Genomic DNA, 72,089 nt, shown 5'->3' with positions numbered 1-72,089 from the left:
GGTCCAGGGATTCTGGCCCCACATCAAGCTCTGTGCTCAGTGGGAAGTCTACCTGAGATTCTCTCTCTCCCTTTGCCCCTCCCTCTGCTCGCGCTCACTCTCTCTTCAAATAAATAAATAAATCTTAAAAAAAAATAAAATCTCTAAAACAATTTAAAACGTGTGAACAGTTATTACAGGATAAATATAGATTTTTAACAGCCAAGTACCTCCACTTATCAGAGTTAATAGCATTCATTTCAGTTTAATACTCAGAGCCTCCCCCAAATTCATTTCAATGTTTTTCCTGACAAGCTTCACATCTTCAAAATGTGCTTTTTAATCCTGAATCCAGTCATTCCCAATTTATCTTCTTTAGTTCTGTCTGTAGAAACACATATAAAAGATAAGATAAGCACCAACAGCCCAGGTATTCCAGACCAGAGAAATCACAGTTGAACCCCAGGAGCCAAACCCGTGATTCATTCAATATGCACAGTGCTGTCCATGTTACTAGTTTCATGGTAATCTGCTAGAGACAGTGAGGGAATGTTTGGGTTGAGCTCTTGCACAAAAAATGAAACTCAATATTTCAGAACATTTTGAATAAAACATTGCATTAAAATGAAATGCACTGAGTAAAGAAAAACTTGGTATGACCAAAGTCCCAAAGAAAGTAATACTAACAATGAGTATTATGATGCAAAGCTGAAACCTATTCTTCTTATCAAAAGTAAAGGAGGCCATGTAATTAATGGGAGTATGAGGCCAGAGGTAGAGAGATGGTAAAAATAGTGGAATGTTCTCCCTTCCCTAAAGTTAATGTTTCAAAAACTTGGAAACATTGCGGAACTCTATGGAAGGTGAGCAAGTTACTGTTAGAAGGGGGAATACATCAAAAATAAATAATTCAGAAAGGAGCAGTCTTACTCATGGTTTTATACCAGAGAAGAGTGGTAGGGAATGCTAGGCTGTAAATGATGGAGATAGAAAGCATTCTAGAAAGGAGGAAAACTAATGACTGCAGTGAGCAAAATGAACTTGAATAGCTGCTGGAGTGATTACTAGAACGCACTCGTTGATATGTACTCAATGCATGGATTGTATCAGAAATAGCCAAATGAGATAAATACTTGCAAGACGAAGTTTAAGTGACATATATGGAGGTAAAGTGTTCAAGCAAAGACGGAGGCAATGACTGCAGGCATCCTGGAGTAGGGGTAGGTTTGTAGGATTAAAATGGATAGGCTAAGAAAGAGAAACTATGAATAGTGGAGAAGTTCTTTAGAACCTTGCTCAAAAGCAAGAAAAAAAGCACTCAGAGAGAAGAGAGAATGTGGACTAATGTTACATCAAAGCTGGGAGGAGCAAATGAAATAACAGAAGGCAGGGGCTAGGACGCCAGGGCTGTGATCAGTCTGATGGAGATAAGACATTCTCTGGTCCAAAGTTATCACACTCGATTCTATGCACTTTTGAGCACCAACAGAGAAAGCTTTCCTGGTTCCACTTTTCAGTGGCAAATAAATGGAGGAAAGATGAAACAATTGGCAAAAGTGATAGACAATGATGCATTTAAAAGGAAATATGAAAGTTGAATGTCAGTGACATGACAAACTATTGATTTTTCAATTTTCTATTGGATCTTGATTATAAAAAAACAAATAGGCTTCAACTCTATTACTATATTCAGGACTGTATTCTACTGTATAATTATAACCAAATCCAACATGGTTTTTGTTCTCACAGAACTTAGAGTATGTTGAAGAAAAACAGACAAGTAAATAAGAAAAAAAGGAATTGTACTAAAGACCAAGACTGGGAAAAAACAAGATATCTATATCTGTATCTATCTATATCTATATCTATATCTATATCTATATCTATATCTATATTTATATTAGCACATTTAAAATATATATCCAAATGGCTATTCAGTGAAGTAGCCCACTAGGAGGTGAGCAAGAACAGACAAACAGAGATTGGAGGAGGAGGGGCAGAGGGAGAGGGAGAGAGATTCTTAAGCAGGTCCATGTCCAACGTACCTGACACAGGACTTGCCATGGGGCTTGATCTCATGACCCCAAAATCATGACCTAAGCCAAATTTGGATGCTTAACTGACTGAATCACCCAGGTGCCCCTCATTTCTTCTTCTTTTTCTCTATCCTTCTTCTGTTATCATTTTCTTGAAAATTCCAAGATATGACATTTGGTTTTAAAAAAAAAGTTGGAGACAAAGCAACTCTTCTTAGTCTTCCAAATTCTAAAGCCTTTTCTTCCTATCCTGTTGAAGGGGTTCCTTACTCAGGTCCTGGGGACAGTCCACGTCAAAATTTAAAAAAATATATTTTTTTCATATTTCTGCTGATCAGAAAAACTGCCGGACTTCTGGCTTTAGAAGCCCCTGGTGAATGAAGCCGTTGTGGTACACAAGGACACTAGCAGCTTCTCACCATAGTTAATACTGTATCAGATTATTTATGTTTTTAACTTCTACTTTCATAATCTCAAACTCATTTTAACCTTTTTCACTCAATTTCTTTCTTTCCCTCTTTCTTTCTTCCTTCCTGCTTTCCTGTCTTCCTTCCTTCCTTCCACCCTCTTTTCCCCTTGCATCACAAATTCATGCTTTGAGAAATTTAAACGAAATCAATCTCCCCAAATATGAAACTGTTTAATAGAAATATCTTTAGGTACCCAAATGGCTCAGTCAGTTAAGCATCTGCCTTCAGCTCAGGTCATGATCCCAGGGTCCTGGGATTGAGCCCAGAGTCCGGCTCCCTACTTAACAGGGAGTCCGCTTCTCCCTCTCCCTCTGCCCCTCCTCCTGCTTGTGCTCTCTCTCTCTCAAATAAATAAATAAATAAATAAAATCTTTTAAAGAAATAGTAATACCTTTCACTTATTGTATTAAAGTATATTTTTGTGTTCCAGGCACTTTTTTTTTTTTTTAATTTTATTTTTTTATTTGAGAGAGACAGAGTAAGAGAGGGAGAGAGAGAGAGCCTGAGAGGAGAGATGTCAGCAGGAGAAGCAGACTCCCTGCTGAGCAGGGAGCCCGATGCGGGACTCGATCCCGGGACTCCAAGATCATGACCTGGGCTGAAGGCAGTTGCTTAACCAACTGAGCCACCCAGGCGCCCCTGTTCCAGGCACTTTCTAAGCATTTTACATGTATTAACTCATCACAGCAGTCTTGTAAGATCCATTATCATCAGTCTGATTTTATAACAGCATTGTGTTTTCACGGATTGTAAGTAATGGATCTGGGAGTTGAACTCAGACTGTCTAGCTTGAATCTACACTTTCAGCACTGTTCCATGCTACCTATGCTTAGATATCACATATTTAGATATTATGGAGAGCTTTTCTTCTCTGTTTTAAAAAACTCAACAAACTTGATGTCTTTTCCAGGGCATTTTCATAAGATTTTGCATCTGACTTATGATATCTTTTTATTACTTATTCTGCCATTTTCTGCTTTCTGTTTTTACTTGAATTCTATTCATCTTCTTAAAATGACAACTCTGGCATGGTGAAGTAAAAAATTAATCCCAGTATACGTATTCCTTGAACTAAGAATGCTTGGTAGATGGAAATCCTATGCATGGAAACCACCTCCCCTACACCTTTAGACTGAAGCTGTTTACTCCCTTTCTGCTGGTCCCTTCTAATGCCCATGCTTTTAACTCTGAGGCTTCCCCACTGAAATTTGAAATGTTTCTAGCTTTCTCCTTTCTTTGTCTTCTTCCTCTGATGCTCAGAAGTCCTGTTGTCACCATAAGAAAAGGGAAGTAGTCATTGACACACTGAGGGCTGAATTTCCTCAGATTTTTCCTACATCTGGAGCTGGAACTCAAATTTTTCACTTAAATGGTTGTTAAACTATTGAGTCTTACAAACATTTCTCAAAGCAAAGAGTCCTGCATCAGAATCACCAAGAGTACCTGTTAAGCAGAGTCATGGATCTCACCTCAGACCCACTGAATCAAAATCTCTGTGGTCCCAAATTCACATTTTTAAGAGGACAAATTTAAAAGCCAGTGTTACCATTCTCTACTGGAATTTAATATTTGTTGCATCTTGCAAAAGCAATGTTTTATGGATTACTCTGGAAACTTGTATAGTATAACTAATTTAAGGTTAAGGGCTTTGTCATTTAAAATCCTTCCACTGCCTTAGTGGAGATTGGTTCCTGGTAGCTGAATGACTCTTTGCTGAGCAAAGTGATGGATATGGGAATATTTCCTTTGGAGATAGAAGTTGATCTTATATTTAATTATCCTTGTTTTACAAGGAATATACAAGGGTGAGGAATGAGGAGGCAGGGAAAGGTAATACCAGAAGGAAAGCTAAGTTGCTGGTCTCTGTGCTATTGATGATGGCAGAGCATGACTGCTTGAAGGAATGGCCAGAGAGACCTAAAAATTCCTAAGGAATTTTTCAAGGGAAATGTTGCATGTAAAGATGAAGAATGTTTTTGACTCCATCAATATTCAGGAAAACTATAAAAGGCATAAGATGCTTGGAGCTGTGAGCTCTCTGGAGAAAATGGATGATGTTGTGAGTTCTCTTCAGGTTATCACAAGTCATAACAGAGTCCACCCACATGTGTGAGAAGGCAGCTGGACATCCTGTGGAATGATGCATGTATAGTATCTGCAAAGCTACTTCACACCCCCCAGGTCTCCAGGATACCTGTGTTGTTTGTATTGTTTGAGGGCTGGGAAAGCAGGAATGGCCTGGGCTGAGAGGTATAAGGGGACTGAGATGAAGATAGCTAGACAAAAACTGGGAGTTAAGATTCTGGTGGGAATACAGGATGACTGTTGTGGCAGGTAGAAGCTGATGACTTTGAATTCAATAGGATTTCATATACAGTAAATTAGTGACATCTCCACTTAGTCTTGGGTTCTGTATAAGATGACAACCATTAGAGTGGAAGAAGGGAACTATTAATAGTTCAGTCCTCCTTGTCCTCAAGGACTGTTTCTTCTCAGTGCTCATAGTCTCTTATCCCTTAGATTCTCCTTAAAATTTCAAGGTCCTGTAAGACATTTGTAAATATCTCTTCCCATTCTGTACGTTGTCTTTTGGTTTTGTCGACTGTTTCCTTTGCTGTGCAAAAGCTTTTTATCTTGATGAAGTCCCACTGTTTCATTTTTACCTTTGTTTCTCTTGCTTTTGGAGATATGTCTAGTAAGAGGTTGCTGTGGCTGAGATCAAAGAGGTTACTGCCTGTATTCTCCTCTAGGATTTTGATGGATTCCTGTCTCACATTTAGGTCTTTCATCCATTTTGAGTCTACTTTTGTGTATGGTATAAGAAAATGGTCCAGTTTCATTCTTCTGCATGTGGCTGTCCAATTTTTCCCAACACCATTTGTTGAAGAGACTGTCTTTTTTTCCATTGGGTATTCTTTTCTGCTTTGTCAAAGATTAGTTGACCAGAGAGTTGAGGATCCATTTCTGGATTCTCTATTCTGTACCATTGATGTATGGGTCTGCTTTTGTGCCAGTATCATACTGTCTTGATAGCTACAGCTTTGTAATAGAGCTTGAAGTCCAGAATTGTGATGCCACCAGCTTTGGTTTTCTTTTCCAATATTCCTTTGCCTATTTGTAGTCTTTGCTGATTCCATACAAATTTTAGAATTATTTGTTCCAGCTCTGTGGAACATATTGGTGGTATTTTGATAGAGAACATGTTGAATGTATAGATTGCTCTAGGTGGCATAGACATTTTAGGACTAATATCCAAAATCTATAAAGAACTTATCAAACTCAACACCCAAAGAACAAATAATCCAATAAAGAAATGGGCAGAAGACATGAACAGACATTTCTCCAAAGAAGACATCCAGATGGCCAAGAGACACAGGAAAAAGTACTCCACATCAGGGAAATCCAAATCAGAACCACAATGAGATACCACTCACACCTGTCAGATGGCTAAAATTAACAAGTCAGGAAATGACAGATGTTGGCAAGGATGCAGAGAAAGTGAAACACTCTCACACTGTTGGTGGGAATGCAAGTTGGTACAGCCACCCTGGAAAACAGTATGGAGGTTCCTCAAAATGTTGAAAATAGAGCTACCCTGTGACCCAGGGATGCACTACTAGGTATTTAGTCCAATGATATAAAGGTAGTGATGTCAAGGGGCACTTATATCCCAATGTTTATAGCAACAATATCCATAATAGCCAAACTATGAAAAGAGCGCAGATAACCATCAACGATGAATGGATAAAGATATAGTACACACACACACACACACGCACACACACACACACACACACACACACACACAGGAATATTACTCAGCCATCAAAATAAATGAAATCTTACCATTTGGAATGATGGGGATGCAACTAGAGTGTATTATGCTAAGTGAAATAAGTTGACCAGAGAAAAACAATTATATGATTTCACTCATATGTGGAATTTAAGAAACAAAAACAGAGGGGCATAATGAAAAGAAGGAAAAAATGAAACAAAATGAAATCTGAGAGGGAGACAAACCATAAGAAACTCTTAATCATAGGAAACAAATTGAGGGTTACTGGGGGGAAGGTGAGTGGGGTGATGGGGTTAATTGGGTGATGAGCATTAAGGAGGGCATAGGATGTAATGAGCATTGAGTGTTATATGCAACTGATGAATCACTAAACAATACCTCTGAAACTTATAATACACTATATGTTAATTAATTGAATTTAAAAAAATTTTACAGTCTTTAGCATTCTGTCATTCTCTTTCTCTCTCTCCTTTTTTTCACATCCAGCCAGTTCTAGTCAAGTAGGTCCTACCTTTTTATTATTTCTTTATCCTCTTATGTCTATCCTGCTGAGATAAGGACCTACTTATCAACCATTGGATTTCTATAATAACCTCTGAATAGATGCCTTGGTCTCCAATCTTGTTGCTGTTTCCAATTCACTGGATGTACTCAGCTCAATACAAGTACAATTTTCATTATGTTACTCTGATGTTTACAGCTGCTTGAAGGCTCCCCATCTATTTCTGGGAAAGAATAAACTTCAGTGGCCTAAAAGACCCTTCAGAAGCCACTCCTCTCACCTCTTCAAATGCAATTTAAGTTTTCTTCTTTCTAAATGTTAGCTTTCTATATCTGCATCATATTTTCTCCCATCTCTAGGCCTTTGCTCATGTTCTTCTCTCTAGTTGTAGTGCCCCCATCCCCTGCACCACCCTACATTAACCAGGCTAGTTCATAATCAACCTTAAGTTTTTGGCAGACCAAGAGGAGATTCTGAAAGCTGTTCTAATTCTGTGAGATTCCTGTTGCAATGTTCATGAGAAGCTAGTCTCACATCATAACAATACTGATTACTATGAAAACTACATTTGTTAATTAAGACAATATGCCAAGCATTGAGTTAGGCCTTAGGAGATAAAGATGAGTAAGACATAGCTCCTGCACTTGGGGAATACACAGCCCAGGGAGGAAAATGAGACTTAATGTCTTACAATATGGAAAAGAGTTCTAAGAGAACTATAAAATCACCAGGAATGTCATGGCCTCCTTTCCTAGGGAAGCAGGGTAAGACTTCACAAGTTACTACAAACCTTCAGCCCCACTTAATAAACAAAACAAACAAAAACTAGCAGGACTGGCCAAGTAGAGAAGGAAAGAAGATAAACTCTAGGCAAAGAGAATACCATATTATTATAGTAACCAGGTTTAATATCATTATTCCATTTGCTAACACTGTTGCTTTGACTTTCTTACCATTTGCAAGACCTTACCTTGAGTTACAGAGATTGGCACTGGGTAATTTTTTACTAGACACATTTACTCATTTCATAGCTAGGGTAGGGAGTGGTATCGTGTTGGTGTATATTTATTGCCTGAGAGTTCCTTATTCCTTTCTGTGTGGTCACAGACAATTTTGGAAGTTCTCTCCCAGATGGTGGCCTAGGCAAGTTTCAATCACAGCTCTTTCAAAGCTTGCTGACTCCTGTCTTGTCATCGTGGGAAAATTTTTGCCACTTGTGTAGACTGAAATGTGTATTACATTCGGTGCTGGTGGTTTATTTGGGGTGTTTAGACATATTTACATTTTTGCTTAGGAAAGCATCTTTCTGAACTGTGACTAGAAACTGTGAATACCACTAGGAAACAGATATTTATAATATTGGCAAGGTTCTCATGTTCACTGTAAACTCTACTTAAACATCTTTGGAGTTTGTCTGTGGAACACATATGTTCTAATTAATTGATTACACATTAACAAAAATGATAACAAATTAACAGTTGTAGATAATTTTTGAATGGAAGTGCTAGAATGATAAAACAGGCTTTGTTGAACTTCTGTTCCATTGAATTCTACTTACCCAAATAGAAATGGTTTAGACTCTCTCTACTTTAAAAATGAGGTAATGGTTTATTTAAACTGGTTGCAAGAGTAAGTTACACTGACTTTCTGCCATTCTTCATCCCCACCCCCTTCTACCCTCATTTGATCCTTAAATAAGCTTATTTGGTGCAGTTCTTTTTTCAACTGCAGTAATAATAATTGACATTGTTATGATAAACATGTATGTCATTCACTGTGCACCCAGTAACATTTGGAGCATTTTATGGATATCTAGTTATTTAATATTTATAGTAACTCTGTGATAACACTATTATGATTCCATTTTACAGACAAGGAAATTAAAATGAGAGGCTAGTAAGTGCTCAAGTTCACAGAGTTAGTCACTGATGGTGCTGCAATATGTGGGATGGTGTCTTTAAATACACTACGTCTTTTTAGAGCAGTCATAGTAAATATGCTTTTATTCACAGTGTCACAGACGGGGTTTAATTGGTTTAAACAATTAAACACAGGGAACCTAGTGCACTCAAAGTTTACCTAGTCTTAAACTGGAAGTGAGAAATTGAGTCACAGGAGATGGCAGGAACTATTAGGGGTAAGAATATGGGACTTGTCGATTATGGTAATATCCATAACTGTATTTCCAGTACAAATTTCAAAGTGTGATATATAATAAGATTCAACAGTCTTAGCTGAATAAATGAAAGAGTGAATGAATGATTCATATTGTGCAGAATGTAAGATCTCGCAGTTATGTCATTGGTAAGTTGCTCCTTCACGCTACTCTTTGAAGTGAGAAAAAGAAACAATACGCTAGCATCTTCCTGCAGGGCCATCATCCAGCAGTCCCGAAAGAATGGAGGCAGGATAATAGGATACTGGAGAACCATGTAGAAATAGTAGCAGTTACATTTCTTCTCATTGATAAAATGGAATCATTACATTTTTAATGATCCCTGTGCTTAGATTCCTATCTTTCTTTTTCGAACTTTCTTTCCATTATTCTCATTCTCTTTAAAATTTGTAAAATACAGTATTCATTTTGAGGAGCTTTATCCTAGTTCAACAGGACAAGGGAGGGGATGTCAAGTCTCCATTACTGAGTTTAGAGGTGGAATCAGGTTACCTGCCTGCACCTGAGCAGCTCACCAACACCAGAGAAAAGCACACACTGACTTTTCGTTTTACAAGGGTGACAAGCTATCTCGTATTTGGACACTCAACACTACTTGATGCTTTTATTACAGTTCCTTAGCATTGTCATCTTCATATGTTCTAAAATGACCATTCACTCCTTCTCTTGTCTTAATAAGTCTCCTAAAATTTCTATTCATTCCCAGACTAACATTTCTCTCATATTTATTTTGAGAACATCAGTAAATCAGACAGGAACTTTCTCATTTTCCTACTGCTAACTCTACCTACCCACTTGGATGTCAAACCCACCGCTATCTTCCTGTTAATGTGAGCGTCCCTACTTTTGTCTAAGGCCCTCTTTTCCTTGGGATGGGAATCCTATGCTTCCTACCCTCTCAAGGACTTTGCTTCTGCAATAGTTTTCTTCTATTCTTCATAGAAATATTGTCTTCTCCAACAGAACTTCATTTGGCCTATGAATATACTCTAACATTTCCTATTCCAAGAAAAAAAGAAAAAATCGGGGGCGCCTGGGTGGCTCGGTGGGTTAAGGCCTCTGCCTTCAGCTCAGGTCATGATCTCAGGGTCCTGGGATTGAGCCCCATATCGGGCTCTCTGCTCAACAGGGAGCCTGCTTCCCTTCCTTTTTCTCTGCCTGCTTCTCTGTCTACTTGTGATTTCTGTCTGTCAAGTAAATGAATAAAATCTTTAAAAAAAAAAAGAAAAAAGAAAAAATCGTTGTACACACACCTCCCTCAAGTGGCAGCCCCATCTCTCCGACCATTTTCATAGTTTTATAGTTAACCTGCAGTTGCTATTGCTCATTTGCTCCCCATGCATTTCTTCCTCAAAGTCCTTCTTCACAGATCTGAGTTGAATGTTCACGTATCTGCTTGATTTCACTTGAACTCTCCCCAGCCTTCAAGACAGATCTCACCCTCTCTTTTGTAAAGCAAAAGCTAATGGGTTTTTGCTTCATAACCCACCATCCTAAAACTCTGTGGCTTAAAATAATTTATGATTGCTCTTGAGTCTCTGGGTCCTCTGGGTGGTTTATATGGTCTTCACTTTTTCACTCATGTGTTTATGGGCTGGTGCAGGCAATGGGACTCTGTTGATCTAGGCTGGATTCTTAACATGTAGAGAATTGACAGATTTTAGGGTGGACTCATCTGGATATTTCAAAATTGGCAGGTTTTTATACTCTGGCCAACTCTATTCTACTAGTTCTGCTCATCTAGAAAGTAATAGTGCTGAATTACTGGTGGCAGTTCTTGACCTTGTGTGTGTGTTTGTGTGCTAATATAGAGGGAAAAAATCAGAAACTTTTTGTTCCTCTACATTTCTGTAAATTGCATTGCTTTGTTTTCAGGCACGATGGAAATGAATAAGAACTTGATGGAGTCATTTTTCATTTTGTAGTTTCTGGTTGTGTCAAGGATCAAAACAAGGACAGAGGAGGATTAAACACATCCTTACTTTATTCCATTTCTGTGTGAAGACCTGTATGAACAGGAAAATTATTTTAGGATAGGCACATGTGCAAAAAAAGTCAACAGTTTTAGTGACTGAGAAAGCTGTCATCGATAAGTGAGTTGTCTCTGAAATACGTAAAACATTTTTCATATGTAAATAAAGTAAAACTTTGCAGCTCAGCCATCTGTGAGAGTGTGAGAGCTCTTGAAAAATGACTCATTCAGTTAGGCAAAGATATGAAACCATATCTGAATGCAGAACTATGTGAGCTACAGAGAATCTAGAATACTGAAGATCAGCACATACTCTTGCCAATATAGTGTGTTGAGTTTTTCCATCTTTTTTGGTTTGTGGGCTAGTCTAATAATCGAATTAACATAGGACAGATTAATGGAAGGAAGACAAATTTAATTACACACATATAGGAGACCTGTAAGAATATGAGACCCAGGGACAGTGGGACAATTGAAGCTTAAATGACATCTTTTTTTTTTTCTTTTTTTCACACGGTGTGTGGAGCCCAGTGCAGGGCTTGAACTGTTCATGACCTTGAGATCAAGACCTGAGCTGAGATCAAGAGGCATGCACTTACCTAACTGAGCTACCCAGGCACCTTTTAAATGCCATCTTGAACTAAGGAATGAGATAAGGACCAGGGACTGCAAAAGGAAGGACGGTGAGTCACAGGATAATAAAAAGAGCAGATGTTTGGTAATTAAATTTTGTCCTGGCATATAGATAGGTTATTCAGATACAGAAGTTAACTCTCAGTAAAACTCTCTTTCTGAACTAGGTCACCTACCCAAATTCTTTTAGGTAGCTTAAGAGAGAGGTAAAAGTTTTTCATGAGCCTCCTGGGTCTTGATTGCCCTCAGCTGGAAATAGTCCACATGCCAAAGTGGCATACTTTGCGGAGATATTCTGAAATGCCTCAAGTGTTTAGAATAAATGTGGGGTCATTAAAAAAATTAACAAATACTACAGAAGTGCATGAGAAAAACACAAGTTGTGAATACTGATTTTTACAAATGGTCTGATATAACATGCAGAACTGAATATTAAGGGGCCTGAAGAGATCATTTAGTTGAAGGCCATCTTGCCTATTAAAACATTAAAAGGAATCTGAGACTCAGAGAGATTGAAAAGGTTGCCAATGGGACATAGAAAATGTGGGGCACAGCCTAGAGCAGACACACAGGATATTGGCCCCCAGTTTTCATCACTCTCTTTTGGCCGTGGTAGCCACTTTACTGTTGAGAAAAATCCCATACTGATTTTAGTGTATTCCTATTGCATGTAAGCCTAAAAAAATCATCCTATCTCCTATGTAGGCTGAGGAATGTGTTCCAGATATATATTCAAGCTTTTCCTATCCAGAAATTGACATCTTGATGGTTTTCATGAGATAAGATATTTAAGACATTTTTTAAATGAGATAAGATATTTAAGGCAAATCACAAGGCTATGTTTTTTAGAATTATCTCTTTACATGATAATTTTTCAAATGTGCAGTTTTGCTTAGTGTTTTACATATCTCAGTTCTGCAAAAGTAATAAAATTCTCTCAATCTGTGTTGAAGTGGATATCCTTAATGGCTGTCCTTATTTCATTTTATTATCTTATCATTTTTCCCCCTGTGTGCACCAGAAAACATTTATTTTCCCCGATATTGTTACAAACTTAATTTAGTGAGTTATTTCTTTGTTAAATTCCAAGTGACCGAGATAGTCATTCTTTTAGTGTAGGTCAGTTGGCAACAAATTCTTTTAGTTTTCCTTCATTTTAGGTGGTCTTGATTTCCCCTTTTTATATATATTTTTAATTTTTTAAAAAATTCTAGTTAGTTAATGTATAATGTGATACTGGCTTCAGAAGTAGATTATAGTGATTCATCACTTACATATAATACCCAGTGCTCAACCCAGCAAGTGCCCTCCTTAATACCCATCAATCATTTGGCACAATCCCATCTACCTCCCCTCCATCAACCTGTTTGTTCCTACAATAAAGAGTCTCTTATGGTTTGCATCCCCCTCTCTCTTTTTTCCCCTTCCCTTATGTTCTCTGGTTTTGTTTCTTAAATTCCACATGTGAGTGAAATCATATGGTATTTGTCTTTCTCTAATTGACTTATTTCACTTAGTGTAATACACTCTAGCTCCATCCATGTCATTGCAAGTGGCAAGAATTCGTTCTTTTTGATGGTTGAGCAATATTCCACTGTATGGGTGTGTGTGTGTGTGTGTGTGTATGTGTGTGTGTGTGTGTGTGTGTGTGTGTTTACACCACCTCTTCTTAACCATTCATCAGTTGATGGACATTTGGGTTCATTTCTTAAATTGGCTATTGTTGACAATGCTGCAGTAAATATCAGAGTACATGTACCCTTTTGAATCAGTATTTTTGTCCTCATTTTAGGGAAGCAATTTTGCTTGATGCGTTACAAATTAAAGGACACTGTTCTTAACAAAGGTTGATACCTTTCTGGTCATTAACTGGGGAATCATTTTTTTTTTATGACAAGTAGAGAAATTCATCACAAACTAGGTTTTCCTTGCTCAAAAAGTTGGGGAAAAGAATGAAATTAAATTTTTCTTCCATTTGCTTCATGTCAATATAAAATTGAATATTTCTCATATTTAAAATTATGTGGTAAAGTTTTAATTTTGTCTGGAGAGGAAAACCTAATCTAATTTAGAGTAATCTAAAACCATGACCAGTTAGAATAATTTCAGTTTATATTTGGAATTGAATATATGAATAATTTGGTAACAATTAAAATTTTACCAATTAAGTTTTGTTTAGACTAGAATTAAAATTTGTCTGCATACAGTATTGGAAAATCAGAGTACTCAGGATTCTTTTTTTTTTTTTAAAGATTTTATTTATTTATTTGACAGAGAGAGATCACAAGTAGAAAGAGAGGCAGGCAGAGAGCGAGAGAGAGGGAAGCAGGTTCCCTGCTGAGCAGAGAGCCTGATGTGGGACTCGATCCCAGGACCCTGAGATCATGACCTGAGCCGAAGGCAGCGGCTTAACCCACTGAGCCACCCAGGCGCCCCAGTACTCAGGATTCTTAAGGATGTAAACATAAAAACTTTTCAGGGAGGTAGCATGGTAAGTAACAAAGGGTGGGGACGTTGGAGTCATTGGCCAGACGGGAAGTCTTCTGTCACTGTTACTCAAGCAAGTCTAAGCAATTCCTTAATTTTTATTTCCCATTTTGTACAGCAGGGATGCTGACGCTACCCACCACAATGGGATCGAGGTAATTATCCATGGTATCTCAAGTTCCTGGTACTTAACAAGAATTTAGCTATTGCTGTTTAGATGGCTATCTGTATCAGTACGGGGGGCTGATATAACCAAGTGCCACACGGACTGGATGGCTTATAAATAACAGAGAATTTATTTTTCTTAGTTCTAGAGGCTGGAAGTCTGAAAGCAGGGTGCCAGAATGTTCAGGTTCTGGTGAGAGCCGTCTTCCAGGGTGCAGACTGCCAGCTTCTCCTATCCTCACATGACAGAGAGTGAGTGAACTGACTCTCTGGCCTCCTATAGGGGCACTAATTCCAGTCATGAGGGCTCCACCCTCATGACTTAATTACTGGCCAAAAGGCCCGCCTCCAACTACTATGACCCTAGGGATTAGATTTCAACTTATAAACTTTGGGGGAAGACAAATATTCAATTCATAGCATATAACAATAACATCTCCTGGGACTATTTTTGTTTGTTTGTTTGTTCTTTAAACCTAAAAATCTATGTGAGCAGCTCATTTAATTATCTTTTTTTTTTTTAAAGAATAGTTGAAAGAGAAGAATGTCTGATAGGCAGAAAGGATGTTTACACAACCAACCCATTTCTATTTCTCTATCCTCTCTCTCTCTCTCTATATATATATATATACTTATCATCTATTATCTCTCATTTCTCTATCTATAACATTCTTACTATTCTTCTTGGAACTAGTGGTAACATCTTACTGATTTCCTCATTGATTAATGACTTAAATAAAATCTTTGACATCTGTTCATTTTATACCTGCATGAGATATAAATCTTCCTTTAAAAATGATCTTTTAACAACTACAACAAAGAAAAAATTTTGTAAATTGTTAAAAAGAAGCCCTTTTTTAAAACCACATATTCACTAAGAAGTGGCCAGATTCATGTTTTTCTGCCAACTGTCAAAAAATATGTTACTCTGCATGTTTGATTTACTCCACATTGAATGACAAGTCATGCTTGTTAGCAAGAAAGATGTAACAACTTTTTGTTTGTTTGTTTGTTTTTAAATTTAGTGCTCTTTTGTGAATTATGTCACACTGAAATCTGTAGATATCTAGTAAATATGAGATTTATATTTCAAGTTTCCTAATAAGCATTAAGCTTATTAACTTATTTAATTAATAAGCTTTATAATATATAATCCATTCTATTTAACATATGGATTATATATTATATATTATATAGAGATTATAATAATCCATTATATTATAATATATGGATTATTAAATATAACCCATTAATAAGCTTAATAACCATAAGCAACCAGGTGGCATGCATATAGCTTTTATTGAACAGTAGGGTGCCCATTTAGTTGGTGGCTCTGTAGTTTACATGGATTTCTGGCTTCACATCACAAACAGTGTTCAAAAGCTGTTTCAGCACACTTTCCATGTATTTGTTGTAGCTTCCATTCAGTTCTTTTATCTTCCCTTGTGTTTGCTCTTCTACTTCTTCTGAGAGATTACTTTGAGAGCCCATTATCTGACAAAATAAAACAGAGAGAATTCACCACACTATGTATCATTTTAAAGTGTAATTGTTTTACTAGTTAACTTGTTTTGGGTTATTTATTAATGATTGTTCTATGGTGTCATCTTCTGTGTTATTTTTCCAGAACTTTCTCAGAGAATTGATACAACCACCACTACCATAAGTGAGATGGATAAACGTTCCTAAAGAATGAAAAGCCATGGTCAGTTACTTCTGTTTTGAGGCCAGTCTCCACACAGTACAAATTGAAGGCACATTCATAATCATTATAACACACTCAGAAGTTTTTTCATGTATTACATTTTTCACATATTTATAATATGTTTAATTCAGTTCCTGTATCTTCCCCATGGTTTACTTTTCTGAATTAAAAATCTGGAAAATAAAGTTGAAAGACATGATTTCACCCATTCTGCTGATTTTTAAAGAGCAAATAACTGGTTTGTCAATTTTTAAAATATACACTGATTGTTGTTTTTCAGGAAGATAGAGCCACAACATGCCCAGTACGATACTTTGGCATGTATAGTTATCTTTTTGGGTAACAGATACAATTTTGAAAATTTTAATATAAATTGAATTTCAACTTAAGATATACGTGTCCACTTAGTTACATTATATTTTTATTATTTTTTATTTATTTTTTTTTTTAAAGATTTTGTTTATTTATTTGACAGAGAGAGATCACAAGTAGGCAGAGAGGTAGGCAGAGAGGCAGGCAGAGAGAGAGGAGGAAGCAGGCTCCCTGCGGAGCAGAGAGCCCGATGCGGGGCTCGATACCAGGACCCTGAGATCATGACCTGACCGAAGGCAGCGGCTTAATCCACTGAGCCACCCAGGCGCCCCAGTTACATTATATTTTTAGATGCAGTTTAATAAATCTTTCTGGTTGCTGTCCCATTGGCAGGGTTTCCCAGTATTTCCCATTTGATTTGACCAAAATAAAATTTCACCAGGGGAATTGCTAATTTAAAGGGATTCTGCAGTGAAACCCTTTGTAAAGTTATCCTTTGCTAAGCAAACAGTCAACTCCTAATTTATCTCCTTTGTAAACTCAGCCTTTCTTAAACAGTATTGTTAAGGTGACACAGCTGGTTTTTGTTTGTTTTTCTCTTCTGTGAGTGTTTACACACAAAGAAGGTATGCATTTAGTTCAATCCAAGAGACTGCGCTAATGATTGACTCATAAGACTATTTTAAATTCTAGAATTCGAATTATCTTTCTAGGTCCTACACTCAAAATCAAATGCAACTGAGGTCATCAGTTTCAAGTTCTTTTCTGTTTGTACTCCATGCAATAAGGGCTTCCCAGTTCAAAGAAAATCACTAAAGGAAAACTAGCTTCTAAGACATCAAATAACTTTTATAAAATAACATTTTGATAAGTGAGAATACAAGGAGCAGAGACATATGGACTGAATTTCCCTTGCTAGGAAGAAGTCTAAAAATGGAGGAGAACTACTTACCAAAATTATTTTACCAAAAATTTATTTTTCCCTCTAAGCCCACTATCTTTTTTTTTTTTTTTTTTAGATTTTATTTATTTATTTGACAGAGAGAGAGAGAGATCACAAATAGGCAGAGAGGCAGGCAGAGAAAGGAGGAAGCAGGCTCCCCACTAAGCAGAGAGCCCGATGCGGGACTCGATCCCAGGACCCCGAGATCGTGACCTGAGCTGAAGGCAGAGGTTTTAACCCACTGAGCCACCCAGGCGCCCCTAAACCCACTATCTTAAGTGAGAGTCTACCAAACTCAAAAAAAAGTCTTAAATCCAACTTCTTTAGTGTTGAAAAATGTATAAGACAAACTATTATAAAATTACTATCTATTTTTTTGGAACAGTGTTAAAAACAGCTATTATTAGGTTAGATGACTGAACTATTCTGTAGGTCCTTGAAAAAGTTCATCTCAATTTAGGTTCTTTATTTCAGCATTGTCCAATAGAAACGTAACATGACTTACAAAGCAAGCCATATATGTAAATTTTTAAAAAAGATTTTATTTATTTATTTGAGAGAGAGAGTGCAAAAATGGGGAGAAGAACAGAAGGAGAGAGAGAAGCTCAACAGACTCCCTGCTGAGTAGGGAGTCCACAGTGGGGCTCCATCTCATGACCCTGAGATCATGACCTGAGCCACAGTCAAGTCTGTCACTTAACCACCTGAGTCACCCAGGTGTCCCAACAAGCCATAGAAGTAATTTTAAATTTTACAGAGTCACATTAAAAAGGTGACTTTTTAATTTTAATTAAAAATTTAATTTAACTTAAAAAAGACAAAATTGATTTTAATGACATATTTTATTTAACCTAATGTATTCTTCATATTATTATTTTGATGTACAATCAGTATAAAATTATTGCATTGTTGTTTTTCATATTAAGTTTTGTATTCTGGCATGTATTTTATGCTTATAGAACATTTTAATGAGGACTAGCTAAATTTTTAAAAAAAATTCATTTTATTTTATTTTAAATTCAATTAATTAATATACTGTGTATTATTAGTTTCAGAGGTAGAGTTCAGTGATTTATCAGTTGTATATAACACCCAGTGCTCATTGCATCACATCCCTTCCTTATTGCCCATCACCCAGTTATACCACCCATCTCCTCCACGCATAGACTAGCTACATCATGAGTGTTTCTTAGCTATAGGTGAAGTGGCCACCATTTTTGACAGTACAAGTCTAACGCACAGATGGCAGCTATTACTATTAGTTGGATTCTTCATGTGCTTTTCTAAGACAATATGATGATTTTCTGAAAGGATTATAGTATAGATGGTACACAGCAAGGAGCTTAGCCCTGAGCAACTGATCAGTAAATGTCAGTGATTTTTATGAATTTTCACTGATTATGTTCCTTGTGCTTTTAAATTTTTTAATCCATTTTATACTTTCAGAAACATTGGAATGCCCTTAAAAAGTAGCCCATAGTCTATGTCTCATCCTGAATAGTTAAATATAATATTATTTTGAGTTTATTTGATGTGCAGTAATTTGAATTTCTTTAGTTCTATATTGTATTGTTCTACCAGTAACCAACCATATACTGTTTTATTATTTTTTTACTTTATTTTAAATTTTAATTCCAGTATAGTTAATATTAGTTAACAATAGTTATATTAGTTTCAGGTGTACAATACAGTGATTCAACAATTCTATATATTACTCAGTGCTCATTAAGATAAATGTACACTTAACACCCTTCACCCACCCACCTCTCATCTGGTACCATATATTATTTTAAATGGCCTTCCTCAGGAAGAATTCCATACCTTTATATATGCAGACAGTGTGGATTGAAGCCATCCAGGAGAGTAAAGGAATGAATATAAGCTCCACAAAAGATCAATCGCCTTGTCCACTGATGTACTGTCAGTGTCTCTAACACTGCTTAGAGCATAGTAGATGCTCAGTGCATATTTGTTGAACTGAATAGAATGATCAGAGAACGTATTACAGAGAACACATTACAGAGAACGTATTACCTGCACTCTGCTGCCCTTGTTGGCAGAAGTCTGCTATCTGAGTGTTTGGGACACTATATAAATTAAAAGTTGATAATTGTGTGACATGTGGTGGTACACTTCATCAAAGGATTCCCTTTAAGGACTTCTCCCTGTTAATTTTCAAAACTTCAATATTGAGATTGATGCTTATTAGATTTACAGCTAAATGACTGATGGTGTTTGTGAGATCTTTCAACATTCAGTATGTTTCTTTATAAATTGTTCAAATGTTCCTGTTTGAGAGAAAACAGAGAGGTGTGCCTGGGTGACTCAGTTGGTCAAACACCTGACTCTTGGTTTCAGCTTAGGTCATGATCTCGTGAGTTGTTAGATTGAGCCCCTGTGTTGCTCTCTGTACTCCGTGGAGAGTCTGATTAGAGATTCTTTCCTTCTTCCCCTCAACCCACTCACACACTCACTCTCTCAAATAGAATAATAAAACTTTTTTTTTTTAAGGAGAAAGCAGAGGTTTTTAGGTCCCACTATCATAAGCAAAACACAGCTTTGCATTCTCAATCTACAGTTGTTTTAAGAAAACAAAATGTTTTCATGATATGAATTCAGGAGGAGAGATGAAAGATACAAAAGTCTTCAATATGCCCCAGGAAACTGTTTTCATGTTTTCTGTTTAGATTCATGGTCCATCTAACTTCTACTTGCATTAATAAGAGATTTCATGTCTCCACTGTAGACCAGATTTCATTTTAGCCATGTAATATCTTTTTTTTTTTTAAAGATTTTATTTATTTATTTTGACAGAGAGAGATCACAAGTAGGCAGAGAGGCAGTCAGAGAGAGAGAGAGAGGGAAGCAGGCTCCCTGCCGAGCAGAGAGCCCGATGTGGGACTCGATCCCAGGACCCTGAGATCATGACCTGAGCCGAAGGCAGCAGCTTAAACCACTGAGCCACCCAGGCGCCCTCGCCATGTAATATCTTTTTTCAGAGAAGAAATTATATCCGGTAGCAATGACAAGCAAGGGATAAATAAATCTTTAATAAAACAATATTTGTTGATAAACAACCCACACTGGGATACCTGCTTCTGTTGATACATCAGGGGAACTGAAACAACACATACATTAACGAGCTAAAAGACGCAACTAAAAAAAGTGACATTGAGGTGTCTCACCCACAGCAGGCAGGAAACTGGCTTCTTGGGTCTCCTCCCAGACCTCCTACTTGCCCTGGGTTAATGATGATGAGATTTAACTGGAATAGCAATATGTCTGACATATGGAGGTCATGCCAAGGAACGAATATCTTGTGCTAATGGTTTTACAATATGCTTGAAGTAACAGAGCCCTAAACCTGTTAACCTTTCTATGTGAGCTTTTGATCAACTAGATGGAAAATTGGCTTAGAGCTCTAATTATGACAGCAATGACGAGTTTTAATTATTTTCCAAAGCAGAGAACAAATATCCTGAACCAGATTTACATCTTATGAGATCTTTCCAGAGATATAATATTTCAAGAGATTTAACCCAACTACTTTCTAAAATTACAGTCAGTCTTGTTATTACTTAAAAATAGAAATAAGTACATCAGAAATATTCTGCCTGGAATAATAAATGCTGGTTGGCATTAAGGATGACTATTTTCTCAGGTGCCAACATGTCATGGGTCATGATGGGACTCAACAGGAAAGATAAAGGCGCAGGAGAAATGTTAGTTACCCATTCTCCCAATGAATATTTATTGTGTGCTTACTATGGAGCAGACGCTATTTCATCACTGGGGAAAGTAACAGAGAACAAAACATAAAAGCTGCCATTTTGGTGTTATAGTTCAGAAGGAAAGATAGGCAATAAAAAATGTAAATTTACAATGTATCTAATAGTGATACATGATATGACTATAATGGGAAAGTTCTTTTTTGAATGAGAGACTCAATTTTAAATAAGGCGACCAGAAAGAGGAGTTAACAAATGAACAGAGATCAAAGAAGGATGAAAATGTCTGAAAGAAGATGATTCCAGGGAGGAAATAAAGTATGTGTAAAGGTGCCGTTGGCGGTGGCACGTTCAGTCTGGAGAAGAACGGGAAGGCAGATATGGCTAGAATTGAACAAATAGAGACAAAGGTAATAGAAAATGTTACAAATGACCCTAGTAGATATTATTGCACATTGCTTGCTGGAAAGTGTTCTCCTATTTCCTTATGATTTCTTTTTCAATTGACTGGCTTCTTTCAATAAATTTTTCATGAAAACATAAAGAAATGCTTTTCCCTACATGATCATTTAAAAAATATCTGTGGTTCACAGTAAAATGTAAGTGCATGACATTTTCAGAACTGACAAGTTAGAGAGATAGCCAAGGGCCAATCACGGAGGGTTGTATACACATGTATAGACTTCGGATTTTATGATGCCTTTTTAAAAATATTGATAAGAAGAACTTATTTTAGCTGAATGGTCCACTTTATTCTAGGAAGGACTTGTTTTTATGTTAAGAAAGAGCCCACTGGTGGCACCTGGGTGGCTCAGTTGGTTAAGCTTCTGCTTTTGGCTCAGGTCATGATCCCAGGGTCCTGGGATAGAGACCCAAATGTGCTCCCTGCTCAGCAGGGTGTTGGCTTCTCCCTCTCCCTCTGCCCCTCCCGTGCTCCTGCTCTCTCTATCTCTCTATGTCAAATAAATAAATGAAATCTCCAAAAAAAAAAAAAAAGAAAAAATTTGAGAAAAAAGAAAAAAGAAAGAGGTCACTGGAAAAGTTTTTCCTACCATGGGATTCAATTTACCTGATCCTCTACGAGTCTCACATCCACTCCCACTAACATAAAAGTTGTAAATAAGGGGATTTCCAAAGCGCTTGTAGTTCATCTTGCAGGGTCAGCCTTTATTTATGTTCCTACTAAAGAAAAAAAAACCCATATCATATAAACTTTAGTTTGTAACACATGGAATTTAATAATTTTTTTTACTCCATGTTGCAACACAGAAGGGAGGATGTTGTTTCTGAAAATATCGTGTGCTTATTTATTTATTTTTTTTACTGTAAACTGTAGTTATTTGGAAAATGTTAGTGGAGGAAAAACCCTTCTAAAAATATTTTCATGAAAGATTTGTTGAATGAAGCCAGACTGTTAAAGAGGAAATAATAATAATAAAAAAAATACCAGGAGACTTTTCAGCAACAGTATCTACTTTGGTCATTTGTAAATCTTGACTTCACCAAAGTAGATGTGGCTTAACAAACTCATTCTGTAACGATGTACAACTCTTTTTTTATTGATTGTAGTGGTGAATGTTGATAGACAAAAAAAAATACGTTTTGTGAAGTGTTTTTCTTAATAAAATGTGTTAGTCAATAATCTGTGGTAGGAATAATACTCAACCAGGCCCTTCAATTTGAATATTTGAAAATACAGTTTTTAATGGACACCATAGAGTAGATATTAACTATTGATTGACACTTTCTATGTCAAATCAAAAAGGCTTGAAAGTGAAAGTGTAAAATCAGTAATTCTAGAATGTGTAAGATTTAGTCTGATGTTCAAGTTAGTTGAACTGCATCTGCTCAGTCCAGTGTATTTCCCCCCTTTGATATTCTGCATTATACCTTTTGAATATTAATATATTATAATCTATGCCGCATTTAAAAAGAGCTGTGTTTCTTTTCTTGTTTACCTTAGATTGTTTCAGTCTGAACTCCTTATCTCTCTGCATTCTGTACTGGTCAATTTCTGCCATAGCTTCTTCTTTAGCTTGCTTCAGTCGCTTCTCTTTTCCTGAATATGAACAATGGCATAGAAGGAATTTTTTTTTTTAAATAGACATGGAATTTCAAAATTGATTTCTAAGAAAAAAAATACGCGAAGTCTACCTTATTTTCTTGATAAATTTTCCGAAAACTGGCAAACTTCATTAAAAAACAATATTGAAAAATACCGTGTTTTTTCCGATTGGATTTTCCAGAATATGGAAATGAAAACTTTCTTTCACACTTACGTGTTTAAATAAAATATGCCCATTTACTCACAGCAGTAACAGCCAGAGAACAGATTTTAGCTGTCAGTTATTCAGAAAGACATTATTTGGTCAGATTTTCTGTCCTGATTTGCTGCCAGGAATCCTTCAGTCCCCACCAACTGGATCCTATTTAGCACTGGCAGATCTCCAAAAGCACTACAAACATGCAACTCAGACTCTATCAAACTGACTTACAATTTTTTAAAGCATTTTATTGAGATTTTTTTTCTTAACATTTGTTGACTCTAGAATGTCTGATTAAGCCCCACAGCACATCAAAGTGGGTATATATATATATATATATATATATATTTTTTTTTTTTTTTTTTTTTTGTAGTAACTTTCTCTGAGGGGGACTTGGAAGTGGCCGTAAAACCAATTGTTTTTAATGGTTAGGAGATTAAGTTAAATAGCTCTCTTTTCTTTTATTAAGAGCAAAGGTGTAAGCCTTAAGCCAGCAGACAGCAATGTAGATGAAAGTTTCAGACAAACACAATGCTGGGGGGATCATTAACCAAGCACATGACTTTTTTTGACAACCAGGGTAAATTTGGGGACTTACTGGCTAATATTAATTGTTACTATGCGCCTAGCTCGCACCACCTTCAGGGGGTTAGGTCTTAATGCTTTGCGATCATTAAAACTTTAAAGAAACTCCGAACTGTATTAACATTTTTTTATCTGAATCTCTTGTCTTCTAATTTCACTTAAATGCCTCCATTCTTTTGCTTATTTAACATTCTCTGATAAAGTCTCAAGCTTTTGTTTATAATTTTTGTCAACTGTTATTTTGTGTAGATTTTGAACTAAATAAGTGTGTTCTTGTTAAGTAGCAGAAAAGAAAATCTTAACAAACTTCTGTCATCCACGTACATGTTTTTATATGACTTTATTTTTATGCATCTTTGTAACATTTGAGTGTAAATGGTTTCTAAATTTCTCTCCCTGCTAAGCATGAGTTGCTTTGCTAGTTGCTGTCTATATATTCCATTTATTCTATGAAGATAGATTCACTGAGTTATAAATTGACATGGGTCTCTTTTAATGCTCCTTGTCCTTGAATAGTATCAAGTTAACCTCATTCAGATCAGATAGTTAGCTTGGCCTTTATTCTCTAAAAAATATCCAAGGTATGGTGAAAATTAGTGCTCTTCTGATGTTTGAGGCTTAATGGAACATTAACAGCAATGCTTGCCTTTTTCCTACTGAATGAATGCTTATTATCATTTTATATATACAGATACCTTCATTCTCCACATTTCTAACCAATTTGTGGCAACCAAACACGTACTATTCATAGAACAAATACGCAGTATGTTGGGAGGGGAAACTCTTCCTTAATCCCCAATTCTCTTTCTTATCGCTGCTTGTCATTAACATTAGGACAGAAATATACATAAGGTGTATTAACATTTTCTTAGTAATAATGGGTTGGAAGATACATAATCACTTTATAAATTATGAGACATCACTACTCTCCATGTTAATTACATAAATGTAAAAAAATATTGGTTTCAAAGTCACAACTCTAGTACATTAAAATAATAATAATAATAATATTAGGAAAACCTCTGTGTGTGCTCCTTCCCTGAGCAGAATCCAGTGCCCCACTTAGAAGGCTGTATATTAGCTCCATCACACAGTGACATGCTCAGAGTGTGTCTGTGATTTCCCGGTCATGGCACCAGTCACCTGCTGGTTCTCATTCAATTAAATAGGAGAGCCACAGCGAAATCGCTGCTGGCACAGCCATTTTCTGGACAGACTCAGCAGCTGCCGCTGTGTGAGAGCCTGCATATGCTACACCTGATTTAATCCAGTGGAAGAAACTGGAGCCTAAAGCCTGCTGTTTCACTCAAGGTGAAGCAAAATGCATGCATCAAATCAACTCTTATCAACCTCTGGGTTGCTTCTCTGTCTCGGTATGAAGATTTCCAAATTTATTATACTTCTTATATTCTTATTTCTTAATACTTCCTGTACCAAACATAGGGGTGACCCTATGGGACAGCCCAGATTTTAAATAGGACAATCAAATGTTTGGTCCCAAAATTCTTACAAGGTCATATATGCTTATGAGACCAAATGGTCTAATGTTTGGTTTAGAAAATGTGGTTATATTACGCACAATAATTTTAAATACTACTAAAGCAGGTGCTCCAGAGTGGTCCAGGAAGGGATGGTTTTGATTTGTCCATCCATTATTCACTCAATGTTTCTCAAACGCCTGCTATATGTTCTGCATACAGCTACACACAGAGGGTAGAGAAATGCATATGATATGATCCTTGCCTCCAGCTGGCATAAATACAGTGTAATTTGGAAATGTGTGCATGATACACCGGCATCCAAGAGGAAAATATAAAATACATAAAATTGTGGAGAATACGTATAATAAATTATGAAAAATGGAACGTATATTTTGATTCTGTTTCTTCTATGGCAGTTAAAAACCCTCAAATTTATGGAAATTAGTATACTTAAGTTCTAGAAAATTTGTGCTTGTCATTCACCCCAATAGTCATGTTATGTCTTATGTTACTAAAGTAAGTCAAAAATACAAACAACAAAACACAGATACATAGAGTGGGGGTCAGAGCAGGCTGCCAAGGGACGTCAGGGAAGAACTTCTGAAGAGGGAATGATTGAGCTGAATGGACTTTTTTAGACAGGACATCAATGGTGACAAATAGTTCACTTCGGAGATTAGAACAAGGCACAGTGACCCTTTCTAAGATGCTTTTGGACATTCTTTGTAAACACCTGCACCTTAGTAACCCCATTCATTTCTAAACATGTGGCTTGTCATGCAAATATGTCTTATATTCAACATGCCCTTATTGAGATATTTTACAGGAAATATTGTGGGAAGGAAAGAGAGGGAAAGATGTTCAAGTTCCAGGGGATAGGTGGGAAAAGAATGAAAAAATCAATTTGGGCAGATTAAAACTCAGCTGTATGTGGGAGTGAGGAGGGCAGTCAATGCTCAGGGATGGACTCTTCCTGGGTTTGTGGTCAGGAGACGCCAAGTGAATTGAATATCCCAAATGCAATGAGTCTTTGAGACACAGAAAACCCTATTCTGTTGACTGGACAGTTAAATTGATTCTGGAATCATTTGTGATGAGGAAGATGAGATTTCATTTATCATTTCAGAAGAGAACTGAAATTATACACTAAGCACAAATAAGATATTAGAAGCCTTGCAAACTTGAGCAAGTTAGTGTGCCTGAGCCCGAGTTTCTCATCTATAAAACAGATTTAACAATCTACTGGAATGAATCATTATTTGTATTAGGAAAAAAATATAAATAAAATATTTGACAAAGAACAGCTATTTGACTTTTTAAATCATTATTAGGAAAATAAGTCCAGTTTCTGGGGAACTTTTGTTAGGAACAAAGACAAGGAATACAATATAAGTTTGAGGAACAGTCCTCAGGCTGTTACTAGAAAAGCCTCTGTAGGCTTCCCTAAGGACATCCAAGTGGAGGTATTGAGGGCATCTGGACAGACAAGTTTGGATCCAGAAGCAAGTTTTGAAATGGAGACAAAGATCTGCATGTCAGTTATCTGGGATTGTGTGGGTGCTTGTCATAGCAATGGGATTTGGACTGAAACCAAAGGAGCATGTACAGAATGAAGAGAAAAGAGACTGAAGGTCTCAATCTAGGTGGATGCCACCATTCCATATATGAGAAAAGGAAGAGGACCCTCAGGAGGAGCCTGAGAATTAATGGTCAGAGAAGCAGGGGAAACCAAACAAACATTCAAGAAGGATGTGGCCACAGTGTCAAATGCTACAGAGAATGGAAACAAGAGACATTTAAATAACCAATGTTATCAAACAGCCTCTATGTGCTGCACACTGTTTCTAGATCTATAAATACAGCAGTGAAAACCATAAACAGACAAACTTTCTATTCTCAAGGAGCTTGTATCCTGAACACGTGAAGGGGAGATAGAAAACAGGTAGTGTATGATATGGTAGAGATAGTAAGTACCAAGAAGAAGGAAGAAAGAGCCTATAGGATAGAGAGACGGTGGGTGTTAATTTAGGTAAGTAGTGTCTTTTGGATGAAGTGATATCTGAGTAGAGACCTGAAGGAATAAGACAATTAGTTAGGCAAATATCTAAAGGGCAAGAGCATTCCTAGCAGAGACAACAACAGATGTAAATACCCTGGGTATGTGATGCTCAAGAAACAGCAAAAATGCTGTCATGGCTGGAACAAAATGATTGAGATGATTGACTGTTAGGAGATGATATCAGAGAGGTAGTAGTGGGACCAGGTCACAGAGAGCTCCTGGGGCATGATACAGCTTTTGTTTCTTAAGATGCTGAATTCATGAAGGGTTTTTAGAAAAGGTGTACCATGATATTATATATGATTTAAAAGGATTTCTTTGGCTGGTGTGGTGAGAATAGATTGTAGGGGCAAGGGAGAAATAGGAAGACCAGTTTGAAATCTGTTGCAATAGTTCAGATAAGTGTTAATGATTGCTGGAAATAGTAAAGTAGCAGAAGAGTTGGTACGAAGTTACATATACTTTGAAGGCAGAGTCAATGGATAAACATGAGAGACAAGGCAATGGCGATCCAACATTTTATTTTGGGAGTAGGGCCAGGAATGCAGTTTAACTGAGATGCCCATTAAACATCTAGTGGCAATGGTGAGAAAACTGATGTTTACATGAATTTGGAGAATGAGGAAGCAATGAAGGATGGAAGTATCAAGTTTAGGAATCATCATTCATACAGCTGGTGTTTAGAACCATGGGATTAGGTGGGATCACATAGGAAGTATCTCCAGATATAGAAAAAACAGGTCCCAATTGGGAGCCCAACTTTAGAGACTGGAAAGATGACAGGAAACCAACCGTGAAAGTGACGTTCTAAAGTCAGATGAAGGAAGAGTTTCAAAGATAAAAGAGCGTTCAAGTTGTGACTGAGACATTTAATTAAAAAATGGGTTAGCAATGTTTGTGGTCTTGGCAAAGGGAGCTTTAGTGGAATTGTAGGGATAAAAGTCTGATTAAAGAGGATATTATGCTAAGTGAAATCAGTTAAGACTGAGAAAGACAAATACCATATGATTTCACTTATATGTGGAATATAAAAAAACCACAAATGAATAAATAAACAAAAAGGAGAATTAGACCCACAAGAAGAGAGAACAAAATGGTGGTTGCCAGAGGGAAAAGGGGTGGGTGGATGAGCAAAATGGGTGAAGAGGAAATTCCAGTTCTGGAATGAATACATCACAAGAATAAAAGGCACAGCATAAAGAATATAGTCAATGATATTGTAATAGCATTGTATGGTGACAGATGGTAGTTATACTCGTGGTGAGCCCAGCATAACATATAGAAAAATTGAATCACTAAACTGTGCATCTGAAACTAATGTAACATGGTATGTTAACTACATTCAAATTAAAAAAAAAGTGGGTTCAGGAGAAATGGAATAAAAAACGTAAACACAGGGAATACAGGAAACCTCTGAGTTTTTCACGGACAAAGGGGAACAAAGAAGATAAAGGCTCAAGATAGTCAAGTGGATTTGACAATTAGAAGATGTTGTGAGTTGAACTGTGTCCTTCAAAAGGATATGTTTAAATCCTTACCCTGGGTACCTGTGAATGTGACCTTATTTGGAAATTAAGTGTTTGCAGATGTAATCAAGTTAGATGAGGTCACACTGATTTAAGATGGGGCCTACAGCTGATAATTGGTGTCCTTATAGGAGTGGGAGATTAAGGCATAGAGTCATGGAGGCACAGGAAAGACACCTAAGGAAGAAGGTTGTAATTACAGAGGCAAAGATTGGAATGATGCAGCTGCAAACCGAGGAATGCCAAGACTTGGTGGCAGTCTCCAGAGGCTAGGACAGAGGCATGAGACAGATTACCCTTCGGTGTCTCCAGAAGGGACCGGCTCTGCATTTGGACTTCTGGCCTTCAGAACTGTGAGATAATACGCTTCCATTGTTTTAAGCCAGCCCATATGTGGTGATTGTTACAGAAGCTGTAGGAAACCAATATAGAGGCTCGGTGAGAAACAGAAAACAATGATGTCAATTGAACATTGGAGAGCAAAGCCAGATACGGGAGTATGGTAGGAAGAGTAGGTATCCAAATGAATGAGCCACCTAACAATAATTATGCAACAACAGGACAGAGGCTATGTTGACTTGGTAGGAAAACAAAGGACATTTTGGGAATGTTTGGCGATTTCTATCTGTGACTAATAATTGTTTTGATTCTGTTATACTATGCAGAAGGGAAACGACAACAGCTTTTCTGGGCTTTGGGGTTTGTTAATATTATGATAATACCAACATGGTTCAAAGAATGTTATTATTTTGCTCACCTGCTACAAACATTGGAAAAAGTAATGTCACCAGGAAAATAATGAAGCAACTGCTTTTTTGGGGCCTGTGACTGGTATAGAGTTTCCCTGCTGACCCTAACCTCTCATTTCACATCTTTGCTTTCTTGGTGTTTCCTTTGCTATTCTTTGTACTTGTATTTTCCTCATTAAAAAAAAAAATCATACGTAGTTTTGTGTAGATCCTAGATTGTATACAATCAAATGCTATTACTAGATGAAACTGTTCTGTGGGTATTATTTTAATATGACCCACTTGAAGAAATGAAAGTCCAATATACTTACAAATACCCCATTAGTCTGTGGACTGTAAAGAAAGAGAAAAAATTTACAGGCCCACAAAACCCCCAAGACAGGGCCATGAAATTCTAATACAGCAACTTCTATTTTATTAGTTTATTAAAAGTCATGTCTTCATGAACCAAAGCTTTCACATGCATAGAGAAGAATTTATTAAATCAAATCAAGGTGTTTGTTTAAATAATTTGGAATATCTGCATATTTGGAAACAAATAGGCAATTACCTGATTTAAAAAATACTGGCTGGCATTCTATACACCCACAAAAATGAATCTGCATTACTGTATTAGCTGATGTATTATCAAAGTAGATAGTCAAAATATTGTCTTAGGAATTTATTTTGCGTTTGTGTATAGTTCAATGAGGTCCTCCTAGAAGACTGTGTTTAACAGATCAGCAGGATTCTATTATTTTGCTGTACTTTCCAATAGAATTCTTTTTACTAGGTAGTAGAAGAAGATCCATAGCTAACATTTATTGAGCACCTGCTATGTGCCATGTGGTGGTTTAAGTCTTTTATAGGTATTAACTCAGGGAATTATCACAACTCCATGAGGCAGATACTGTTATCTCCATTCTGAGGCTAGGAAACTGAGTGAGGTAAGAAGGTAACCTGGCTAGTAGGAGGCAAACCTGGATTTGCAACCAGGCCTAGCAGCTCTAGGAAGCAAGCACTGACCGTGTTCTATCTTGGTAGAAAATTCTGGGTATGTCCTTTACTTTTATTAAGATTGTCTATTGCTTTTAGAACATTTTAGTAAATTTTAAATATACCTGCTTGTTCAGTTTTTCTCATATTCAGATTTGAACATTTACATTGTTTATCACTCTTTTGATCTATATCCTGTCATGCAAGTTGTAATTTTGAGTTAAACAAAAACGCTGTTTTCAGTAATTGCCAAGGTAGACAGATTGAGTGTTTATTAGTGAGAACGGCTATGTCCACCTTCGGAAAGAATTCGTTCTTTATGTGATGTGGAGTCATGTGCATTTGGGCATTTCATAAGAACTGTAGAGTTTTCCAAGTTTGCAATGGGTATAAATGGAATAAATACTGATCTCATAAGAAAGTCGTAATTACAAGTAAAAACACCATGTATTTCAGAGAAATACAAGTCTCTGTTCCTCCTATTGATGATGATATCTTGACTTTCTAATCGAATTCTGATGGGAGCTGCTCAGTTCCCCATGCCTGGAGCTCCAGGGCAGGTCTGACGTTCGGCTATAAAAATGTAATTTGTCTTGGACCAACATAATCACTTTTATGTTTTAATTAATGAACAATTTTTAAGGCAAAAGGTGTTAACTTCAAATAAGGTAATTTAAAATAGTGCCAGCCTACTGTGATTCCGTCTAAATTTAACCAAACAGCAAGACTATTTTGCACATAAAAGTTTTTTTTGCCTTAAGTAATAAATATAATTAGGGCGCCTGAGTGGCTCAGTCAGTTAAGTGTCTGCCTTTGGCTCAGGTCATGATCTCAGGGTCCTGGGATGGAGCCCCAAGTCAGACTCCCTGCTTAACAGGGAGTCTGCTTCTCTCTGTCACTCTTCCCTGCTTGTTCTTTCTCTCTCAAATAAATAAAAAATAATCTTTAAAAAACCTAACAAATATGATCTTATCTGTAATCAGTGAACAGAGACAGATATCTGAGTTTTACCAGCCACTTACTAGAAGCAGCTCAGGTCTCCCTCATTAGAGGAAAAGCTGACCCAGAACTGGAGGCAGTTGTAAAAAGAAATGAAACTGGTTTATCCTGTTCTTTTATTCTGTTCCTTTATTTTTACAACTTATAGTGGTATATGAATATACATATTATGTTAGTTAAAAATAAAAATGATTTTTTCGATTGCACTCTACATTATGTATAGTTTTCTGATCCTCAAAACATCATGGCCATATGTATAACCTTGATATTTATATATATCATATATATCTTATATTTCTATTAAAAAAAAAAGAGCGAATCTCAGAGATGCTAAATGACTTATACACAGAAATGTAAGAAAAAGCCAATGCTTTTTCTACTCTGTTGCCTCACATCCCAACTTTTCAAGTCTGTCCACAATGTCTCCCCACCCCACCCCAGCCACAGCGCGGCTGACAAGTGTTTTGAGAGTAGGGACCTGTGTATTTCATTTCCACAGAGCTACAGCCTTCCGGAGAATTCCTGATATATAAGGTCTATGAACCCTTATCTATATCCCTTAAGGCAAAACATTTATACCCTACATTGTATTAGATAACAACTTCACTGAGATCTGAGGCAGTCCTATTTAACGGAACATATTAATATTTTTGCGGCATAATATATAAATATACCACCTTGTTAATCTTGCATTTTTCTAAAATGATTAACATGTGAATTGTTGGTTTCTCCCCTATCCCGCCACCCCCATGTCCTTCCCTCTCTCTTTCCCTTTCTTTTTCTTTCTTTCAGATATATATTCAGGAGTCCTCTCTAGTAGAGACCGTATATGCAAATTTCTGAGATGCTTTCAAATAAGTGGATTTAAGACAGAGAAAGTGATCATCGACTTCCCATGATGGTGTTCACCATCTGAAACTGTTTGGCCTTCATGTTGGATTTTTCAAATGAATTGCTTTATGGGGGAAAAAAAAAGGTGAAATATGCAGATTTATAAAAACGATGCCTATCTGTATCTCTCATGTCATTATTCCTTTCTCCTTTTTGTGCTCATGTAATTCATTTATCTCATAAGCATTGCTGAAGGAAGAGTCTAGGTCTACTCATTAGTGTCTATACCAAAGTGGCTTGGAAAGAGTAGGCACTCAATAAATACTTACTAAATTAAATAAATAACTTACAAAACTAGTGAAATGAGAGAAGTTACAAAATACCAGGCAAAAAAAGGTAGTATTTTATTTTGCTGCAGAATGCTTAAGAAGTAAGTATGATGGGTACAATAATTGAAGTTGTAGCCACAAACTGCTACCTGCTGATAGCTGTGTAAGAAAATAGCTTCTAGCTGGGGAAAACTGTTCTCAAAGCCTGTGCTTTCTGTGGCAAAGAGGACGGACCGACCTTCTCTGTAAAACTGAGGGTTGAGGTTGGTTGTGGAAATAACATTTGTAAAAATATTTTCCAAAATGGCCTGGGTATTCACTATTACTTATTGAATATTTGCTTGAATATTTATGACTGAAGACCAAGGGACAAAGTACACAAGAGTTTTAAGTTACTGGCAAAAAAATGAATGTTTTGTATAAAAATAAGACAATACATGTTTTCTAACATTGACCAATACTGACTTCCGAGGAAAAATTGTCCAAGGACAACATATTCACTAGTGGAAAGGAAAACAAGTTTGATATACACACACACACACATATATATATGTATATATATCTATATCTGATATACATATAACTTTTATGTATATTTTATATTTTATTTATATCTGATATTTATATATATCATATATATCTTCTATTTCTATTAAAAAAAGAAGAGTGAAACTCAGAGATGTTAAAGACATACACAGAAATATAAATCTGAGTCTAGATAGTTTTGAGGGTCGTCTCTTCCAAACAACTTGCATGATTCACAAATCCTTTCTTCTCTAACGGCTTTGAGGAAAGACACACTATTGGTAAAAACCATCTGGATCGTACGATAATATTGATTAATGTGCCCAATATTGTAATTATGTTACTTCCATAATAAGGAAACAAAGGTAACATAATTAAAACATCTTAAAATAATTTGAACTTCTGTTCTGGAAGTTTTAAATGTGGTTAAAGAAATTTGAATAAAAGATAAGGACATGATTTATACTGCTTTAACCAGCAGGTCCAAGACTGCTTTGTTTTCTATCAAATTACATTCATACCATTTTGCAGTCATTTGCATGGTTAGTTGTAGATAAAGAAATGGAAAAGTGGATAAAGTTTGTCTCAATTTCTTCTTCTTTTTCTCGTCTAGTTCCTTTTGCTGTTGGTGGTGTCTACATTGCTGACTGCTCAGGAAGTCAACTTAGGAAATAAAAATGATTTTACCTGTGGTCAAAAATGGACCATGGATTGAATGCTGCTTCATTCCTGGCTTCCTCTATTGCATTATAATGTACTGTTCACATGTCTCACTCGATCTATTTCAACAAACTTTTGTCATTACCTATTCTATTCCTGTCACTATATTCATCCAAAGAATCATATAAGCAACATTTTAAAAACATGACTCCTGTCTTGTTGAACTTTGAATCGAATTGCAGATGCAAGACTTATAATTAGGGAGAGGGTAAATGACACAAATTGTTATAGATTAAATAATGATGTTATCTGAAATGAGATAGTGGAGAAAACATAGGTCTTGCTCCAGGGAACTTGAATTTGAGTTGTTAATCTACAATATGTTAGTTTATTCATAATAAAAATTATGTAAATCTTGTGTAGTACAGTTAAGATCTTTGCTTGGAAATCAGACTCTATCCAAATCTTGTCTATAACCTTTACCTTCCATGTGACCTTGGGCAAGCTGCATAATTTATCTAAGCGTCATCTTTCGTCTTTGCAGTAAGAGTTTTTGCAAGGAGTAGTAAATTAGGATTAAGTGTGGTGCCTGTGTGTGTTTTCTATTTTTAAAATATGAACTCTGGCAAACAATGAACTTTAGTCTCTACATACATAAAATGGAAATAATAGTAACATCTCATTCACAGAGTTGTGGTGAATATCAAAGGGAGTAAAAAGGGGGTTGACATTTACTGAGAACATTCTGTGCTAATATATAGATGTATGGCTAAGTAAAAAGAAAGTTAGAAAATGAGAATAAAATGAAAATATTAAGAGGGATGAGAAAGAGCTATTAACTGTTATCACAATTTTACAGAAACAGAAACCGATGTGTATGGAGGGTAAGTAACTTGCTCAAGTTCTCTCACTAGTAAGTAGATTCATTCTGGAAGTTGTCTATCTCTTAATCATTTCACAATATTGAGAAACTGAGGTGTGGCAACATTAAGGAAGTTGCAGAGACAAGACTTAAGGTCATGTCTTTCTGTAACTTCAATGTACATTATCATTTCATTTAGCACCTGACCTCTCCAAAGTCTCTGAGTTAGAGGATTTCATTCCTGCTATGGCCATAGGGACATATGACTGGGTAGTTTCAATGAATTGGCCAAAAGATTCTGAGGGATTATGGTGGAGCCAGGTTTTAAACCAGAGTCTGACTGCTGCTAAAGGTGCATATTATTTCACTGCCCCCACCTCATCCATTTTGTAACAAATTCCTCATAGGTCAGACAGAATGGAGACTTACTCTTCTTGGCTTCCTCTAGCTTGTCCTTGGCTCTTTTTTCTGCCTGAAGGAGCTGGTGGATCCCCTGAGACTGACTGGTCATGGCAGCCTGCTTCAAGTTAGGTGGCTTCTGTGAAATCTGGAAAGTGGTGCATCTATTTATCCTTTTAGAAATCACCACGTAACTCAGGTTGTTGTGTCAACGGTGAGTTCTAAACTGGGTGTTTGTTTCAAAATGGTCTCACTGGGCGAGACTGCTGGGCCCCAAGGAGAGCCCAAGGGTGGAATCCAGAAAAACAAGTTAAGTCAAAATGAGGAAGCTGAAAACTTGCCCTTTCAGTCAGCTTAATCTTCACTATAAAATAGGAGAAATAAATAACAAATGAGTAAGAAAACTTTTGGAAGATTATCTTCCTTCTTCTTCCAGGAAATATTGACTAGTTCACTAAATTTTTCTTTCAAGTTGCAAGACCTTTTTTTGTTTCTTATCCATGTAGTTCTGGTTTTAGTTAGTTAGTTAGTTAGTTTTTTCCCTAGAGATTCAATTAATTGCTTAGGACAAGTTTTATTAACCTTTTGCTAGGAAGGAGGCTTTTTGGCTTTGTGCACACAAGATAAGCTAGGATCTACTCTTTTCTTTCTGTAGGCCTTGGATGATAGGAATGAAAAGATTTCTTTGGGGCACCATGTTGCTTTTTTAGTAATGTTGTATGCTAGAGTTCCAGGGAGATCTTAGTGTGGTGACAGAATCAACATGAGGGGAAATTATAACTGTAGGTTTTGATGTTAAATTAATCTAAACATGAATTTCATATTACTCAGTGCTTATACTAGGTATTGTCCTAAGATAGTACAGTGAAATCCATCTTGCTTGATTTGCTTCAATCCAATAGTGATTAGGACAAATGAGAATTTTTTTTAATTTTTAATTTTTAATTTTTTATAAACATATAATGTATTTTTATCCCCAGGGGTACAGGTCTGTGAATCGCCAGGTTTGCACACTTCACAGCACTCACCATAGCACATACCCTCCCCAATGTTCATAACCCCACCCTCCTCTCCCAACCCCCTTCCCCCATCTACCAACCTTCCTCCCCCCAGCAACCCTCAGTTTGTTTTGTGAGATTGAGTGTCACTTAGGGTTAGGACAAATGAGAATTTTGATCACAGTGGAGAATCATTAAATATGATTTTATATGTATCTAAAATTGTTATGTGAAATGAAAAGTTAATCTTCTGACTTATGGTCAAAGCCTTTTTTTTTCCTCCTGAGATGGTTGGCAAATTTGGATTTCACATATTATTTCTTCCATTCACTACACTTCAATTAGTTCACCTATAAACACCAGGTCGAATTTCTTTCAATAGGTGTATTGATTTCAAGGTAGTTGCAAAATAATCTGAGAGCTAAATCTGTTAAGGCTTTAATGTTAACTTTCCCCTAAGTTTAGAGTTATCCCGTCATGCATGCTTGTAGCACAGTGTTATGTGTACGCCATCTTTAGCAAATCTTTCCGAAAGGAACAGCTCTTTTTCACAGGGATACCTTTCTTCCTTTTCTCACTCATATTTAATCAGTTTATAAAATTCACTTTTTGTTGCATAATTACAATAATCTGTCTAATTGGGACAAACAGATATGTGAACAAGCTCTGGTAAATAGATACTTCAATGGGTGGGAGCAGAAGTGAGGACAAACTGGGGAGTAGTTCATTAGTGCCAGGTTGGGCTTGTTTTAGGCATCAGTATTTTTCTAGTAACAGAAGGAATGGAGATCATCAGTGATTTCTCTGAATGGTGAAGGGATGATTATGAGAAGAAACTTGCAATTCCCTGAATGAGGGCCCATCTTGAATGATCAAGAAAAGATAATTCAGATGGAATGAGATTACTGGAGTGGAATTAGGTAGGACTTTGTGAGAAACATAATCCTTTGCATTGGTATAAGAAAATAGAATGTCTCCTAAAAGCTTGAAGAGACAGATAGGACTTTGTCATAATTTTAACAAGGTTCTTAATGTGATGCTTACCAGCAAAGGCTTCCCTAGTCCATTAGGAACACCTTCCTTGCTTAATTCTAATCCTATCCTGTGTGCTTTATTTTTCTTATTAAAACCAGTTTACAGAAGTAATATAATATGAATCTGTATGCAACTTAAGTCATCTTAGAAGAATTATACTTTCAGACATCTACTTAGAACAGAAAATATATATTATGTAAATTGTATAAAATGCTTAACATCACTTCCTGCCACTACCGCCATGTAATGTACATCAATGATTCACATTGGGACTAACTATCCTATTAGCAAATTCAAACACTTGGAACTCGGCAATATCTTGATTAAATTTTAGTTTGACAAAGCTCTCATACTTCTATCAGAACCCTATACATAATGTTGGATAGCAGTCTGACAAACTTTTAATAACCTAGATATTGAATGGAACAAAAGAATTACCCATTGTTGGTTGCTACTAATACAATCATATTGTGAGACCCTTTGTTTAATTAATTAATTTTAATTTTTATTTAAATTCACTTAATTAACATATAGTGTATTATTAATTTCAGAGGTAGAGTTTAGTGATTCATCAGTCACATGTAACACCCAGTGCTCATTACATCAAGTGCCCTCTTCAATGCCCATCACCCCGTTACCCTAAGCCCCCATCCACTTATCCCCCAGCAACTCTCAGTTCATTTTCTATAGTTAAGAGTCTCTTGTGATTTGTCTCCTTCTTTGATTTCATATTATTCTATTTTTCCCTCCATTCCCCTATGATCCTCTGTTTTGTTTCTTAAATTCCACATATGAATGAAATCATTTGATAATTGTTTTTCTCTGGCTGACTAATTAGGCTTAGCATAATACCCTCTAGTTCTATCCATGTTGTTGCAAATGGTAAGATTTCATTTATTTTGATGGCTGAGTAATATTCATATATATGTACACATATATATATTCCTATATCTATTTATCTATCATCTATCTATCTATTATCTATCTTATTTATCCACTCATTTGTTGATGGACATCTGTGTTCTTTCCACAGTTTGGCTATTTTAGACATTGTTGCTATAAACATTGGGGTGCAGGTGCCCTTCCAGATCATTATGTTTGTATCCTTTGGGTAAATACTTAGTAGGGCAATTGCTGGGTCATAGGGTAACTCTATTTTTAACTTTTTGAGGAACTTCCATACTGTTTACCATAGTGGTTGTACCAGTTTTCATTCCCACCAGCAGTGTAAGAGGACTCTCCTTTTTCTGTATCCTTGCCAACAAATGTTGGCAAGGATATTAATGGCAAGATACATTAATCTTAGCCATTCTGACTGGTGTGAGATGGTATCTCATTGTGATTTCGATTTGTATTTTCCTGATGCCAAGTGATGCTGAGCATTTTTTCACGTGTTGATAGACTCTTTCTAAATAACTGCAACATTCAGTGAACATATCAATGGCAGAAAATTTTAATTATTCTCTCCTTAAGCTCAAAACACATGATTTTAAATTTTATGGCAGAAGTTTTTTTTCTTCTTTTATTTAATGGAAAGGTCTTCTCTTGGCACAAAAATATAGACAGGACATTGCTTGATCTTGCTTGCCAAAAAGATGCAAAGTGGAATATCTGTGAGAAGTCTCTACCTAGGAGATAGACTTTGCGCATAACTCAAAATAGGGAGTTAGAGTGGACTCTGTTTTCTCCTGACCCACAGAGGATTACCCTCCCAGTGAAAAGGAGGGATGGAAAAGACAACTCATAAAGAAAAAATGGCAATGAAGCTATTTATCTTAGTCAGGGCTCTGGGTGGGGAAAAAATTAAAGTAAAAATAGGTTTATACTTGTATCAGTTTGCAATTATATTGCCAGGTCTTCCATAGAGACAAAACCATGCTGAAAAGAAGCTTAGGATCTAAATTGCCAAACAAATGAGAAGGTAAAGTTAGGGAGAAGTGGGCAGTATAATGGTAGATAGAGCCAGATGCTTAACAGAGGAATTTGGACTTTATCATACATGCAATGGATTATTTTTATATTTATTTGCTGTATTATTATTATATTATTATTACTATATCATATTAACTTACTGTAACTGAGTTATTCCTTTTTTTTAGATCAAAGCTAATGCCTGATGTGACTTTTTATTTATAAAACTTACACTTTAAGGATAATCATATTTTGAAAAAATTTATCTGCTAATAACCTAGATTTTGAGTTGTGTTTTTAATATTTTGTAGCATTGAGGTATCAGTGGACAAGCATTTCTTTTTCTATTCACTAATAAAATATCAACTGTATTTCAAAATTGGGTCTAATTGTAAACAATTTATACTGCATATTTCCATACAGTAACTCTCTCAATTCTCCCGGTAGCACTGGACATGGGTATTGTTATCACATATCACGTTGACTCTATCAGTAAAGAGACAGGGCTTCTGTGAAATAAACAGGACTAATGGTCAAGAAGCTGTGGCTCAGAAAATATCAGTGAGAGGCCCAAGATCATAACTGACCTCAATGTCAGTCATCTTCCTGCTGCACAATGCTTTTTCTTCCCAGGAAATATGTCTTTCCATCTTTCTTTTTTCTTGATGAAAAAGATAAACGGAAACAGAGGAATATCTTTGGCCTTTTCCTCTGTATAAAAAGAACTGCAAATGTGGGTCGATGAAAATGCCAGATGCTCAAACAATTGATAATAAAAAGATCAAAACAAAGTGAGATTTGGCTTAATGGAGATCGTGACTGTTGAAGATTCCTCCTCAGGAATGCTCATGTTAAGCAACTAGAGTTCTTTCTATCCTATATATTTAAGACCAATTGTTCTGGTCTTATGGTTTATTGTATTCTACTTTTTTCTTTTATACTTACACTTAGAAATTAACCCAAATAATAGATTTTTCTTTAATTTTATTGGTATAAATCATATTTGGTTTCTATGTTAATAGAATATTAATATTGATGATTTCAATGTATAACCATATAAGAAACACAATTTACTGATACTATTATTCTTTATATTATTTATTACATTATATAGTGTTATTTCATATTATTGACTATTATTTTCAATGATAAATTGAATACTTAGCTATATATATGTACATACATACATATATATATATATATAACACTTCATTTTATTATTTCAGTGTTCCAAGATTCATTGTTTATGCATCACACCTAGTGCTCCATGCAATACATGCCCTCCTTAATACCCACCACCAGGCTCACCCAACCCCCATCCCCCCCCCCAAAACTCTCAGTTTGTTTCTCAGAGTCCACAGTCTCTCATGATTCATCTCCCCTTCTGATTTCTGCCAACTCTCTTCTCCTCTCCTCTCAATGTCCTCCATGTTATTCCTTATGCTTCACAAGTAAATGAAACCATATGATATTTGACTCTCTCTGTTTGATTTATTTCAGTCAGCATAATCTCCTCCAGTCTCGTCCATGTTGGAACAAAAGTTGGGTATTCATCCTTTCTGATGGAGGCATAATATTCCACTGTATACGTTGAACCATATCTTCTTTAACCTTTCATCTGGCTCTTGGCTCTTTCCACAATTTGGCAACTGTGGCCATTGCTGTTATGAACATTGGGGTACATATGGCCCTTCTTTTCACTACATCTGCATCTTTGGGGTAAATATCCAGTAGTGAATTTGCAGAGTAATAGGGTAGTTCTATTTTTAATTTCTTAAAGAATCTTCACACTGTTTTCTAAAGTGGCTACCCCAACTTGCATTCCCACGAATAGTGTAAGAGGGTTCCCCTTTCTCCACATCATCTCCAACACTTGTTTACTGTCTTGTTAATTTTAGCCATTCTAAACAGTGTAAGGTGCTATCTCAATGTGGTTTGGATTTGAATCTCTTTGATGGTTAATGATGATGAACATTTTTTTCATGTGTCTGTTAGCCATTTGTATGTCTTCTTTGGAGAAGTGTCTGCTCATGTCTTTTGCCCATTTTTTGATGTGATTATCTGTTTTTTTTTTGTTTTTTGTTTTTTTTTGAGTGTTGAGTTTGAGGAGTTCTTTATAGATCTTGGATATCAGCCTTTTGTCTGTAGTGTCATTTGCTATGTATTTTTATAAAAATTCCAAGAAGTAGATAAGATTTGACTTTTCAGATGAAGTAGAGAAATGGATATATCACTCATAGTAACTGTAAAAAGGAAGTGTAAAAATCAGTACAGTGAGCATCCCTTCCTGATCAAAACTCTTCAAAATGTAGAGATAGAGGGCACATACCTCAATATTATCAAAGCCATCTATGAAAAACACACTGCAAATATCATTCTCAATGGAGAAAAACTGAGAGATTTTTTGCTAAGGTCAGGAACACGGCAGGGACGTCCATTATCACCACTGCTATTCAACGTAGTACTAGAAGTCCTAGCCTCAGCAATCAGACAATAAAAAGAAATTAAAGGCATCCAAATCGGCAAAGAAGAAGTCAAACTGTCACTCTTTGCAGATGATATGATACTTTATGTGGAACACCCAAAAGACTCCACTCCAAATCTGCTAGAACTTGTACAGGAATTCAGTAAAGTGTCAGGATATAAAATCAATGCACAGAAATCAGTTGCATTTCTTTACACCAACAACAAGACAGAAGAAAGAAAAATTAAGGAGTCAGTCCCATTTACAACTGCACCCAAAACCATAAGATACCTAGGAATAAACCTAACCAAAGAGGCAAAGGATCTATACTCAGAAAACTAAAAAGTACTCGTGAAAGAAATTGAGGAAGACACAAAGAAATGGAAAAATGTTCCATGCTCATGGATTGGAAGAACAAATATTGTGAAAATGTCTATGCTACCTAAAGCAATCTACACATTTAATGCAATTCCTATCAAAATCCCATCCATTTTTTTCAAAGAAATGGAACAAATAATCCTAAAATTTATATGGAACCATAAAAGACCTTGAATAGCCAGAGGAATGTTGAAAAAGAAAGCCAAAGTTGGTGGCATCACAATTCTGGACTTTAAGTTCTATTACAAAACTGTCATCATCAAGACAGTATGGTACTGGCACAAAAACAGATACATAGATCAATGTAACAGAATAGAGAGCCCAGAAATAGACCCTCAACTCTATGGTCAACTAATCTTTGACACAGCAGGAAAGAATGTCCAGTGGAAAAAAGACAGTCTCTTCCACAAATGGTGTTGGGAAAATTGGACAGCCACATGCAGAAAAGTGAAACTGGACCATTTCCTTATATCACACACAAAAATAGACTCAAAATGGATGAAGGACCTCAATGTGAGAAAGGAATCCATCAAAATCCTTGAGGAGAACACAGGCAGCAACCTTTTTGACCTCAGCTGCAGCAACTTCTTCCTAGGAACATTGCCAAAGGCAAGGGAAGCAAGGGCAAAATGAACTATTGGACTTCATCAAGATCAAAAGCTTTTGCACAGCAAAGGAAACAGTTAACAGAACCAAATGACTACTAACAGAATGGGAGAAGATATTTGCAAATGACATATCAGATAAAGGGCTAGTACCCAAAGTCTATAAAGAGCTTAGCAAACTCAACACCCAAAGAACAAATAATCCAATCAAGAAGTGGGCAGAGGACACGAACAGACATTTCTGCAAAGAAGACATCCAGATGGCCAACAGACACGTGAAAAAGTGCTCCACATCACCTGGCATCAGGGAAATACCAATCAAATCCACAATGAGATACCACCTCACACCAGTCAGAATGGCTAAAATTAACAAGTCAGGAAAAGACAGATGCTGGTGAGGATGTGGAGAAAGGGGAACACTCCTACACTACTGGTGGGAATGAAGTTGGTGCTGCCGCTCTGGAAAACAGCATGGAGTTTCCTTAAAAAGTTGAAAATAGAGCTACCTTACAACCCAGCAATTGCACTACTGGGTATTTACCCTAAAGATACAAACGTAGTAATCTGAAGGAGCACATGCACCCGAATGTTTATAGCAGCAATGTCCACAATAGCCAAATTATGGAAAGAACCTAGATGTCCATCAACAGACGAATGGATAAAGAAGATGTATACATATACAGTGGAATACTATGCAGCCATCAAAAGAAATGAAATCTTACCATTTGCAAAGCCGTGGATGGAACTAGAGTGTATTATGCTTGGCAAAATAAGTCAATCGGAGAAAGACAACTATCATATGATCTCCCTGATATGAGGAAGTGGAGATGCAACGTGGGGGGTTTGGGGGGTAGGAAAAGAATAAATGAAACAAGAGGGGATTGGGAGGGAGACAAACCAGAAGAGACTCTTAATCTCACAAAACAAACTGAGGGTAGCTGCAGGAAGGGGGTTAAGGGTGGTAGGGTTATGGACATTGGGGAGAGTATGTGCTATGGTGAGTGCTGTGAAGTGTGTAAACCTGGCAATTCACAGACCTGTACCCCTGGGGCTAATAATACATTATATGTTTATAAAAAAATTTAATAAAAAAATCAGTACAGTGTATTGTATATTTAGGTCTCTGTTCTTTGCTTATCTTTTCTAGATACTTTCTTTTTTTTTATTAGTGAAAAATGCAAAAAAATGTTAAAAATGACAAAATCTTAAAATCTCCCTTTGGAAAAGTTTTAATTGTTGAATGTTAAGGATTACAATTAAAGACCTCTTATTTTTACTTGCACTTAACTTGCAAAAAGTTTAACATCAAATGTTTTGAATGGCTGTAATTATAAGTTTAGCAAGTGTTAAATATGCACATGTATACATATATATATGTATATAGACATATATACATATATCTATATATATGTATATATATATGTATATATATGTATGTATATATATATGTGTATATATATATATGTATATAGACATATATACATATATATAAACTTCAAACTTCAAACAAAAGACATATATATATGTATATAGACATATATATGTATATATATGTCTATATACATATATATATATAGACATATAGACATATGTCTATATACATACATATATGTCTATTGTTTGAAGTTTGAAGTTTATATATATGTATATATGTCTCTTGTTTGAAGTTTCATTTCTACTCAGACTTCCCCTTGTTATCCATTCCATCACCACCTCTGCATATTTCAACTAATCATATGATCCTTCCTTCTTTTGCTCATGTTGGTTTAGCCCCTGAATCTAGTGAAATGTAGATTAATCCTGGTCCCCTGAAGGCCTGGAGCTTCTAAACAGTCAACTTCAATACTTAAGCAAAACTTGGTCTGGGGGTTTCTACAGAGCACAATATTATTACTCACTTCATTTATTCAATAGAGCTGAGCAGTAATACATAAAGAAAATATATGTGAACTATTGATCATCTTCTGTTTTCTTATCTCTACCACTAGACAGTGAAATGTCTCCTTATTTCCATCTCTCATCCTCCTCCTGCTCTTCTCCTATCTCTTGTTCACCACGCTACCTATTGTCACTTCAACACCAGAAACATTTTCTACACTTTCATTTAGACTCTTTCTTCTTCCTGGAATAACTTTCTCATATTTTTCTAGGGAAAAAAAATCATTCAGGGGCACCTGGGTGGCTCAATGGGTTAAGCCGCTGCTTTTGGCTCAGGTCATGATCTTGGGGTCCTGGGATCAAGTCCCGCGTCGGGCTCTCTGCTCGGCAGGGAGCCTGCTTCCCTCCCTCTCTGTCTCTCTCTGCCTGCCTCTCTATCTACTTGTGATCTCTCTCTGTCAAATAAATAAATAAATTCTTTAAAAAAAATCATTCAAAGCCCAATTTTACTGTCTACTTTAAAGGATGAAACTTTCTATATCCTATAAGACCTAACTGATCCCTTCTTCATCTGGAATTGTATAGGACTTTATGCATTAATGTCAGAGGACATTCCCCAAGCTTCATTTTTTCTTCCCCAAGCTTTTTTGTTTTTTGTTTTTGTTTTTGTTTTCACTCATAAACTATAAGCTTTTGGGGAATAAAGGTGGCATTTTACTTGTGATTGTTTCTGGGGCAGCACTTTGCACATTGTGGGCACCAAACAATTTTTTTTTTTTTAGAAATTGTAGTAACATATTCTTTCAGCTGAAGTACAATGATGAACTCTATTTACTGTGAGAAATTTAAGCAGGGATTCTACCATATTTCAAACTGTCATTTTGTAAAGCAGGGCACTTCTCACATCAAAGGACAAACTTAAAGTTCACAATAACTGTAGCAAGAAAAGCAATAAATGTGAAAATATTTTAATTAAATATGGTAATTGCTTAGTACTGAAATAAAATAAGATATTCCTAGTTATGGTGAGATTATGCAAACTGATTCCTAGATAGATTCTACCATTGTGTGCTTTCAGGATTAGGTTATATAGACCTTTCATCTTCTTTTCTGGTTTTCTTAAAGAGTGCATTATATACCTCCCTTCCCCAGTTTTTGCTCAATGTCTGCAAAATCTGACCTTCATTTATGCATTCACGAAAAAGTCTTAAATACCTATGCTGTGCTAGATTACCTGAGTAAGACCTCCCATCCTTGCCTTCCACTTCAAATTTAATACAAATAACAGTAATAGCAGGTAGACTATAGGGACTATGAGAATAGTTCCAAACGTAGAAGAAACACTGGACTTTGTGAATGGCAGAGAGATGCCATTTTAACTGACAGTTTTTCTTCATTGTTTCTATAATGTGAGAAAATGCAGTCACTTGAGGTCTTAGTTTCTTGTTTCTTTTGCATTATTAAATGGCTTCCCTATTTCTAGTGAAGCTCATGTTGATTTTTGAGACGAATTCTGTGAGAAATCTGAGTCTGAGGAAGTTGTTCTGAGATTGTTGTGTAAGTGGCTCCCCTCCCCTCCGACTCTCTATTCTACCACATATTGCTACAAGAAGTTTCACTAACAGTATCTGGGTGTTTATTCAAACAGATGAAAGATACAGTCCAAAGTCCCCATGTTGCTCTGAAAGGTAGGGATGGGCTTCTCTGAAGTTTCTTTTACTCCATTCCATTACTCCCAGTTGGATGTCTTGAAATGCTTCTTTCATGTACCTTGAAGGTCACCAACATTTCTTATTTTCTTTCTGCTTCTGGCCACTCCCTTTCAGTCTTTTTCTTTATCTGGTTTCTTCCCATTTTCTTTTTCTTTCTTTACTTTTTACTTTCTTTACTTTACTTTTCTCTGCATTTTCCTTTCCTTCTTCCTTCCTTCTTTCCTTTCTTCTTCTTCTTCTTCTTTTTTGTTTTTTTCAAATGTTGGCGTTACCCAGGATTCAATTTTGGGCCACTTCTCTTTTTTATCTATATTCACTCCTTGGGTGATCTCATCCTGGCTCATGAGTTTAAATGTCATCTTTATGCTGATGACTCACAAATTAAATTCCAATTTTACACCTACCCTCTGAATACCAGCCCCATACTCACTTGGGTGTTTCATAGGTATCTTTCCCTAATCAGATATCCTGAACCCCAACAAACCTACTCCTCCTCTACTTTTCGCTCATTAAAAAAAAAAAAAATGTAGGTCTGGGGCACCTGGGTGGTTCAGTCCATTGAGTGTCTGACTCTTGATCTCAGCTGAGGTCTTAGTCTCAGGGTTTTATGTTCAAGCCCTGAGTTGTATGTTCAAGCTGGGCATGGAGCCTACTTAAAAAAAAAAAAAAAAAAAAGGAACTTCCATTCACATATTTGCTCAAAGCCAAGTTTTCCTTTCTCTCACTTCCCATATGTAATCCTTTGACAAATCTGTTGACTCTACCTTCAAAATAATTTTAGAGTCGGACTTCTCCTCATCTCCGCATTAATACTTTGCTCAAAGTCAAAGCCCCATCATCTCTTGAGTAGATGATTTGTCATAGTCCATGAACTGCTCTTCTATTTCTATTTTTGCCCCATGTAAATCTGTTTTCAGGGTAAGCCTGGTGGTGGGTATTAAGGAGGGCACGTATTGCATGGAACCCTGGGTATGGTGCATAAACAATGAATCTTGGGACACTGAAAAAATAAAATAAAAAAAAGAATAATCCTATTAAAACAGTGAGAACAATTTCATTCCACTGTTCAAAGTCTTATGATTGCCCAGCCCAGTTAGGTTAAGATCAGATCCTTACCAAGCCATCTAAAGGCTTCCACCATTCATTGCACCCAAGTTCTTCTGCCCTCCCTGCTCATGCATGCTGCTTCCTGAGAACCCATATACTTGCTCTTCTTTCTGTCTGCAGTGCTATTCCCTAGATATCTGCATGGCTTGCTTCCTCCCTCTGCTCATGCTCTGATTCAAAGAAGACTTCTTTGACTACCTGATCTAAATTTGCCAGACTCTTCCTCCCTCTCCTACACAGATTCTCATTATCTTGCTTCTCTGTTTATTTTACTTCATTGCCCATTAGGACCATTTACATTTTACTTTACTATTTCCTTTTTTTATTATCTACCTCTTCCTGCTGGGATACTATATTCCATCAAGGCATAGATTTTGCATGTTTAATTTATTCCCTCATGCTCAGCATCTGGAACCGTCCCTGTTACATGGTAGGTATTCAAATATTGTTGCATGAGCAAATGAATATGAAGCTATCAGGAGAGTATAATCACCGCAACTAATCTGTCTGGTAATAAATGGAAATGTCTGTCTGTAAGAGGTCTGTGGAGATCTGTTTCTTACAGTACATTCGCCACCATGTTGCCTCTTTTCTTCCCTTTGCATATATTTTAATCAAATGTATACCTAAAGCTTAATGAGACAGAAAAAAGAAAAGGAAAGAAAGAAGGAATTGCAGAAAAGAAGGTAGAGAAGGAGCAATGATTTTTAATAGACTAGTTGGTTTATACTACCAGACGAAAATAATCTTTAAAAATTTTTCTGTTTAATATATTCTTTAAGGGGACATTCAACTAGGTTTAAACAATACTACAATATATTCCAAAAATATTCTCAAGTTATTAAGTGGGTATATCTTCATTTCCATGCCTTCACTTTCTAGTCAGGACTATGCATTGTCACTAATAAACTCAATGTAAAACTAATAACAGGGATTTGGAACTCAGCTATTCCTCTAGCTGAGCCCACTTCTTCATCTGTAAAATGGCAGATGAAACCAGTACCTACCTCGCTGGTTTTCTCTGAAGATTAAATTAGTTAATATTTATAGAGCTCTTAAAATATTGTCTGGAAAAATTTAGTGCTGCATTTTTTGAATTACATAATTAAATTAAAAGTATCCAAAACTTTATATTTAGTCCCATTGCCCCATCAGTCTGAGAAGCCCTGTAAAATTTGGATCACTTGGATTTGCTTATTTAAAAAAAAAACAAAACTATGTATAGTAATTCCACGCATCCTAAAGTTTGAGTACCAGGGACATAGAAGAAAACAATATAAGAAAAAGTATTTGGGCAACCCAGTTTTCTGGCTTTCAGGCAACTCTCAGATGCTTCGTGATGAATAGGAGGATGGACAATTGGGAAGAATTCCTGATGGCCTGGAATGTGTGCTTTACTCTGTTTTACTATTAATCCGTAACCATACCATATGCCTTTAGATTTGCTTCATTTTATGAAGATTAAACAAGATAATGGAAAAGTCATTTAGAGTTTTATTTATTTATTTTTTGTGTGTCAAAGTAGTAGCCATCTGCTGAGCCTTCACCTTGGTCTCTCAGAGGTAGCTCTACATCAAAGGAAAAATAAGTGGTATAAAAATACAATTTTTTACTTGGGATATTTTAGATCAGCCTAGAAGTTATAAGTTATGGAAAAATCAATACATCCTCCACAGTACTTTTTATGATACAAATTAACTGATTTGAACTCCACAACTTTCACAACTAGCACCTGACACTTCGCTAAGCACCTTCATATATATAACCTCGTTGGAATCTTACAATAATACCATGAGGCTCGACCACCATAATTTTGCCCATTTTATATATGAAGAAACTGAGATGTGGGGAACTCAGGTAATCTGCCCAACTCATTTGGCTCTTAAAAGATCAAGTTAGGACCAGGATTTGACATTTACTCTGACTCTTACTTTCTTTCTACTTAACATTCTATCTTACTCTTAAGAAATTAGGAATAAAAAAAGATTATGGATTTTCATGGAAAAGACTGAGTATTCTGCAGATAAGTTGGGTTGTTTACAGTGGCAGGAGGTGACTGGAGGAGGGAAGTGTATCCAAACATTTTGTAGGCATCCACCATCAATGGCCACTGTAGTTGTAGTCTTCCTGTTTGTCACCCTCATCAAAAATAAAGAAAGATGCAGGTAAAAGCTTGAGATGGAGTCTGAAAAGATGTAGCCTCCAAGGCAGTACTTTGAGGTAAAATGGGATTAGGATACCCTAATTGTTGAGGTTGTCCTTGGTGGCCCCATGTTCTTGGCTGGGTAAAAATTGCTCCCAGGAAATGTAGGACATCATAAGATTGGAGAGAAGAGGGTGTTTCCCAGCTTGTCTTAGAGAGAACTGAGACTGATTTGCACGCCATCTACCCATAACCTCCCTCACTAGAAACTCTTGTCAGAGAGGCATGGAAGGGGTGGGTGTTCCTCTTTCCTTTCAACTCCCCCGAGGCTGCACTCTCATGACCTCATATTTTAATCTTCTAGGACTGCTTCAAATGCTCCTTTAACCTAGTTTCCCCTTTATAGATATATGGGAGAGGGAAAGAAGAAACACCCAGTGAGACACTCAACAGTGACTCTGGAGAGTGTTCAGAAACCTCAAAAAAAGGGAGATAAAGTATCAAAAGAAAGTGCCTAGTGAGGTTGCCTAGTGCTTGCCTCTAGAGAAGAGGTTGCCTAGTGCTTGCCTCTACCCCCATCCCTGGGACAGGTCTTGTCCTCATGCACTCTTTCTGTGTTCTGGGACATTCTCAGTGCTGAGACTCAGGCTCCAAAGATGTTACCTTCCTTTTGCCAAAAAAAGCATCTAACTGCTTTTTTGTAGGAGACTGTTAGTAGGAGACTATTAGTACAGAAGAGCATTCACAGATATTAGGGAACCAGCAAGAACCAATGGAAGCTCAAGATCTGTGTTAGGAACTCAGAGAAATAGGGGTTGGTGGGAAGAAGAGTCTGGGCAGGAGGAGCTGCACACCCAAGCAGACAGAAATGGAAGGGGGCCCTGAAGTTGCAGGGTGAAATTGAGGCCTGTGAAGAAATGAGAGTGGCTGAGCTCATCTGCATGAAATAAGTTCCCATTCTCTTCAAAAAGAGGCAACATTTAATTCTCAGTTTGTGCCTATCATGTACCTTTCAAGTCAAAATAGAAATAAAATACTTGCATGATTATTTAGAACTGATGTATATTGATGTAAGTTGAATATACTTATCCAATATGAAATGTTCATCATTTTAAAGCCCGAGGTTGACTAATACCACGTATTTAAAAAAAAAAAAAAGGCCCAGACCTAAGACCTGCCTTATGCAAAATGGTAGCTACTTGCCATGCTTGCCTATTAAGAGCTTGAAGTGTGACTCACTACTCCAAAATGAGAAGTGCTACAAATATAATTGCATACTGGATTTTGAAAAAAGAATGTCAATATCTCATTTTTTTAATTAACTGCATGTTGAAATAATATTTTGAACGTACTGGGTAAAATAAAATGCATAAGAATTAATTTAATCCAATTCTGAATGTGACTGCTAGAGAGTTTAAATTTACATATGTGGCTCATAATATATTTCTAGTAGACAGTGCTGCTCTTGAGCCTGATTCTGTTATTTATTTGCAGTGCATGCTTAGGGAAGTTAGCTTCTCTGTACCTCCAATTCCTCAACTATTGAGGAATTGTGTTATGGAGATGAAATAATTTGCTATATGAAAAGTCTTTGGGGGAATATCTGGGATATAGAAAGTTTAGCTATTGTCATCTATCATCTATTGGCTGTAACTTTGTTACATCAAATACATGCGTATTTGTATGAGCAGCACAGAATGTGACAGAAGCATTAAAAAATACCTAGTGCTTTTATCCTAGTTTTGTTTCTGTTGTTCCCTCCCAACCTCTCTTTCTTTCTTCTTCTTTAATTTTCTTCTTTTTCTTCATCTTCATCTTCTTTTTTTGTGAGTTTCAGTGAACTACAATTAGAAATCAGAGATAACTCTTACTTAAGGGAAGGATTGAATGGGGACGTGCTTCTGTATTTCTAGTTAATTGTTGTGCTGATAGTTGGAATGATTATAATTTAATTCTTTTTCAAAAGAGTTTCACAATCTTTTTTAAAAATGTGAACTCCCATAAAGCATCCTTGTTTTGTGACTTTCAACAGGAAACTCACAATGCAGGGTCCAGAAGGTAGGGCGGATATTTTAGTATAAACAGACAAAAATTTTTGGTTGTTTATGTTTACTGTAAATAAGAAGAAATTACACTGGAATTAGTGACTTGTTTAATTAGAATCTACGGCTTATTTGTGTGTGTTTGCTTTGGCTAGTTTCTTCTCTTAAACTACTTTTAATTTCCTTGGAAGTGAACCTAAAACCCACAACACGTGGACACTTCTAAAGACGGGGAAAATCCAAAAACTGCGGTGAAATTGGAGGACTGTGATTACAAAGAAAAAGAGAAAATAGAAAAATTGCATTTGGTCTGTTTAAGGGACTTGATAGGCTATCAAGAATATGATATGTTACTCAAGAATTGCTTGCACTAATAGAAATCTATCCACATATCCCTGGTATATATAAGCAGGAGTAGAATAATAGGAGAGTTCCTCTTTTATGTGATATGTATCATTGTTCCAATGTTTTTTAAGGGAATGATCTTAATTTTTGGCTCCATAATTTAAAATGAATGTGATGAATATAGAGAGAATGGTAAAAATTATCAAAAGATTTGAAAATGAAATATCTGATACCAGAGAATTTTAACACAGAGTTTTTAACCCATATGTAAAAGAAAACAATACAGGGGCAACTGGTTGGTTCAGTTGGTTAAGCAACGGACTCTTGACTCTTGATTTTGGCTCAGGTCATGATCTCACGCTCCTGAGATCTCACGCTCCTGAGACGGAATCTCCAAGGCAGGCGTGGAGCCAGGTTGAGAGTCTCTCTCTCCCTCCCTGTCTGCCCCTTCCCTCCTCTCGCTCTCTTTCTTTCTCCCTCTTTAAAAACAAGTAAATAAACAAAAATATAGAGTTTTTAATCTGGAAGAAGGATGAGTGACAATCTACCAAAATTGGAAATGACAAATGAGCCTGAGACAGTGAGGGTAATTATCATGTGATAATCTCAGTTGAATCTCTATGTGAGTATCCACTTTCAGCCTTGTGCTGTCTTAATTGACATCATTTTCTTCTTGGACATTTTTATTTTTTTAAAAAGATTTTATTTATTTTACAGACAGAGCTCACAAGTAGGCAGAGAGGCAGACAGAGAGAGGTGGGGGAAAGGAGGCTCCCTGCTGAGCAGAGAGGGCGATGCTGGCTCGATCGCAGGATTCTGGGATCATGACCTGAGCGGAAGGCAGAGGCTTTAACCCACTGAGCCACCCAGGCGCCCCTATTTTTGGACATTTTTAAAGAAGGAGGACATAGATCTCCTTCTTCTGTGTGCCCACAATACCCTATGCATCTCTTGAAAGTGCTCTGCCCTCTGTGTCATGACTTTCAACTTATGTGTGGTCTCTTCAGATCTCCAAGGACAGGGAATCAAGGCTTCTTAGTCTATACCATCCCAGAACCTGGCAATGTCTTTGGCATATAGCAGTACATTCTTAATAAATATTTGTTGCCTGAATGCATAAATCAACAGAAAAATTGGGGGTGCCTGGCTGGCTCAGTCAGTTAAGTGTCAGACTCTTGATTTCAGCCCAGGTCATGATCTCAGGGTCCTGACATCAAGCTCTTCTGTGGGCTCCACACCAGGCCTGCTTGAGATTCTCTCTTTTCCTCCTCTTCCCCTCCCCCACCACATGGGCTCTCTCTCTCTCACTTTCTTAAAAAAAAAAAAAAAAGGAAAATTTGACTTTCTGGAAAGGACATTTTAGAATAATTTAAGGTAATTATTTTGTTGCCATTAAGGCCAGTATCAAATGGTTCATCAATTGTTCTTGATTTTAAGACTGAAGATGAGATGGTCCATTGCTATAGGAGTTTTAGAATCAGACGATTCTGTTTCTAGCTTGGGTAAATTGCTTAATCTTTCTGAAGTTCATCTTGTTTGTAAAATAGGGACAGTAATACCTAATGCTTTATAGAATAATTATTAACTTATAAATTAAATGCAGTGATGTACAAAAAGTAGTTAAGCTAAGAGTCTATCACAATGGAAGCACTTCATTCATTCATTCATTCATTCATTCATTTAAGAACTATTAGTACAAGATAGGCACTATTCTAGATGCTAAGAATATAATGGTAAACAGGGTAATTATCAATATTATAAGATATAAAAGCTTTAGGTAAAATTACTATCCTATCAAAGATGCTCTCTGTCTCCCATTACCAGGAGGCCAATTCCCAGGGCTACTTGTGGACCAGTAAATACCTATTTAATGTAGAATGTTGGGAACATAGGTAACCCTGTCCACCAATCTGCAATCTGAAGGATTCATGAGGACAATGTAGTCTCAAGACTGATTTGGAGATCTGGGGTCATGCTTTAGAATTCTTTCTGTTGGCCCTGAGCTTTCAGTGTTCAAAAACCCAGCTGACTCCAAAGAACTTCCAGACTATTCTGCCTGGAATTACTAGCATTATATGTAGCAGAAAAACACTCAGAGAAATATACCTTAGCCCTTTCTACAATCTGCTGTTGCCTTTTGGAATTCAGATTTAATAAGGAAAGCTAAATATTTAATAGGAGGAAAGTGGATTTCTTGATTGTGTTTTCTGCATTGGTGGTTTTGCTTTCATACACCTCGGTCCTTTGCAACTTCTGGGTGTTACCAGAATGGATTTTAGCTTCTTTTAACAGTCTTTGTGTTTCTCCTCTCTTTACTGTGATCTCAGTAGGAATAAGGAAGCACATGATACTCCTCATCACTTAAACTGGAAAATTCAGTATGCCCAAATACAAAAACTAAGTCCTGAAATAAACTGAGGAGTCCTCTAAACCAGCAAGTCAAAAATAGTACCATATCCAAAGGCAAGATCATCATATTCTTTATTTCTTATTATATCCCCCTTGATTTCTTATTCATTTAAGTTTTTCTCTTGGGCTATTTCTGAGAGTGTTTTCTCTGGCAGAGGTTTTACTTTCTTAATTTAGGGAAAAGAAAACCTGGAGGAAAAAATGGTCATGGAGAAGAGAGAGAGAGTTTACGCTAAAAAAAATACGATCGAAACAGATTCTAAACTCTTTAGCTCAATTAGAAAATTTTACTTCATAACTTTGAAGAACTGTTGAAGTCTAAACTGAGTAGGAAAATTCATTTTGTTAGAGGGATTTACGTCTCTACAGTTTAATGTTTCATTGCATGTGTAATGCAGAATTACAGGGTGTCAGAAGGTGAATATTAACAGATTTTTTTTTTTTTTTGGTCTCTCCTCCAAAAATTCAACTACTCTCTTCTTTTCCTTTCCTCCCTCCCCTTCCTTCCTTCCCTCCATCTTTCCTTCCTTCTTTTTCCCCTTCCTTGCATTTTTCCTTCATTCCTTCCTTCCTTCCTTCCTTCCTCCCCCCTCCTCCTTCTTCCCTTTTCCTCCTCCTCCTCCTCCTCCTCCTCCTCCTCCTTCTTCTTCTTCTGGATCAGATTTAGATTCAGATTCAGATTCCGTTCCTGACTGGGAGAGCGATCTCAGGAATCTTGTCTAGGCCTGGTTTGTAAATGACCTTGAGGAGTTTCTTTCTTATCCATGAAAATCAGGTTGATTTTAGTACCAACTGGGTGTTTGAAGTGTATCTTTACTCAAGTTGCCCTAGATTATTCCCAAGAAATTTTGGTGTAATTAGAATGTTGGAATGTTGAACCATCCTTTGACAATTCTCATATGAATTCTTAGGCAGGATAATGTTTCTCTCTCAAAAGTTCCCGGTCTTAAAAAAAAAAAAAGTTCTGTTCTTGAAGTTAACCTTAGGGTAAAGATATGCAAATATTACAGCTGACCTCTGACAGATGAAAAGATATTCTCAAATGCTAGATGTGGAGGGAAAGAAGTCAACTACTGCATGTTACTGCCAGTCACTATACTGGAAATGGTGTGAACATTAGCTCCAAAACATCAAAACAACTGTCTTAGATGATCATAACCTTATTTTTAGTTAAGGAAATTAGTGTTAAAATTAGGTAAGTACTTTTTAAAAGGCCATGTAGCTAAAAAATGGCACTAGAGGAATTTAAAGACAGGTCTATCTGAGTCAGGATCAGGATCACTCCTGCCTATACTTATGCCTCCTTAACTAATAGGACTCCTTGTGCACAGTATCTAGATTTCTCTGAGGGTCTCAAGAACTTTTTAAACTCATATGTATTGCATTTTTCAGAATAGTTAATGCAAATCACCACAAAATTAAAGCTGAAGAGTTTAAGAAAGCAAATCGAAGTTGTGTTAGAAAATACTTTGTGCAGCAAATCTAGGAGATCTCCTCCAGTTGAGTGTAAGATAAATCCTGCCCAAACTGAAACAGAAATTGAGATCTACAGCTTCAACAAAACAATTTTGCCTTTCCAAGGACCAACATGAGATTAAAGAAGTCTTAGCTCTTGCATTAGTGGAATTGACTAGTCAAGAAGCAATGAAAATCCAAGAGCTAGGATTAAGGGGTGGAAAAGACATTGAATAAAAAGTTTCATAAAAAGATTGACTAATCTATACCTAGTTTGTACCTATTCTTAGTTCTTTGAACTGAATTTAAAATAAACAATTTTAAATAGCTAGTCTCATGTGCTGTTTTGCAGTGGAGATGGAATTGGAATTAAAGGTAATAGGGATTGTCAGAGGAGTATAAAGGGAAACGTCTATGGATTTCTGGAGGATGGTCTCTTGGAGAGAACTTTCCAGTTGCTGGATAGTGGCATTGATAACATCACTATAATTTGAGAGTCATCTGTTGTCCTTTTGTCACATTGCAACTTCAGGACTGGACTTGGAATACATTTATCTCTGGTAATTTTTTTTTTATTGTAAGTGAAGATGAGAGTGGGCAGATGGTGGCAGAAGAGGGAAACTGAATAATTCAACAGGGAATCATCTTGACTTAAATTAGTTTTCTCTGTGCCAAAGCCTACTGTGTGATGCCAAAGGAAACAGTCAAGCCTTTTCATAGTCATGCAGAAATGTGCAGAGCCGCATTGGGTGTAGTTGCATATGTAAATTGTACTGAGGACTTCCTGTCATCTTAAGAAGAAGGAAGTGCAGAAGTACGTGTGTGTGCTAGCCTGTGAGTTTCTCACTGTGTATGGGAGTTTCGATGTGTGTTTCTGGGTGAGGAAGGAGGAGGATGGGTGCAGGGCAGAGATGTGAAGGAAGTACAGTAAATGTAGCATGCCTGTCCATCTCAGAATCAGCTTGCGATACTTCTGTGGTGCCCGATGTTACTCTCCATTTCTTCAGGTCTGGGAATGATTGTCCTTAATTACCTGTGTGGTTTTACTCCCATATTTCTGGGCTACCACATCTGTTTTTAATTTTCTCTCAATTGCAAAAGCAATATATATTCAATGAAGAAAATTTGGAAAATATAGAAGACAAAGAAAATAAAATAAAACGGGCTCATAATTCTATCATCCTGCAATAACCACTATTAACGTTTTGTTGTGCATTTTTCCAAGTATTTAGTTTTACAAAATTGGGATGATACTCTATATCTTGCTCTATAACCTGCTTTTCCCCTTGACTTTTATGTGTTTTTATGTGACATATGCTTTTCTCAGTATGCTTTAGTGTATCACTTGGACAATTCTCCATCTTCATGCAGACCCACCCGTGTGCTGACCTTAACACGTTTTTTTTTTTTTTTTCTATCAGTAATTTCTACCATGTCTCCTTTGGAATTCCTGATTCCTCCATAAAATCACTTCCTTGCTTATGCATTCAAATTCCCTTCTTTGTAATCACCTGGTAGAGCCTTAAATCTCAAAAAATTGAACTACCTTTCAATTCCACATGAAACACTGCTGGAGAAAATCATACATCTGAGTTGATTCCTCAAAATGCTTATTCAGAAATGTGGTGTCCTTCTAACAAATGAAATGTGATCCTAATTCTGGGTCTGTGTATGTCTCCTCTGCCCAGAAATCCATTTCCTGAGTTGTCTTCTGTGACTCACTCCTTTACCATCAGGTTTTCCCTCAAATGTCACTAAACTCAGAGGAAACATCTATTATTGGCCTCCATGCACTGTGTTGAAGTGACTGAGTTGTCTCTTTTCTCTTAGCCTTGAAGAGAAGAACAATATCTAGTGGAGTTTTGTCACATGGAAATCTTCAACAAATCTCTGCTAAATAAAAGAATAAATAAATGAAAACAATATGTTTCTTGTCTAATTCATAAAGAGCTTTGATTACATTACATATTTGATTTTTTTAAGATTTTATTTTTAAGTAATCTCTACACCAAATGTGGGACTCAAATTTATATTCCCAAGATTAAGAGTCACATGCTCTACTGAGTCAGCCATATTTAATTCCTTTAATCAAATCTTTGTAATATTGATTTGGTAATAGTATTTTGGTCATTATATATATATATATATATATATATATATATATATATATATATATGGCAAGCTTTGACCAGGTTCACATCACCAGCAGGGGGAAAACCAGAAGTTCAGTGTTACTCTTGCTTTATTATACTTATCATGCTTCCTCACCAATATAGTCCTAAAAGCAAAATATAGAGGAGTTCTAAAAGAAATCAATCCTGGATGATATGGGATGCTGTAGCTGAACACATCTTGCTGAAATATTACATTTCTGTTAAGTATCCAAAATTTTCTTATCTTAAAAAATCTGTGCAAATTTAGTATATTAATCTATTGCATGTTTTCTTCAATAATATTTTTTAATGACTTAACAACTTACTTTACATTGACTCTTTCTCTCCTCCCTCAATAAAACTGCTACTCCAGAAAGTGCCCATATTCATCCTATGACTTCCCAAACTTCTTGAATCCCATCAGTGTCTGCAAAAGTATGTATAAACCCAAATGGAGAAATAAAATATTGTACCACACAGCCTGTCCCTGTTGTGACTTGAAGGCAGAACCTAATAGTGTTGCTATTTGTATATCAGTAAATGAAATGAGAAACATTAATTCATTAAACAACATACATTTTAAGTGTAAATTTGCTGAGCAATATCCTACCTCCAAGGGTAAATTCTCTACAATAATTCTCTCCAATATACCTTCTGCTCCCCTCTCTCTTCTTCTTCTGGAATCCCAATTATTCTAATGTTGTTTCATCTTATAGTATCACTTATCTCTTGAATTCTCCCCTCGTGGTCCAGTAGTTGTTTGTCTCTCTTTTGCTCAGCTTCTTTATTCTTTGTCATTTGGTCTTCTATATCACTAATTCTCTCTTCTGCCTCATTCATCCTTTCAGAAAGTGGTCGATTTTCTGTTTCTAGAATGGCTGCTCTTCTTCTCTTCGATCTCCTGTTGGATTTGTAGGTGTTTGAAATGGTTTGATAACTCTCTAGCTGAACTCCTGTTACCTGATGTCGTCTCAGCCTGCTACTTCTCCACCATCTTGACTCCTCCCCGTTCCTAGCTCCAAGGGTAATCAGAGATCTATAACATATGAACATGTTTTTTTTTTCCCCATTTTATTTATTTTTTTATGAACATGTTTTTAAGACATTTTGCAACCCAGTTTGAAAGAAACGCTTCCTGATTCTCCCAGATATATAATCATACTCCAACCTCCCTTCATCTGAACAAATAATGTACCTCCTGTGGATAGTTATGACATTTATTGCACATATTTGGAGGATATAATGGTCCCTAGAGAAAAAAAAATAATAAGTGCTTATATGTCCAAAATGCGAAAAAGTAACCAGAGAAGACAAAGTTCCATGTTATTTGACTCCGAGATACACCTGCTCAACCTTTCAGAGGCCTGTCATAAAAAAAAGGATAAAAAATGTATTATGAGAAATATCAAGGCATATTTTGATTGAATTACCAAGGGATTTCCATTTTACATAGCAGAAAAAGAAGGAAATCTTTTATTATTTATGGCAGATTATTTATGGGGAAAGGAATTCTCAAAAATCTGGCTTTCTGCTTTAGAAAATTATCTCCAAATGCAATAATCATACATAGATGTTCAACTTCCTATCACTACTCATAAAGACCTTTTTGATAAATATTTTCTTCTATCACTAAACAAATTTAAATAACCTTTGATTTATTTGCTGAAAAATCACTATAAAATAGCAGTAATACTGTATTCTTTTGAGTACATAAAATGCATGCATATGGCAAGAAAGTGAGCTCTGTATTCTTTTGAGTACATAAAATGCATATATATGGCAAGAAAGTGAGCTCTAAAAGAACTGGTGAACTAAAAAGTTCAGAAACTACATACTTAAATTCCTTTTGCTGTTTATCTTATTTTTAATTATCTTTTTTCCCTTGGATATCTAAAATCTGGATCCTTCTCTGCTAGAGAACACTGCAAAGGTGCAAGGTCACATAGAATTTCAAAATTATAGAATACAATAAAAGTTAAAACTAGTAAACCAAATGTTTACCTTTACTAAATTACTATTTGGGTCTCTGACCGGTTAAGCTTAAGATGGACACATGGGGTGATTCAAGATTTTAAGCAAGAGAATTGTCCTCTCTAGATTAAAACCATGTTCCAAGAGTTGAGGGATCTAAATTTATAGCTCTCTTTTAAAATACTGATTGTATAGCAAAATATACAAATAAACAGACTCCAGGGAAACAAAAAGCATTTGCTCCCTTCCTCCATAATATCAGCTTCCTTTACTTTCCACCACCCTGCTATGATGGCTGTGAGCCAACTCCTGTGGCAAGACATTTAAAAACAACCGTGTGGCTCCGTATTGATTGGCAACACGAAATTTGGCTCCATAAAGTCTGGAGAATGAATCGGGAGCTAACGCTGTTACCTGCCTGATTTCAATGTATCTTTGTGTGCTTAGCACAGGAAAAACAATTTAATAACAGGCAGTTTACAGTCTTGAGTATAGTGAACTGGTGAGGTTCAGCTCTAGATGCACTGGCAAAACTCAGCCAACAGATTGGTAGTTTTATTTATTTATTTTTTTTTTAATAAAGTTAACTTTTAATGGCCCATTTGTGATTGAATCCAGAATTTCATAGTCTATGCTATCAACCCCCAGATTTTACCAAAAATTTCTTGCTATGCCTATAACATGTTAACATGATCAGATGCAAAATACAGTATAACTGGTTATTTTGTGTAGCAAATCTGATGTTACTTTTTAACGATACCCAACCACTTTAACATAAATAGGAATTTAACATAGTCACAAACATACATGTGGAAAGTGCATTGTGGAGTATGCTTGTGTGGATGATTTTTTTTAACAAAGGTTCAGTAGAGGAAAATTACTTGTTTGTGTTAACCTGTAAGATCTACAATGGAAAGTAATATTCATCTTACTTGAAATCTAAGTGATGGAAAGTAATATTCATCTTACTTGAAATCTAAGTGTTAAATTTAGTTGGAATGAACAGGTTCATTAATGATTCTTGTAATATGGGTCATGGATAATGAAAACATCAATTTAGAAATTGTCTTTTAGTATTAGGCTTTTTCCACTGCCTTAGCTTATTGTCACTTGTATTCACATATTTCTATTAAATTCAGGGTGTGGCTCACTGTCTTTTTGTTAGGGTGATAATAGAGGCAGGTTTTATTTGTGGGGGGAGCTTTGGAAGGAATTAGGATCATCTTAGGCCATTTCACTTCTTTGTTTTCATCGTTTTTCCCCCTCCTAGTCAAAAGAGATGATGACTCTTTCTGACTCAGTGAAAAGTAAACAATCTAATTGTGTCAGGATTTAAGAGCACTTACTACACCATGATAAAAAAATGAAATAGAAGCAAAACATAAAACATAAGGCATTCAAAAACCTATTCCTTCAGTCTCCCAAGTGTTTCATTTCCCAAGCTCTTGCCTGCCTTTCTCCCATGTCTCCGTAAATCACCGAGCAGTCGGGCTTTCTGCCATGTTCTCCTCCTTTCCTTTACACCAGCAACATCTACATTTTAACACCGGCTTCTGCTACTACTTACATTTTCTGTCTTTTATGTGCCTTTCTCTCTATATACACACATATATGAAAAACAAGAAGAAAGAAAAAAAGACTGAGAGATCTAACCGTTTTCTGCCTTTTTTATCCTGCTCTCCTCAGTCTCCTTTAGACCGCTGGGGAGAAAACAGTTCAGATGCATATGATTTGGATGCATTTTTAACATAAATGGGATTTGGATTTTTCTACTCTGTTTTGGGAAAATGATATAACATCCTTGTCTCATCTGAGATCCACAGAGGAAAGCTTTTAATAGTTCTCCATGAAATATATATCTGCTGTGTTTTTTAAAATTTCAGATTAGTGAAATTCCTTTTATTCCTAGTTTAGTAAAAGTAATTTTGAATAGATGTTGAATTTAATGGATGCCTTTTCTGTATCTGTTGAAAAGACCACAGCATGTTTTCCCTTTATTATATTAATATAGTAAATTACTTTGACCTTTAAATATAAATGTAATAGTGATGACCTCTTTTTTATTTTGGTATTAGGTATCTCTGACTTTTCAAAAAGTTGTCAGTAAACTTGGATTTATAACCTTTATAAGTACTTTCAAAGAAGCAACATTTGGGTTTGTTAATTTGTTCTAAAAAACATCTTTTCTTTCATTTCTTTCTGTCTTTATGTTTCCTTTTTTCTACTTTTTTTAGTCTTAATTTATTCTTTCTTTTCAAATGTATCAAGTTGATATTTAGATCAGTGAAAATTATTCATTACTTTTCAGCCTTTCTGCTTTTCTAATATATTTGTCAATGCTATAAATTTTCCTCTAAGCATGGCTTTAGCTACTTCCCAATGTTTTGATATGTCATGTTTTAATTAATGATTTAATTTAAATAATGGATATCACTACATTTTATTTAATTATTTGATCAATGGGTCATTTAGAAATACATTGTTTAGTTTCTAAACAGGTATTTTCTAGTTATCTTTTTGCTATAGTTTCTAGTTTGGCAATATATTCAAAGAACAGACTCTGTTTAATTTAAATCCATTGCAATTTGTTTCTCTTGGTCTGTATGGGAGGTGTGCTCTGCAGTCATCTCTGTGTTATTATAGAAACCAAGTCATTCATTGTATTTTATCTGCATTTTCTTGATTACCATTTTTCATTTTGTCTTTTGTTCAGAAACTTTAAATTTGACATAGTCAAATTTAAATTTGACTGATTTACAATTTGTATATTTTATTTTGTGTTTCAGGAAATTATTCCCTATCTTGATATCCTAAAGATACTCTAACACATTTCATTTTTTTTAAAAGATTTAATTCATTAATTGATTTGACAGAGAGATCACAAGTAGCAGAGAGACAGGCAGAGAGAGAGGAGGAAGCAGGCTCCCTGCGGAAGAGAGACCCCGATGCGTGTTCGATCCCAGGACCCTGGGATCATGACCTGAGCCGAAGGCAGAGGCTTTAACCCACTGAGCCACCCAGGCACTCCATCACATTTCATTTTTTAAAATTTCTATGATAGTTTAAGATAGTGAAAGAACTAACCAAATAAGATACCAAGACTACGTACATAAATCAGGATTGATCTAAGTAAATTGATAAATACTGTCACTCTATCCAGGATCTATCCCCCACTTTTTTTTTTTTCGTTTGATATCTCTTACCTTAGCTTATATGTCCAACTTCAATTAGGACCTCCTAATAACAATAGCTAACATTTATTATTGATTATGTTAGGAACTATGCTAGATGCTTTATAGTCACATATTATTTTGTTCTTGTCCCAATCCTGTGAGATAAGTATCATTATCATATCTGGTTTACAAATGAGGAAAGTATCATGCTAAAAGTAAGGGATCTGGTAAACAACAAAGTTCTGCTGAGTTCAGGCAGCCTATGCAGGATCTGACTCTTAGTCTCTATGGAATGCTAAGGTCATTACTAACACACAAAGAATTATAGTAATTACTCTCTTTGCCTTTGGGATTTCTCTTGGTTCTGCTTCTCTTCTTCTTTCATCTAGTTTCTAGTCCTTTGCTTTTGATTTGAATTCTGACTTTTTACTTAGGCTCTTTTAATTGACAGCTTATTTTAATGATCTGCCTGCCTTTGATTTAGCACTAACTTTTTATTGCTACCTACTACACTTGGCTCTAACTTCAAACTCTTGGGTTTTCAAGCTATTCATTGCTCAGGACTGAGTCTAATGCCTACCTAACAGGGGATATTACAGAAGAAATATGCTATACTCTTCCTGTAACTCTAATAACTAGTGAAATATCCAATACCTTCTTCAAAAAGTATTTCTTCAATCATTTATTCATGTATTTAATTTTTCTTCCTTTTTTCCTTTCCTCCTTCCCTCCCTTCTTTCTATCCTTAAGTTTGTCAGACTTTTATCAATGTTAAGCTGGTCTGCTCTGAGCATTGGGCATAGAGGGATGAATAAAATGTGTGTCTTGCTTTGTAGAGCTCATCTTCCAACAGAGAAGAACAAATGTTGATGATAATCAGTGAAATAACATTGCATAAAATATTCTGAATTCATCATGGATATTTTCACAAAAGAGGCAACAAATGAGCTGAACCTTCAAAGATAAATTTTTAAGAATAGGGAAGACGTGCTGGGAACTAGAACTTAAATTAAGGTGTGAGATTTCCACATATTCCTTTAAAATTGAATAGAAATAATCTGAAGGAAAGAACTTAGATGATCCTGGAAAATGGGTTTATGATCTCAAACAAACAAACAAACACCCCCCCCAAAACAACAACAAAAAACCCCCACAAAAATAGGAAGTTTACTATGTTAAAATCTTAAACATTCAGGCCTTTACTTTTTTTATTCATTCTCTCCTTTTCTTTTTCTTATTTTTCAGGGTGGTTTTGGTAACCACAAACCTGGTGACATTTTATCACTATACTCATATTTCAAATATAGCATATATTATAAAGTTGTATAGTCAAATTAAACCCTAAGAAGCCACAATGTCCCCCACAAGATCTGAGCACTCAGGCCTACCTTCCATTTTACTTGAGTAATCTGTCCTGAGTGTAGAGGAACTCAGTGAGTGATTTAAGTGTTTTTTCCTTTCTTCACTTTCTAGGGACTTTTCTTGATAAACCACCAAAGCATTATTTTAGAAAATTCAATTACTTTAGCCAGGTTGAAAAAAAAAAATCAGCCTATGTGTTGCTTTTACCTGCAATATCATTTCTACTGCATATCTTTTACATAGAAGAATGGCATCCGACCATAAATTTAGGCTTTTAAAATATTTTCCTTAATTATACTCAGTTTGCCTATAAAATATGGCCTAGTCAAAATATTAAAAGTAATTTTGATCTGTCATAAAGTTGTTAATCTCTATCTCCCTTAAGCTAAGGATGACTTCTAACTTTAAATTATTGAAACAGAATTGCAACTAATAAAAATTTACATCTGGGAGTGCCTGGATGGCTCAGTTGGTAGAATCTGATTTCTGGGTCATGAGTTCAGGCCCCACATTGTGCTTAGAGCTTACCAAAAAAAAAAAAAAAAAAAAAAGTGGCATTTGTTCATGTTACTAAACTTTATCTAACTTCATATGGTTTCTACTCATCTAATATTTCTTTTCAGCTCTCCAAGAATTCATAGCAATTTTAAAGAACACTAAGTTATCCATTCTTTGCTCTAATATTTTCTGAATTTGTTGGTTAGCTCTTTATTCTAAATACAATCTTCTTTTAAAAATTCAATCACTTTACAAATATGTGAGTTTTTTTAAAGTAAGCAAATTAACAAAAAATAGAAAAAATGGATTGCACTCTCCTTTACCAAATTAAAAATGACACAACCATTTTTTAAAGAAAAGAATCTAATGATCATCTTCAGATTCAGAGTTGTAAGTAATTTTTTTGGATGGTTATAAGAAGAGGAAATAGGTTTAATCTGAAATAGAAATGATTAAATTAGCTTTTATATAGCACTGCTGAACTATGTATTATATGCAAAAACGAAGACTTACCCTTGTTCCTCTAAATTTTGAGGCAAAGGCAGTTTAAGAATCGTTCTGGCTTGGGTCTCCACATTAAACTCTTCTTCCCTTTTTTTTTTTTTTTTTTTTTGCCAAAACAGGAGACTGCCCACCCCTCCAAAATAAAGAGCAGTTTTACCTGGGATACTCTAGAATTGTCAAAAATAATAAACTCAGAGTAGAAAAAAATGAGTAAAACTTAGAGTTTAGAGTAAATCCCCAACTCATTTTGAAATGTCTCCTAAATATCTCTGATAGGTAATTGTGCAGATCACTGAACATATATTTTACTACATAGCTCTCAAATTGAAAATTTTAAACACTTCTCTGATTTCTAAGTATTATTTATTTAAAAATTATATGAATTTTTCCATTGTACTCTAATATAAGAAAATATTCTCAAAATTAAAAAAATAAGTAGATAAGGTAAACATCAAATATATAATAATTTATATTTCATTTTATTTATGAATGATTCAACATACTTTAATTTCCCTGAAATGTTTCAACATATAAAGCAAAATATCAAAACTGTTTTGTTTCCACAAAGAAGATGTATAAGAATATTTTCGGGGCACCTGGGTAGCTCAGTGGGTTAAAGCCTCTGCCTTCGGCTCAGGTCATGATCTCAGGGTCCTGGGATTGAGCCCCATGTCAGGTTCTGTGCTCGGCACCGAGCCTGCTTCCCCCTCTCTCTCTGCCTGCCTCTCTGCCCGCTTGTGACCTCTGTCTATTATATAAATAAATAAGATCTTTAAAAGGAAAAAAAAAAAGAATATTTTCTTACGTGAAAAGTATGGAGCTATTTTATTATACAACATTTTATGGTAAAGCAATTCTGATATTTGGTTGTAATGGTTGTCATAACTGAAAAATACATGCCACGTTGGTATATAGATCCAAAAGAAGAAATGTATTATTAACGGTGATTATTAAATTATGGTACTAAATTTCATCCAGTAATTAAGCAAAGGTTTTTGTTGAAGTTTATCCACTAAATCCCTGCCATCCTTGATGTCCTTGAACTATTGTTGCACAGTAACTGGAGAATCACAGTTTTGTATTTTTGAAAATAATTAAAACTCTGCAGAAATTATACTGGAAAATTTAAGTTTCAAAAATCATGCTTATGCAAAACAGATGCTTATACATTTTTAAGGATGTCATGTCCTTTGTGGCAAAACAAAGCACAAAAATTAGAAACATTTTTATCCCTCCCTTTTAATAGTGCAGAAAACCAATATATGCTTTTCTTTGTTGACCACCTGTGTTGTGAAACTCACAGATCCTTCATGACACCTTCACCTCCTGATAGAGACTGAGAACCAGGCTCAATTCTTCTGTCAACTTCTTTCTAATTTAAAAATGGAATGTTCTCCTTTTTACCTCCTCCACTTAAGTGGACTGCCTTGAATGTCTCCTTTCGTGAGCACATCCCACTTTATAGACCATTAAGTTAGGTTAGGGTTAGGGTTACGATTAGATGGATTACATTTGCGGTTACTGTTTTGCTTGATTAACAGATTCTTCTTCTATTGAATCGCTATCTTCCCTCTCTTAACTTCTACTCTTTGGTCTTAGGTAGGTTTACTGGAAACCGTAAAATCATGCCTAGATTGAGAATCTCAGGGCTTGATGGGACTTTAGAAGTCATATGGTTAGATTTCCCACACAGCTTAAGTGTAGAGTTGCCAGATTTACCAATAAAAAAACCAGGACATCCAATTAAATTAGAATTTCAAATAAATAACACATTTTAATGTATAACTATGCCCAAGTCTCTGTAAATACTTAGTGTCTCTTATTTAATCTGGCAACCCTAAATAGGTAAGTGCTCTGTAGGAATTCTTGCGTTTGGGTAGCCAGCTTTCCTTTTTCCAAATGGAAAGAAATATTTCGTGGTAAATAGGGGAGTAATTGATTGTAAATGGAGTGTGTGTGTATATAAACATCAAAATCAGCTATGATGACATTTTTCTTTTTTCTTGTTCTTTGTTATGAATCATAAATTATCTAATATCCTGACATGGTAGGTCCTCTGAAACTTTATGGAACAAGAACAAAGATAATACAAAACGTGACTTTTAGATCTTGAAGACCCATGCCTCATGTGTCACCATAAGGAAGATGTACTAAGCAATGTCAAAAAAGTTGATAAGGGTACAAAACAATGGTGGCTAAGTTGGACAGACAGCATGTATTTTTGGACTTCTAGTCAAAGAAAGTTTTCTTCATTGGCCAAAGAGCATTCTCCCATGCTTCCTAGTGGGTTTAACCTTCTAAGACATCAATAATAGGTCCCTCGAGGAAATAGCTGGCGGGGGGTGGGGGTTGCTGTCTAGGACTTTGGAGCTTACCTTCCTTTTCAGTGTGGCTCCCCAAATGTCTTGTCAACTTGATACAAAGCAAGAAACTCATTTTCCAAAGGCACTCTCAATCAGTCATGGAGAATGCATACTGCCATTCTGCCATATCTTGAATGAGAGGTGAGGGAAGAAAAAATTTAAAAAGCTCCTTTAACTTGAAGTCACCATTGAAGTACAGCTATTAACACTATGTGACAGATTAGGAAACTAACAAAAGTGGGCTTTGGAGACATGTTAAAAAGCTATGACCCCAATAAAAAATTTCCTTAATTACTGGCACAGGAAAACCCTGCACTGTGGAAAAACATCCTTGAAATCCACTAGTCAAAAGAAACATGACTAGATTCTCCATTTTGTAAATATAGCATGCTTCTAGAATTACAGTAGCTAACCCACCTCTGAAGGATGCCAGGCTGGAGATAAGGGCAAGGTCATATTCATGGTCCTTGAATCTTTGTGGGCACAAGTCTCAGTGCTTAGAAAGGCTTCCATGCTTGGCTTAAAGTTCTACTCTTATTGTCTTGAAAACCTTAGTCATTTTGAATAAGGGTTCCCACATGTTCATTTATTTTATAGCGGGTCATGGAAATTATGTTGCTGGTTCTGCACTGGGAAGAGAATTTTGGTCAGGCCTGTGACTTCTGACCAGAGAGCAGAGCTTTCCCAGGTACTGTGTTACCTTCAGTAATAGTTCAGTGCCCATGTTTCCCATTATCGAGTGGGGAGTACCACCTGTATGCTATCATCCAAATCAGATCTAAACTTTGGATCTTCATTATCACTTCTACCTATATCCAACTGGTTCTTAGGACCTGTGGTTTCTATCTCCTACATATATTAAAACCTTATTGCCTCCTTTTTGTCTCTCTGCTAATGGCTTTCTTCAAATCTCCTCAGGTCTTTCTTGGTCAATTATGCTAACTACCTCATTGGAATATCTGATTCTGGTTCCATGTTACACTGTACAATTCATCTTCTATAACAAGGTCAAATTCTGCTTACTACTGCTGCTTGTTTTTGTAAATAAAGTTTTATTAGAACAACAGTCATACCCATTAATTTACATCTCACCTATGGCTGCCTTTGTCCTATAGCAGCAAAATTCAGCAATTGTAACAAAGGCTGGCAAAAGCTAAAATACTATGTAACCATTTCCAGAAAAATTTCGCCAATCCATGTTTTATAGTTATCCTTAAATCATCTTCTAACATGCATATTTCATCTTTCTGTTTCCCTGTTTAACTCCAGATTGGCACTCCATTGTTCACAACATAAATTCTTAGCTGTTCAAACTGGCATACCCAGTTCTTTTTTTTTTTTTTTTTTTTGGCTTACCCAGTTTTTAATAGGTCTCTCCTTTTTTTTTTTTTTAAAGGGTGGCTCAGTGGGTTGAGCCGCTGCCTTCCGCTCAGGTCATGATCTCAGGGTCCTGGGATCGAGTCCCGCATCGGGCTCTCTGCTCAGCAGGGAGCCTGCTTCCCTCTCTCTCTCTCTGCCTGCCTCTCTATCTACTTGTGATCTCTCTCTGTCAAATAAATAAATAAATAAATCTTAAAAAAAAAAAGAGAATTTTTTTTTAAAAATTTTAGATCTTATTTATTTGAGAGAGAAAGAGAAAGCATGAGCAGAGGGAGGGACAGAGGGAGAAGCAGGCTCCTCGCTGAGCAAGGATTCCTAATGTGGGGCTTGATGCAGGGCTCAATCCCAGGACCAGTGGATCATGACCTGAACCAAAGGCAGATGCTTAACCAATGAGCCACCCAGTCACCCCAACTGATAGGCCTCCTTCTATTTATTTGGACTCTCTGCTAACAATATCTGGACCATTGTTTCCTACTGGAGTGGAGACAAATGGGTGGGAGAAAGAAGGAAGAAAAGTGAAGTGGAAGGTTTATCAGGTTTACTTCAGAAGATATTCTAAATGCCACCCTCTATTCAATGGCTTTTTGTGGGACCACACTAATCTCAAGATTAATTGCCTCAATTAAAGCTAATTTATATTCAGGCTGCAAATATAATGTACCCAACAGAATATTATCTGAACAGAAGAAATATTCATTGAGGGGAAAAAATATTTCCCCCAAATATAGTGCATTTCTATTAAAAATAAAAAAGAATAACATTTATTGCTGACTATGTGCCAGATGTTATCCTAAGCATATTTGATGCACACGCTCATTGAAATTTTTAACAGTGCTGTCTTGCTGGTGGAGAAAAGGAGGCTTGGAATGGGTTAAGCTGTAATTAGTAGGCAATGGGGCCAGAATTCAAACTCGGGTGATCTCATTCCAGAAACTTCATATTTAATTACTATACTTGTGTCCTTCTGAAACAAAGCACTGCTTTTCCTTGATGTGAGGTCAGGTTCTCTGGAAAATATCATAAAGATAAATAGTTCAGAATTTTATTACTAAAATGAAACACTACATTTTGTTTAGAATGACCTACCTGAAGCTGGAAGGGCTTTAGCTGTCTCTGATTGAGGAAGCCTATGTAGTCAGACAAATGGCCTTTTCTTGTTTTATCTGTTGGAAATTAAGGGTGATGAGGGGACTTTACAAAATTTGAACTCTCATGGTGCAGGGAGCTGACAGTTGACCTTGGGTTTTCTTATTTATTTATTCTCATCTACTGATGAAAATAACATATTTTGTTTTGGAATGGAAAAAAAAAACAACTTGTCAAGTCCCATTAAACCAAAAATGGTATCATCTCTGGAACTGAAATAAAGATATTTAATTTTACCATGTGCAACCTGGATCAGACTTTATAGTTGGACACTGATATTCAGCAAGGCAAAGGCAAATTCTTATTCAGGGTCATGGAGCAGAATCAGAAGTAGAACCAAAGGCTTAATAGACGAACCTGTGTACTTAGTAAACAGGTCTTTCATTCCATGGTTGTATATATTGTAGTTTATTGCTTGTAGCTTTTGACATCAATATAATCACTTATTAAAAACAAAATAAAACCTTGAGTCTGTGATAGTATCTGTTGTCAGGTATATGAGATTGCAGTACTCTCTCTCTTTCAATTCTTCAGAAAATCTACATCCAGCACATCATATATGTGGTAATATCAAGTTCTTGATAATTCAAGTCTCTTAGCCTTACCATGCTTGTGTTGGCAATGTCAGTCAATTATCTTCTTTTTTTGGATCATGACCTCGGTAATAATACCGGAGACCTCAAATTTCCTCCTCTTCAGCTCAAAATGTCTCTGGCCCTCACTCTTCTTTTCTTCTTTCTAGTTTCCATAAAATGTAAGGTCTTTGGTATTTCTAAGACTGCATACCCTATTGCCTTTCCTCTTTTACTTCTTTTAAAACCTCATTTTGAAAGAGTCACTTTGTCTTTTTTTCATTTCCAACAACGTGTTTTTCTCTGGCCTCTTCCCATTATCTTGAAAACAAGCTCAGGTGCTCCTTACCATGGGAAATACTCTCTTTCCCCTAACACCACGTACAGCTATAGCCTTATTGTTTTATTTTGTTTTCAAATCATTTCTAAATTTCTCGAAAAGTTCTCTGAATTAATTGCCCAGCTTCCTAACCATCCCTTTCTATCTCCGTATTCCTATGCCTTGTTTCCCCACCTCTCTGGTGAAATGGTTCCCTTAAAGGTCAACATGTTAACTAGACTTACCGTGGTGATCATTTTGCAATATCTATAGATATCAAGTCATTATTTGTGCCCCTGCAAGTAATATAATGTTATATACCAATTATATCTCAATAAACAAAAAAGGAAAAACTCACTATAGTCAGATCCAGTCGATCTTTCTTATCGTTCAGCTTCTTCCACATGGCTGAAGTATGTGACATTTTTTTTCTTGAAAATATTTCCTCTTCTGACTTCTGTGACCCTGCCATTTCCTGGTTTCCACGTTACCTCTGCATTACTTCTCAGTTTTCTTATCTGGTTCCTTCTCTGTCTCTTGCTAATCAAGCTCAGATAGTTCTCCAAGATTCTGTACTTATTTTTCTCATCTGCTTCTGCACACTCTTTTTGAATAATTTCTCCTGCCTTTCACAACTTCACTTACCACAGTGGTTGAATTTCTGAGTCACAGAACTCTTTGAGCAGCTGGCCAAAGCTATGAACCCCTCACCCAAATTTTGACGTGAAAATATAGCATGTGTTAAGCTAACATTTTTTGAGCACTTACTATGTGATCTGTTATATCCTTATAACAATCTCATGAGGTTGGGTAAGAAATTTGAGTTGGGTTGAATAAAGAAACTTGCCAAAGATTCACACCTCCTACATTTATTTGGCTGGGTTTCAAACCTAAGCAGACTGACTATAAATAGACAGTGACACTTAGTTCTGCACGCATTGTGAGTAGAATCATGGCCTCCAGAATCTCTTTTAGGGACTCCTGAACTATCGTCATCAAGCAAATTCCTCTATCC

The 72,089-nt window shown here is 36.1% G+C and overlaps 1 protein-coding gene across 2 annotated transcripts; it reads right to left on the bottom strand.

The window, feature by feature from the left end:
• Nucleotides 1–15,502: 15,502 nt before the first annotated feature.
• ATP6V1G3 (ATPase H+ transporting V1 subunit G3) lies at nt 15,503–71,503 on the bottom strand. Of its 2 annotated transcripts, XM_045983041.1 has the most exons (6): nt 71,433–71,503; nt 70,124–70,200; nt 67,667–67,783; nt 29,116–29,231; nt 22,863–22,963; nt 15,503–15,710 (listed from the first exon to the last, which is right to left on the bottom strand). In XM_045983041.1, exons 4-6 carry the CDS (start codon nt 29,147–29,149, stop codon nt 15,537–15,539), a joined length of 309 nt encoding a protein of 102 aa, XP_045838997.1. In that variant the 5' UTR covers nt 29,150–29,231; nt 67,667–67,783; nt 70,124–70,200; nt 71,433–71,503; the 3' UTR covers nt 15,503–15,536. The 2 variants fall into 2 exon arrangements, with proteins under 2 accessions (XP_045838997.1, XP_045838996.1); XM_045983040.1 differs by lacking the exons at nt 29,116–29,231; nt 67,667–67,783; nt 70,124–70,200; nt 71,433–71,503 and adding an exon at nt 35,179–35,315.
• Between the last annotated feature and the right edge of the window lie 586 nt (nt 71,504–72,089).

This window comes from Meles meles, chromosome 17 (genome assembly GCF_922984935.1).
Source record: "Meles meles chromosome 17, mMelMel3.1 paternal haplotype, whole genome shotgun sequence".
NCBI lineage: Eukaryota > Metazoa > Chordata > Mammalia > Carnivora > Mustelidae > Meles > Meles meles.
The sequence above is the reverse complement of the archived record's forward strand: the minus strand, read 5'-3'. Positions and strand labels throughout refer to the sequence as shown.

What these genes read in the sequence shown, in the direction of transcription:
- ATP6V1G3 (XM_045983040.1), bottom strand. Translation starts at nt 35,260, where the DNA reads ATGACCAGTCAGTCTCAGGGGATCCACCAGCTCCTTCAGGCAGAAAAA. An exon ending in GCTAGAGGAAGCCAAGAAGA is followed by an intron (nt 22,964 to 35,178) that starts GTAAGTCTCCAT and finishes GTTCATATTCAG; the next exon opens with GAAAAGAGAAGCGACTGAAG. An exon ending in TCAGACTGAAACAATCTAAG is followed by an intron (nt 15,711 to 22,862) that starts GTAAACAAGAAA and finishes TTATTTTGTCAG; the next exon opens with ATAATGGGCTCTCAAAGTAA.